The 72,089-nt window shown below is 41.6% G+C and overlaps 2 protein-coding genes across 2 annotated transcripts; both read right to left on the bottom strand.

Moving 5' to 3' along the window:
* Positions 1-42,578: 42,578 nt before the first annotated feature.
* LOC145400768 (protein FAM200C-like) lies at positions 42,579-42,896 on the bottom strand. Its single transcript, XM_080273207.1, has one exon. It carries the CDS (start codon positions 42,894-42,896, stop codon positions 42,579-42,581), a length of 318 nt encoding a protein of 105 aa, XP_080129333.1.
* Positions 42,897-42,935: 39 nt separating this feature from the next.
* LOC145400767 (protein FAM200C-like) lies at positions 42,936-43,448 on the bottom strand. The gene has a single exon (XM_080273206.1). The coding sequence runs from the start codon at positions 43,446-43,448 to the stop codon at positions 42,936-42,938; it is 513 nt and encodes a 170-aa protein (XP_080129332.1).
* Between the last annotated feature and the right edge of the window lie 28,641 nt (positions 43,449-72,089).

The following is a 72,089-nucleotide window of genomic DNA, read 5'->3' as shown; positions in this document are numbered from 1 at the left end:
AAATGGATGGGACACCTCCAACAGCGAATTACCTCATGATTACACCTCAAGAAGTCAGAGCTTTCTACATCCAATAATAATGGTTCTAGGGTCAAAACGTGAAAAGGATAAAAAAGTGTTTCTTCAGCTGTTGCCTAGCAACCAATACCTTGCAGAGACAGCTACAGTAGGTAATAGGCTTGTCACTGTTTCTTGGTTTGGTCGGAATCGGTTAATTTTGAAGGGTAGAAATGCCTACTACAGTTAAACAAAATGAAAGAATACAAGATTCCACCTTGTTAAGAAGAGTTGCATGTAGCGAGTCTTCCCATACGTGAGAGTTGTCCTCTACACAGGGGAAAATACCCCCCCAGTGACAAGTCAACAGCTGTTCAGGGGGTAAAGACGGCACGGAGTCGGCTTGGCACACCTAATCTCTTGGAAGCAGAGTTTACAAGAGAGGTAAAATGATGTTTTCGAGATAAATTCAGAGAGAATGAAACCCCAGGTAGGTTTAAAGATGATGAGCGACTGAGTTAGGTATTGTTAAAATTTACAAGATACTCCTGCGTATGAATAGTTCAGATTGAATGATGTAAAAACTAAGTTTCTGATGCATTAAAAACAAGATTACTCTGACCCCAATCAGAGATATGAACCAAATCAGACATTAGGCGTGCCATAGCCTCATTCATTGTTTGTTAAAATAACTGCTGAGATGGATGCTGCAGTAAGTAAATGGAAAGGTGAAGGGTGGAGTCATCAGCATATGAGTGAACAGAGTTAGATGTACACTCATGAACACTAATAAGGGGACAGGGTAGTCTGTCACCAGATGGCCGGGTAATTGCACACGCCCACCCCCCAACTCTCTCTTTTACTGTCACAAAACCATCGATTTGTTAGGATCGGATACCTGAAGCTTTACCGTCTCTCTCGTCTTGTTGCATGTAATATTGTGGGAAATATTTTCCCCTAGAGTGGTAGCGCTCTTTACTTTTTCAAATAGTCATCCTTGTTAAAGGCAGAGGAAAACCAGGAGAGCGTTAATGCCTAACTCAAGCGGTTTTATAACCCAGAGATTACATTCTCTTTAATAATTCTTATTATTAATAAATTCAATGCTACTGCGTATAACCCTTGTGGACAACTAAATTGTAAATACACATAAATACTTAGGAATTTTCCATTTACCTAACTGCGCCTGTGTGGTGTGTATGACGTGCCCTCACATGAAAGGCGAATGAAGAGTTTAATACACATTTACATAGATAAAGGGAATATTTGGCACTAGTTTAATTAAAACTAAGATTAAGTTAGATTTGCCTTGTACAGTGTATTTCATGAGCTAATTTAACTGTATTTACCATTCTATTTAATAATTAGTTGGCATCTCTTCAATTCTATGAGGGAGAAGAGGCTCGCCATGTTTACACACACTGTTACCAAAGCCTGTTCAGGTTGCACGCTGAATAATATGCACTAAGGAGGAGCGTTTTTACCTTTTTTCGATTTTCTGATGTGGGTAGAGTGGAAAAGTTGTCATTTCATGAGGAAAGAATTGTTAAAAGTATTTTGCTCTAGGATGATATCCTTTACCGCCCCAAGCGGATTCGAGTTTGAAAATTCAGCTTCGAAAATAGGCAAAAGATGTGACTTACCCCGATTTGATATTCTGATGTATTTTCCTTTTGCGTACTGCTGAAAACTATTGTTATACCTTGTAAATGACACATGCAAAGACGGATTGATATATGATAATATCTTCTACTGCCCCAAGTCGTCTGAAGAAATGAAAGAAGTAGAATTTTTTCAGTAGTTCGTAAAAAATTCCTATAATCCTATCATGATGTCTATAATTTAGGGGTTGCTATAATATGAAAACTAAAAGCCTATCTATCATTTGTGCAAAAATACATCTATCCATCTATCTATTGCCAGACGCCATAATCCCGTAAGGAGTGGCCATTTGACTTTGAGTTATTTGTTTTACGGGGAGGGGCACTAACCCTCCACCAACCCACTTGTTGACACGTAGGGAGCATGTATGGTTTGATTATATGGTTACCACCCAGCGTTGTAAATGGTTTCTTGGCTTACAGGAAACCATTTGACTTGTCACTGAATGTAAAGCCACCTGTAAAGGAAAGAAAAGCAATAAGAAGTGACAGGAAAGATGGGAGAAATAGGACGCGAGGAGGCCAGGTACAGAAAAAAGAATGATAAAGGCTAAGAAAGAAGTAGGCAGCACTACATCAAGTGAGTGGATGATGGTCGCCACTACCTACCACTACAATATACAATAATATCTTCCATTGACCCAATTATAATCAATGTTATTATTAGGAACTCGGTCAAAAACACTTCATCTATGACTGCTTGCCAGCGTTGAGAATATATATTTTCTGTTTTTAAGCTATTATTTAGTTGAACAGAATTTCATATACAGCTCTTTGCTTATTTTTTCTCATTTACATTGAGGAAAAAGTAACCCAGAGCTCTCCGCGAGGAGGTGGCTGCATTTCAAGTTCCGCCCTACTCCAGCCTAACTTCCGTACCATTGCTGGAACTATTTATGTGCTAAATTGCTTTTTAGTTTCAAATCGAGGCATTTGTTGGCGAGACAACAGAGTTTATTGAATAAATCCATCCCGGTTGCTTCTCCCACAAACTTTCTCAGATGCCTCGGTAACAAGCTTGATGTAACGTTCCACTGCTTGAGTGTGACATGGAATATCCTTTGCTTGAGAACGTGGAACATCACCTGTATGAATGAATTCCATGATATTTTCTGTGCCTACGTTTCCTGTAAGAGGAGGTTCTGTCAGCTCCAGTGAATGCTAGTCAATCACATCATAATATGATTCAGTGTTGATATTTAGCGTGGGCAGTTTAAAAACTCTCACACAATCCGGTGCTAAGCGTCGTCCCTTCATGATCCTCCTCCAAACCAGCTCTCTTATATGACCTTCCTCGTCGTGAATCTTATGTAGTAGAATATTTTCATGGTGACCATAGTATACATTTCACTGAATAACTGATTTTACAAAGTCTTGTGTTCTGCCGTCCAATTTTCCAACTCTGACTATTGTTTCATGAAGAAGTTTAGAAGCTTTTGTTACTGAGGGATTGCATTTGATTCTGAACCACACTGGAGCATACACCGTCATGATGAATTTGATGATGGTCACAGATTTATCTGATGGATATTCTGTAGCCATGTAGTGTCGGAGAAGTCTATTAGCAGTCGTGAGCCAACAAGAGTGTGACATATTGCCTGGTTTGCAATGGGCCATTGAGTCATCACAGTGACCTGTGCAACAGCCCGGTAAGCTTGAAGGAGATACTTTTTATCGGTACTGAGATCAGAAATGTCAACAGTAATCTCTTCTGCCTTTATGGACTCAAATGCAACAATTGGCAGCTTCTCACATTCTGGTAATTGTTTCCCAATGTTGCCTGTGAATCCGTAAGGCCCAGTGGTTTTTCCATCCAGCAGTAAAATCAAATGACGTAAAGGAAACTAATTTCCGTTTAACTGACATATCATCCATTGCAGAGATCTGCCCAAGTGCCGTTCAATCAGAGCTATATCACCATTTTTACTGCCAGTGTTGACAACAGTGCCGTCACAGCTAATAGCCTGGAGATAAGTTGTTTCAATGTTCCTGGAGTTCAGAAAAGCAAGAATTTCTGATTAAATGTCCTGACCAGATCCTGAAGTTGGGGTAATGTGGCCAATATATTTGGATCCCGGCTCTTCCAATATTGTTACATGCTCTTCAATAATCACTTTTCTGGAGGATTTGTTTCCTTTCTTCACATGTGAAACTGTTTTATCCTTTCTTCCATCAAAAAAGAAACTGAAGAGTGACTGTCACTTTTTTTGTTATGAGTTACTTTAACTTCATGTCTCGTTCTACTCCGTGCAAGGCGAATTTTACTTCTGTCGATGACTTGAGATGCATCTTGTTTACTGACCAGTCCAGTATCTTTCAGAACAGCACTGGCGATACATGCTGCTGTTCTATCAGATACAGCTGTTCTGTCACAAAGCAATGCTACTGAAGGCAATTTGACATGATGTTTGTATTTCTCCCGAGTGCTGCTCTTCAGTCTTTCAGGCAGATTTCTCTCAAAATCGGAATCGTCTGTAGATGAAGTAGAGCTAGAGATGCTATATACAGTAGATGAAGCTATTTGAATAGTTCCACTTGTTGATGGTTGACGGTTTGCTGCATGGTCTAATTCTCTCTCTCTTCTCTCAGTCCTTTTGGTATTCTTTCTAGTTGTTGTTATATCTAGGGGACCAATCACCATCTTCCTCTGATCTTTCCGATCAGCAAGAAACTTCACCGCCTGTTTTGGTACCTTTTTCATCAGTTTACCTGAACAACATTTGCCGGTGCTTTTGCAGGCTGCAATGTGGAAAAATTACTGGTCATCTGCCCTGAAAAGCTCAATTCTCATAATATAAGCAAGGTCGTGCTTTCTGCTGTCGTATGGTTTCAACAGGTTTCTGTAATTTGTGTGATATCTATCTAACATATCTTTCATGCGTTTGAAAGACACTGGGGGAATTGATGCCGACCTCCATATTTCTTCCAAATGTAAGTAGATGGAATGACTGATGTCACTCCATTTAGGTTCTTAAGATGATATTTTCCTCTCTAATCTTTCCCAAGGGCAAGCATTCAATCACGTTTGCGTAAGTAGGAAGACATCGTCTGTCCAATACAGCAGGCTTACCAAAGACAGAGCAATCAAGTCCTTGCCTTGCAATCTTCTGTTTACTCATTGTCTCAGTGCCACACATGTGTTCACATAGACTGCATGGCTGCTACCGATCGACTACTACAGCGTTTTTTACCAAGTTCCTGAAAATAACTAATATTGAATTTAATTGGGGCAGTGGCAGATATTATTGTATATTGATGTACCTTTGCACAAATGATAGATAGGATTTTAGTTTTCATATTATAGCAACCCCTAAATTACAGATATCATGCTAGGATTATAGGATTTTTTTATGAACTACTGAAAAAATTCTATTTCTTTCATTTTTTCAGACGACTTGGGGCAATAGAAGATATTATCATATATCAATCCGTCTATTACAAGGTATAACAATAGTTTTCAGCAGTACGCAAAAGGAAAATACAACGAAATATCAAACTGTATTATATCACACCTGTTGAATATTTTCGAGGGTAAATTTTCAAAATTTCAATCTGCTTGGGGCAGTAAATGATATCATCCTAGAGCAAAATGCTTTTAACACAATATTTTTCTCATGAAATGACAACTTTTCCTCACTACCTACATCAAAAAATCGAGAAAAGTGTAAAAATGCTTCACCCTAACACACACCTAAGGACACTTGGATGCCCCAGGCAACAGACCGAAACATCAGGCCCGTCATCATCTGTTGTTCCGACTCTATCTAGCCAAGGAACCTTTATGATTTGCCAAATCTGGGGGGAACTGGCTAGGAGAAGAGGAGAATAATTACTGGTGTGTTAGAATATTAATAATACCTTAATTTCCTAAGAGACATATGTAATTTTACTCTTGGTCGTATTTAGACTAACACTTGTCAGATAAAGGAGTGTATGAAAATTTCAGACATATATTTTGGTGCCCCGAGTGAGGAGAACAGACGTGTGCAGAGGTACTGAACGATTTTAAGGTCGGGTTTATCGGGCACAGACTATTTCCACATTCTGTAGAAGTGAAGGAAGTGGAAATACCTAAATACAGAGCTCCTGCCTGAAGGGAAAGTTCCTTTTCTGATGATGAGCAGCTAAATACCATATTTGACTGTAGCATGACCACACTATCGTTTTCCTGGGAGAAAATGACATTTATGAAGATGTGGAAGGTAATGAAATTGTTGAGAACATTCTAGCCGTGGTAGAAGCCATTGAAGGTTAATGTAAATCTTCGATAACCATAACCCTTCTTGAGCCTAGAAACCCACCATATGGTTCATCAGTTTGCTGCGGTAGGTGTATGTTAGTTTGCAGGGCTGTAAATAGGAAGCTGCAGAGGGTAAGGAAGGGAAAGTATTTTATCAACTTTAAGGCAAAGACCTTCCAAGCAACTCTTAAGGCCGATGGTATACATTAGAATCACCGTGGTGGATAAGTGATTTTACAGAAATGTGTAAATTACAATCATGGAGTTAAAGAGAGAACAATTCTATGCTGTATAGCCTTTGGGTGGTCCTATGCTATTTCAAGATGTTAATTGGTTTTGAGCTTATGGAAATACGGGTTATTTTGGAAGCTGAGTGTGGAGATAAAGGCATAACTCCAGAGGTTTAACAACCCAGGGAGACAGGTTTAATACCATAAACCAAATCCCTACACTCATCAGTATTTAAAATTAATAAATTACTGAGCTTAGGTAAATCTGAGGTTGTAAAATAGAAATTAATGTTAATTCCAGTAACTTAGAAATCATGCAAAATGTCTAGTTCATTGTTACAGAGGTCATCCAGTGGTAAGGCAGGATGAGTAATGAGAGCCATAAATGACTGCAGGCAATCATTAGTGAAACAAATCAATCCAGGGAGAAATTAACCCTCTTGTCATCAATGACGCGTAGCGAGTTTTTGGGCCTTTCCGCGACTATCTGCGATGACGCGTTTTACGTCCTCAAATCACAAAAACTTACGTCAAAGTAAAAGTTTTTGGCTGATCTGCGTCATTTTTGGAAGCGTCCTAGTTCCCGTGCCTCTCACCAAAAGTAATGACTAGGCAACCTCGGGGCCCAAGACACGCGGCAGCATGGGCGAGATGATTAGTAACACATCAGCTGTCAGGCAGGAAGGTAGCGCGTGGCTGGGAATTTAAATTTTACTCTCTCTACCCCATCCCGGGACTCGCATCATATTTCACTGTACCAATAGTGCTTGTGTGTCGTTTTTGGGCATTATTGTGATTAGATTTTGTGTTTGTAATAGGGAATTAGGTTTTGGTGAATCAATCGTGCTCGTTATTCTACCGTTGGCCCAACGAAGATACTGGTAAGGCTACCCTGTTTATCGGCGTTTCCCAGCAACTACGCTGCCTCTTCTTTGCACCCAATGTGAGTATTCAACATTTGAATAACAGTGATAGTGATGCAGGTAAATGTAGTGTGCAACAGTGAGTGAGGAAAGACATGGTGAAACGTTTAGCTTAGCTGAGGGAGGCCGGAAACCGCTTGACGACAACGCGTTGTCAAGAACGGAATATTTTCCAAGGTGTGGATGAAGTCCTTGTTTTATGCTGATATATGGTGGATAGTGTTATTGTGCAATAGATAGGAGTATAGTGCAATGAGTGTACGTGATGAAATAATGGCTAGGGCAGGAGTCAGTTTCGCATTACAGCCAGGGCAAGCCGGTGTGAGCAGAGGAAATACAGTAGGTTTTTATAGGAATATTTGCTTTTATCATATTGTTATATTTATTCCGTATGCTTTCTGTGTGAAATAAAGCATGAGTGTTATTGGTAGGTTTATCGTATGCTTGTGTGGTTGAATGTAAACACTTTACCACATGATCATCAAAAAATGTTGTCTGTGAAACCTTAGGTATCGCAGATGTGACATACAGAGCACGATCAGGAACTGTTGTGGTGAAAATATAATGTATGTTTCATAAAATGATGGATTTCATTATGTGTATTGTGAAAATATCATAAACACTGCAGCTTCTTCTCTGCTACACCTTATGGGACAGGTGTCACGTATATCTCTTTTGGTGAAATGTACTGTGTTTCCTATGTATTGATAAACTGGGCTATGTTTTATGTGAAAAGAAAGTGAAAAAGTGACGCACGTCCTCGTAAGGAATAGCAGGTTTTGTTCACCTGAGTTAGCACAAAGGTAGCGAAATGCAACGCGAGGTTAGGTACAAGTGCATTTACATTTTATTATTGAAATATAATCTGTTTCTTATAAAGAGATATATTTGGTTATGTATTTATGGGAGAAATAGGTGAAAGAGTCACCCACGTGCTCGTTAGGAAGGGAGCGGCTCGTACACGTGAGTCATCACAAAGGTAATGAAATGCGGCGCGAGATACGTAAAATGCGGTGGTGTAATATACTGTGTATCTCATGAAATGATATATCTGATTCTGTGTAATGTGAAAAGACCACGTTCTCCTCTGGAAATCATCTTCTGCTACGTCTCACCGGCCAGGTATGGGCCACGTAATTGACCTATGTATAACGCCCATGTACTTGTTGTGGTGTAATATACTGTTTATCTGATATATTGAATGATTTGGTAATGTTTCATGTGAAAGGACAGTGAAAAAGTGACCCACGTTACTGTAAGGACACATACACACAGACATGCACACACACACACATAAACACATATACACACACACACACACACACACACACACATTACAAAACTCCTCTCTCAACCGATGTGGTCCTGCAAGATGATCATCACCACTGGAGAAGTATGATATATATATATATATATATATATATATATATATATATAATTTTTATCTTTTTACCTCTTTCTGTCAGTATATTTACATATACATATATGTTGTTATTTACCTCAACACAAATGACAGGGAAATTAGTTCTGCTTCTGTTGCTAGCAACAGGTTTTGTGTTCATGTGTGGTTTCCGAGAGGACTAAAAACGAAAAAGAAGTAATTATAATAGATAGTTATTGGTATAAAATCGAAGAAACCGTAGCTAGCAAGCATAAAACATGTTCGCGCACTAAGGGAAAATACTGTAAGTCAGCGCGCAGTTCAGCATGTGGCAAAATACACCATAGTTTATTGCAATTTTCTCGAGAACTATAAGGCCTAGGATTACCGTACTTGTCTTAAATGAAAGCCAATGAAATTCTGCATCGGATAATGAAATAAAAACTTATTGCTCTCACTGAAAATTCGCCACAAAATCTCTCCGATTATAAAAGTTGTACTCTGTCGAACCATTGTTTTTACTTTATCGCCTATTACTCGAAGACCATACCTCGTATCAAACTAGGACACCCGGCATTCGAAAACTAATAAAATTCTCTTTCGATTGATGGTATAACATGTAGAGATTGATTCGCAAACATTCGACTTATGATGCTGGGAAGTGAAATCGGCGTCACGAATGATTATTCTCAGCTTCCTAACTTCTGTATAGTATGTTTTTTTTTTTTTCCTTATCGTGTAGAACAAACATCAGCGAGTACCATATGTGGCTATGATGGGAAAATAAATATTTTTGGGTCGTGAAAATAAGCCGAGAATACACATTATCGGAGCACGCGGCCACGGGGGTGGGGGGGAGATTGTCACACCTGCGAAAACTTAAAAACTTATGTGAGAGCGAGGGGGTTAAATAGTCTTTTGAATATACTAAAAGACAGATGGCCTAAATATGAAGAAAGTTACTTAAATTTGGAAGCAGAAACAGTGAAAGGTGATGATAAAGATCTTCTGAAGTCAGAGACTACCAAATTAGAAGGTAAATTATAGGAATATATAACATTAGTGAAGTTATTAGAGTCAAAATTGGCTGATACTACTAAAGAAATACAAGACGTGGAACAGCGGAGTAAAGCTGCACTACCACAAATTACACTTCCGGAATTTGATGGGGAGCAAAATCAGAAATCTTTTGGATATCAGTTTAAATATTTAGTTCATGGCAGAACAGATCTCCCAAATGTGAGTAAACTCTCATATCTATTAGAATAGGTCAAGGGGACGCCTTGCAAGTTGATAAAGGAATTACCTGTGGAAGAAAACAGTTATAAGGTGGCTTTGTTTTTCCTTAGACAGAATTATAAAGACAGGGAGCAGGTCATCACCTAATTACTGAAGGCTCTAATTGAATTGTCCATATCTAAACATGATTTTGATTCCCTGCAAAATTTTCGGATTGCGATGAGTTGTAATTTAAAGGCTTTAGGTACTTGCGAAGATATTAAAGCAGCAGATTGAGTGCTTTCTAGAACTGTGTCCTTAAAGCTTCTACCAAGAACCAAGGATGCCATGTATGGCAGGTACCAAAAGGGCGATCTCTCCTGTGAGGAGATTGAGGAAGGCAATGTAAACACTTGCAAGAAACAATAAAGCTTGATGAAATTAAAGAGAAGGCTAAAATAAGGAAAAGAACCAGTAACCAACTGGTTGGGAAAGCTAAGTTAGGGAGGGATTCTGTTCCTAAGGATGAGATAGGTACTTTCCTTAGCTCTTTAAAATCTGAGGATAAAACATTAAAGACAAGGAATAGACAAGCTGATTAAAATAAGGAGGTAAAAAATTCCATGGTAAAGGACAGGAAGGTTTGTGCATTTTGTGGTGAACAACATTCCAGTGCATCTTATCAACATTATCATGATTACACTTCTAGAATAGTGAAGCTTCAGGAATTGGGGTGTTGTATAATTTGCAAGATTTCCGAACAAACTTCCGTGGACGGCAAGATAAGGTAAATCTTTGTTTCAAATGCAAAAAGGACCATCATCATAGTGCTTTATGTCCAAGGATGAAATATTAGGTTCCTAAAATTGCAAGTGTCAATATGACAGTTGTTAAAGCGAATACTTCTTTAGTAGTGCTAGCTGCAATTCCAATTGCAGATGTGAAGGTAATAATAGAAAATAAAAACATATTATCATGTACTGTTTTTGATGTGGGTGCACAGAAAACCTTAATTTCTGCAGACATTGTGAAGAAATTACAGTTACCTATTATTAGCAAGGTGCATCTACCCATTACAGGGTTTTTAACTACAAAGGAAGCTCAGTCCTTTGATTTAGTTAGATCTGTAATACAACTAGGCAGATATAAATGCCGCATAACAGCAGCTGTACTGAATAATATGGAGACAAGTATCTCTCTCTCTCTCTCTCTCTCTCTCTATGTATGTATGTATGTATATATATATATATATATATATATATAGATATATATATATCTATATATATATATATATATACATATATATATATATATACACACACACACATATAAAAAGGGACTAAAGGAAACCTCTAATCATCTACATAGCTCAGCGATTAGGTTGGATGAACGGAATGTGGAATCAGATACTGTGGGTCCCATAAAAATGATAACTGGTTCAGATTACTGTGGAAGATTCCCACATAGGACTTTCAAGATGAATATAGTACAGTTGTTCAAGAGTCCAGGAGGTAACCTTAATATGGGTCAGTTGCCTTTTCCAAAGCAAACAAAAGGTGAGGCCAAACTGACAGACTCAGTCTTTGTTACCCCCACACAGTCATCGATGGTAGCTAGAATAGGTGCAGAATTAGAACCTACTCATATTAATGACTTGATGGACAAAAAAAATAAAATTGAACCCGTACACAAATTGTGGGACCTAGACAATGTAGGAATACACTCCGAAAAACCGACCCCTGAAGATAAAACAACTTTGGATTTGTATAACCAGTCTGTGGAATTTAAGGATAGACAATATTGGATAGGAATGGAAACTAAACCATTCGGTGTTACCAACAAATTATCAAGCAACTACGGCTCAGTTAAATTCTCTTCTAAGAAAGTTGAGAGACAAACCAGAATATCTAACCATATATGATAAAATTATAGAAGATCAATTGAAGAGTAAATGTATAGAAGATGTAGAAATCCCTGTTAACCACAAGGAAGGACGTTATTTACCACATCATGCTGTAAGCAAGGACTCAGTGACAGCTCCCATAAGATAGTTTTCAATTGTAGTAGTAAAGCGTCCAAAAAATCAGCTAGCTTGAGCGATTGACTGTAATCTGGACTTACAGTAAGAGAGAAGTTAGAGAATGTATTACAAAGATATAGAGAGAAACCTTATGCTTATACAGCAAACATTAGTAAGGCTTTTCTCAGAATAGGATTGAGAGAGGAGGAGACGAAGTTTACAGAATTTCACTGGCCACAAGACCCTCAAAAAAAGGATACTACATTGAAAAGTTACTGTTTCCGATCGGTGCTCTTTGGCTCTTTTGCTAGTCCTTTCCTACTTTGCAACACTTTGAAGCATCATTTTGGAAATGCCAAATGCCCAGAAATAGGGCAGGTTTTTTATATGAATAAATTTGCAAGGTGTTGCTGAGACAGAGTCGGAAGCGTTGAAGGCTTATGAAGTAGCCAATTCCCAATGTGGGAAGGCAAATTTGCTGTTACAGATCTGGAATACAAATTCACCGCTTGTGAGGAATAAAATACAAGAGGACTATCCAAATACTGACATTCCCAAAACTCAAAATGTGTTGGGGCTTAACTGGGATACAATCTATCTATCTATCTATATACCTAGGCTGCTTCCCCCAAGGAAAGGGAGGTAGCCGAGACAGGACGACTCACTCTCCATTTACTCATCCATTCAAACACATTCATTCGCATCTTAGCCCCAAAGGGGAGAACGGACAGATCCTCACCGCATCACACCGCACAAGGGTCAACTGCGCAATGCAAGCAGTGACATCCACAGCAGGGCCCGACAGCAGAACTGGTTTACCCCTGCCACATCATAACAGACCCATCCCCTTACCCGCACCTGACTCAGCTAGTCTGGGATACAAGAGTTGATGAAATAAGTTTAAAACCAATTAAGTTCTCTGATGTCACTGTCACCAAGAGGTCCTTGTTGGTCTCCATATTATTTGACCCATTAGGATTGGTCAGTCCTATAGTTATTAGGGGCAGATGTTTAGTGCAGGAGGCTTGACGAGAAAGGTTAGACTGGAACATTGAATTGGATGACACATATGTGGAATAATGGAAACAGATTAGAAAGAAGTTTGAAAAATTGTCAAGCATATGTATTCCCAGGAAAATAAACAGTAATGAGAAGTCGCACTTACACATATTTTGTGATGCGTCTCAGAGGGCAAATGAAGCAGTAGCTTACTGAGCAACAGGAGCAGATAGTAAGATTACTACGGTTTGTCCAGAATTGTGCCAATTAAAGGAAGAACCCTACCTGAAATGGAATTGGCTTCCACAAAAGTTGGAGCTAAATTGGCCAGGTATTTGACCACTACACTTGATGCTCAGTTTGAGGATATCTATATATGGACCAACAGTGAGATTTGTTTTTACTGGATAGGGAAGGAAGACAGTAAATTTTCTTTCATCCCTAACAGAGTAAGGACTAGAAAGGAACTGTCTTCCATATAGATTTATGCATGTATCTTGTAAACAAAACCCAACTGATCTGCTCTCGAGAGGTTTGAGAGTAAAGAGACTGATCAAAGATAACTTGTGGTTTAAAGGTTCTAAATGATTACACATTAACCCTCTTGCACTCTTTCGACGCCACCTGCGTCCAACCACTTCCAAGTACAAGTGACAGTCTCTTGCCAACCCAGACCTCACATTCCCCACACTCCTCACTCAGTGATTCGTGTGATATCAGAAACTGATTTCAATCATTTCATTTCCCCGCCCTTATTATAACTGTATTGTTTTGAAACTGATTTATGTTATTAATTACAATGAATGATTTTCCTAATGAACGAAAAAATCTATAAAAAAAAAGGAATTACCATATTGTATCATTCACTTATTTATTCAATGCTCATCTACTCACAGACGTATAAACATTTCTGCAATGATTATAAAATATTGTAGAGCATTTATCTGCGATCCATTTCGTAAAAAAAATTACACTTCTAGCTATACTAGAAAATTTTTTATGGCATGCGGAATAACAACAGTCGTTCATTACGCCTGGCCACTCTAGAGTAAGCTGCTTCCTATCATTTCGTTCTCGCCTGCCCAGACCTCATGCTCCCCACATTCCTCACTCAGTGATTTGTGCGGCATCGAAAAATGATTACAATCATTTCATTCCCTTGTTGTTATGAAACCGATACATGTTACAAATGAATAAATGATCTTCCTAATGAATGAAAAAAAAAAAATAAATAAAGGTTATAAAACACCATACGCTACTGTATCGTTCAGTAATGTATTCATGTACTCACTGACATATATACAGTACAGTACTCACACACAGATTTTTTTTTTTTTTTCACTAGTGAAAAAAATAGTGTGTGAGTACTGTATATGTCAGGGGGTAAATGAAACCATTACGGAACGATAAAGTGTGTTGTTTTATATCCTTTATTTATTTATTTTTATTCAATAGGAAGATCATTTATTCATTTGCAATATGTATCAGTTTCATAATAATACAGTTAAAAATTAGGACAGGGGAATGAAATTAATCATTTTTCGTTGCTGCACAAGTCACTGAGTAATGTGGGAAGCGTCAGGTCTATGCAGGCGAGAACGAAATGATAGGAAACAGTTCACTCAGAGCGGCCAGGCGTGATACTTTGGAGTGATGAACAGCTATTGTTATTCCATATGCCATAAAAAAATGTTCTAATATAGCTAGAGGTGTAATTTTTTAACGAAATGGATCGCAGATAAATGCTCTACAATATTTTATAATCATTGACTAAATGAGCATTGAATAAACAAGTGAATGATACAGTATGGTAATTCCTTTTTTTTTTTTTTTTTTTTTTTAGTTTTTTGCATTCATTAGAACAAACAACAAATTGTGAAAAAATACAGCAAATTATATGGCTGGACTCAACCTACGTCGAGTGTGAGCGGTTGATTTCACTTGGACGACTCCTGAGTCAAAAGAGTGCGAGTGGTTTGATATTTCACTGGGCCCCCGTGTATGAAAGGGTTAAAGATTGGCCTGAGCAGAAACAGTATAGTGTTGCTTAGTTTAGTGTAGTAAACTTGGATCCTGTAGTACCTGAGCCAGATGTAATTGACATTAGCAGATTCTCATCAATAAGACAACTTATTAACACTACTAAATTAGTTGTTAAATTTTTGAATAAAAAAGTGAGGTTTGAGAAGTTTGATCCCATGGAATATTGGCTGAAGAAGATACGAAGAGATTATTACAGAGAGATTTTTTATCTTTTATGCCAAGGCAGTGTTAGCAAGAATAAGCTGATAAGAGATCTAGGATTGTGGTTAGATGAAAAGGGTCTAATTAGATGCCGTGGCTGCATAATAAAGGCTGATTTCCTTTCCAAACAAGACATCCTATACTGTTACCCAAGATCAAGAAATCCAGTTGTTATAAATATTTTATGAATGGAGGATGCCTTTAGGCACATGGACTTATTCTTTTTTCCCTTTGTTTTTCCTTCCTCCATTCATCATTTTTTTTTTTTTTTTTTTTTTTTTTTTTTGTGCCCGGCACCAGTTTTTGCAGGCACTTTTACTCTTCAGAATAAGCCGATTCCGACCAAACTTCGACAAAATGACCAGCCTATGACCTAGTTATGTCCACAAGGCTTTGCTTGCTAAGCAACCACTCGTAACCTTTCAACGGCCGAAAAAACGCACTTTTCACGTTATGAGCTGTAGAAGCATTGCTAATGGGCATAGAAAGCTCTGATTTCTTTAGGCATAATCTTGAAGACATTCCCTGTACCATCCATTTTTCACCTCTCGCCTCTAGTTTTTGCGTGCAAGCCCTGAAAAGACTGGCCGCAGTGTCCCTAGCAACCAGTACTGGTTTTTTAAAAATGCCTCTCTGTTCCCTAGTGGTTTGATGGAATTAAATGAAAGTTTGCACGCTTATATACATTGACTACTACTACAATTATCAATCGTACACCTATGAGCTACATTGGCCAGGTCAGGGTATCAAATGCGAAAATGGTGAAAATAGCTAAAAGCATGACTATGCTTGCAAGCAATGCTAAACCTCCGAAGATTATTAAGCCAGAGCCGTGATTCTTAGAAGGAATGTTGCACTGGAGTACCCCTATACAAAAATGACATTTAGTGACGCAACTCATTTCCACTCGCTAGCAGTGCCACCTAGAAGCTGCACCTCTGGAGGGCCATTTTGTAAATCTCAAGTTCCCTAGCTTCACAGTGGGTGGATGGAATCGAATGAAATTTTGCATGCTTAGAGACGTTAATGAGTACTACAAGTGTTTCGTACATGCATGACATATATCTGCCAGGTCAGACGTCAAAGGTCATTAAGTGTAGAAAATATGAAAAGCTAAAATTACGACCTTGCTTGCACGAAATGCCTAGGTTCCGAAGATTATTAAGCCAGGGCCCTGATTCTTGGATGGAATGTTGCTCTGGAGTACAGTACATCTATATAAAAATGACTTTTTGTGTCAAAACTCACTTTCGGTCGCTGCAGTGCCACCTATAATTTGTACCTCAGGTGGGCTAAAGCTTGGTCAGCTTTGAGCTGGCCATCGTCACCTACCGGCTTGTTATAAGATGAGTTAACTGTGCGTCAAGCAGGGGTGGCAAATTCAGCATTGGAAATGTTCTTGTGAGCTGTGTGGCCAGCAGCAATGAAATGCATGAGACAGTGCTTAATGGGAAGCTGGCCTGGAAGGACCCTTGGTTTGGACTGCCAGCTGTGTCGTCTTGCGGGAAATTTAGATGTGGTGTGTGTGTGTGTGTGTGTGTGTGTGTGTGTGTGTGTGTGTGTGTGTGTGTGTGTGTGCTGTGGGGAAGGTACTCGTATGTTGTTGGAGAATGCGGGAGGATAGACTTTGTACTGAAAAGATGTAATGACAGCTATGTCGCATCCCATCAGTCTGAAGAGTCTCTCCTTATCGGGGTGTAAGATAGCAAGAGTTAATTAGAACATGTCATCATAGGGTAGAATTTGTTTCTGTTATTGATCAAACGCAATCTGTCTGACTGGGAAGACCCATCAATCATAGGCAAGAAACTGCCCCTACAGGGCCGGCTTATGCAGTGAACTGATATTCCTTTGCGACTGACAGCGCCTGGTTGTGGAGAGGCGCGGAGAAAAGTATGGAGGTTTGAATCCTGGGTGGATGCCGCATTTACTTTTAGTCACACATTTAGCAGAGGCACAGTATTAGCTCTACTTCAGCACGTGATCTGACTATAAAGTTAGAACCAAACACTATGATTGGTTTCTTGATTTACAAGAAACAGTTAAACTTGTCACTATAACCACCTGAAGTGGAAAGAAGAGTAATAAAAAGTGACAAGAAGGGAAGAAAGAAAAAAGAAGAGAGGACATCAGACTCAGAGCTAGAACAAGAAGACAGCACCCAGAGAGAGTATACCTTCCCAAAAGCATAATACAAGACAACTCAGATAATCACCAAAATTTAATCAGCTCTCCCTTGGCATATGACGCAAATATCCCCCCCCCCTCAAAAAAAAATGTAAATACATGAAATCCATCAATAATCTATTGAGCTATCTTGTTGACAAATAAACATAAGGGGTGATGCAAAATGTTAAGGAAGTAGCAGGCAGTCAACAGTGAAAGCATGTTCATCTTTTCCTCCAACTCTGTTCTTAGGAGTAAAAAAAGAGGTGTTAAGTTTTGCCTCTGTCACTCCAAGAACGTGAATTATCTTTTATTATAGCTACCTACAAATGATTTTGCTCACATTTGGAGAAATTCTTCGCACTGGAAAGATTAATTATAATGCATTTTGGAGGTCAATATTGTAAAACGCTCTATCTCTTCCCACAACCGATAATAATTAATCTATTTTTGGTAGAGGATATCTGTCACACTGTATTTGCCTGTTAAGTTCTTTGAAATCACCACAGATCCTGATAGACTGCTTGTCCGCCTTTAGAACAGTCACAATCGGAGTAGTCCACTCACTAAATGAAATTTGTTCAAGTATACCTGCTGTTACAAGACTTTCCAAAGCATGCTCCACCATTTGTCTGTGATAAGGTACAGTGCGAGCTTTACAGAATTTTGAAGACATCACTCTTAACCTGTATCTTGGCATCAAGGATGGAGACTGGTTTGCTAGCATCCATATAATATTTATCTAGAAGACCTTCTGCCTTAACCACCTGTTTAATTTTAGAGTTTTGTTCAAGTCCAGCCAGGTAAATGCCAACCTTGTTCATCATATCCTGGCCACATAAGTTTGTGTTCTCTGAGTCTACAGCATAAATGGACAGGGTGACTTCATGGCCATTGTCTTCCACTGATGCATTTGTTTTACCCCTCACTTTGATTAATGAATTATCATAAACACTCAGTCTGTTACTAGACGGTTCAACAGTTAGCTTCAACATTTTTACCCAGTGACATGATAAGGTAGAAACAGTTGCACCAGTGTCAATTTCAAAAGGCACCAGAGTGTTATTGATCATGAAATTGAAGGCCTCTGATCTAACTGCATACACCGACTCCTTGACCGATAGTAACCTTCCGTCCCAGTCTTCCTCTGTGCTGCTGTGTTCTTGCGACGGTTCCTTTTTTTTTTTTTTTTTTTTTTTTTTTTTTGCCTATCGACCATTGAGGCCGAAGCCTCTGGTCATTAAGGCAAATATATATATATATGTATATATATTGACACATATATACATATATATACAAACATATATATATACATACATACATACATACATACACACATCAATGCATATGAACATACACACTTTCATGCACACATACATATATATATAATAATTTTTATTTTATTATTTTTTTGTAGTTTTATTTTTATTATTTTTATTTATTTTTTATATTTTTTAACCTTATATTACTTATAATCAAAAATACCTAATCTAAAGACCCTAAAACTAACCACCTAACAGACAAATCGCTAACCTATACTAAATCCTAAGAGACAAATAACTAGGCCTACACTAATATTCAAAAAGCCTCGACCAAGAGAACACCATCGACTGCAGATATGTAATGCTTTTCTACATTACATACCTGCACTCATCACCTGATGACTGTCAGTCGAGGCACAACCTAATATAGGGGACATCAATATATGAAAGGGAACCAGACGAGTCAGGAACATTTCCATATACGTCAGCTGTCGTCCCTAATTAGAATAACTTAAGCAAGATAATATAATGTATTTACATAATTTATACAAAAATTGAAGAACCTCGCCCATCAGACTACCATCGACTGCAAGTGCCCAATACCTTCCTATATTGCACACTTGCACTCATCAGCTGGTGACTGTCAGGCAAGGAACTTGGCTTAATGTAGGGGACATCTATATTAGAAATAGATCGGTGGGAGGAGGAACTATTTAAAATATGTCAACTGTCAACGCTAATTAATATTACAATATATACATATTTACTGTTCATAAAAACCATAACCACACAGTAAAAAAGTCACATCACTCTGATCAGTCCGGTCTCTCTCAAGAAAGCCATCAATTTATCAGTCATAACAATGTCCCCATCACCCAGGATGGTGGAAAGGGTGAAGGGGACGTCTACTGCGCCGCAGTAATTCATAAGTGAAGCGCGTTCACGAATAAATCGCCGACAGCGCAGGATGATATGACTGATAGATAACACCGCATTACAGATGTCACAGTGCGGTGGGAAGCATCTTTCCATATATGGTTTTATGTGGGTTAAAACGGTGGCATTCAGCCGTAGCCGTGCCAACACTTTTTCTTCTAGGCGACTGGGACGGTTGGCAGTGTCCCAGTCGCCCAGGTACGGCTTACAAGTTGGAATATTTAGTCTGGTCCACTGACCTTGCCACAGAAGATTTATTGATTTCTTTCAAAGAGATAGACTCGACCATAGATCACGAGGAACGTCCCAAGTCTCCTCGAGCTCCACAGCCGACTTTGCAAGTAAGTCAGCCTGCTCATTGCCGTAGATACGACAATGACCAGGCACCCAGATCAGCGTGAATGACTTGTTGCATGAATGCAGCTTATTAACGATGCGGCCCTGGATCTCATGAGAGTCCGTAGTGCAAGATGCAATTGCCTGAAGGGCTGATTTTGAATCTGAAAATATGACAAATGAGTCATGTCTAGAATTGAGAGCATAGTCTATGGCTTTGTCAATAGCAAAAAGTTCTGAAGTAAACACAGATGTATGAGTCGGCAACCGATACCTGAGGGCACATTCAGTCGACCACACACTTGCACCCACACATTCACTCGACTTGGAGCCGTCGGTGTACAATTGATGGGACCCCAAGTGACGAACAATGATGTTACGAAACAAGTGGTGGATCTCCGCCTCCGGCGCCTTGGCCTTTGGTGCTGGGAGCCATGTAACATCGACTGTAAAGCCGGGTGGCTCCCAAGGCGCTATATTTTTAAGCACCAACTTGTCACAGTCACTGGGGTCCACATCAAGCTCCTGAGTCAGTAAGTGGAGGCGAGTGGCAAGTGGCCGACGCACCCCCCGCAGAAGGTGGTGGTATTGACGCAGGGGGGTACAGGCCACATTGCCGATATTACTTTTCTTAATGTCCTTATGCCGTAGGACAAGGCCAGGTGGTCACGGCGAATACGGAGGGGAGGCACATTCGCCTCCACTTCCATACGAGCCACACGAGTACACCGGACGGCTCCAAGACACATTCGCAAACATTTATTCTGCAACACATGACGGTTCCGACTCAGGCACAGCCTTTATAGAACGACCACCACCTCCTTGTGGTTCACCAGGTTTCATATTATGTGAGACAGATATTAGAATTTGTGCTAGAGGTGATGACAGCTAATTAGATCGTTTGGCCTCTGTGCATAGAGACAATACGTTTCATTATCTAGCACCGAAGTCATTAAATAGAAATATAACAGAATGGTGTAGAGTCGGCAAACATGCAGACGAACAATGAGTATGTGCACCCATGCCAGACATATGATATAATTCAGCCAATACAAGTCAAGTTAGTACACTTCAGTGTAATAATGGTGTGTATTGCTTTCTACATATAAAACATGTCGAGTATAAGGAACATAAAAATATGTGTTCAGTCTCATTGCTTTAATAATTTATACACCCACCCCCCTGCTTCCGAAACAGCCTCTAGACGTCGAAGCATGGATGCCACTAACTGAAGCATCCACCTGAAACATTTAACCACCCATCTGAAGCAAACAAATGAACTCGTGCACCCCTCCTATACTGTCATAAAAAAAGCAGTCGATGCCTATAGTTTTATTACATTTCAAAATAATTCATGTGTTGTATTCTATAGATAATAAGTGTTGAATAGTAGGAAAATAATAAACCTGCCGAGTTTCATTATTAATCCCCGGTGGGGCGCTCAGGGTAACGCAAACACATACTCTATATTTCCCCGCCATATGGCTCATTCTTGCTCATTATTCAAACTCTTTTAATGGGACTGTGATATGGCAACACTAGATAGGGGAGGGGCGAAGAGCAAGGACCCGCCTACATAGCCCAGCTAACGTTCCTTCTATCGAACATTCCTGGGGGTAAGGATAGTTTTTTTTATGACTACATGATTTCTTCTAACACCCTCTCTCTCTCTCTCTCTCTCTCTCTCTCTCTCTCTCTCTCTCTCTCTCTCTCTCTCTCTCCATCCCTGTGAGTGTGTGTGTGCGAACAAATTAACTAGTTTTTATCCATCTTTAAGCAAACGTGGTGTAAAGGTCACACAAGAACCAATTTGGAAGGCTTTTTTTTTTTTTTTTTTTTTTTTTTTTGAGAATAATGGATCAAAGATTGATAGGCTATGTCAATGCCAGGTCAAGCGCATACCTACCAAAATCATCAAAAACATTTTATTATTACAGTATAATTTTCTTTTTATCAGACCAAACTTGGAAAGAACGAGTGAGGGTAAAGTAAGAATGAAGTGATGCAATTTTGAGTTGAATCAGACAAAAACCAAGGTCAAAGAAAAGGACTAAGTTCGATTCGTGTGTGCAATTGCTGATAAAATAACACAAACACTTCTTATCTTATATTACCTACACATGGTGGAATGGATGGGGACTGACTATTTAGTACACTGGAGTGTATACATAGGAGTACATAGGAGGTATGGAAAACAGGAAGTCTGTTGGCCCTTGACGAGGTTATCTATTTAAAAAATTTGATAATTCTTCTGGGATGTAACCATCGTGTAAGAGAAATTGATAGAAAGACTCACCTACCCACCCCATTATCCGGTAAAACAGGCAGAAAAATAATAGATAAAACGCAGCATTTGTTTGAAAGTACAAGCATGGAAAATTGAATAGAGGAGGTAAAAAAGGAATAATTATGCAATATGTAATCTCTAGTCTACACACCTGCAAAAGAAAGGCTTTGCACAATCAACGAATGTTCTCATAATTCAGTAAAGGTCTCACTTTTGCCCGTACACACTTCAATGTGGAAACGAGCAACACTAAGTAAATTATAGTCTACAATCTCAGAATATTTGCATAGCCGAATTTTAAGTATAGCAACAGTTTTTGCACTGACCACTCAAACTGGTATCTTATCCCATTGTTTCACTATGCAAATATTAGAGTAATTTTTTCCCTACACGAGTGTTGTATCTCATGCTTTTGAGTTTCATTCCACTATTTCTAGTTACAGGCTGTATTTCGAACAAGTTAGATCATATCTAACATCATCGAATTTATTTAGAATTTTAAGTACCTATATTAGATCTCTATCAGCTGATAAGAGTTGAGCAGAGGGTGTTGCAATGGTTTGGGCATATGGAGAGAATGGATAATGAGCGATTGGTGATAAAGATAACTAGATCTGATGTGAGAGGTGTAAGGCTGAGAGGGAGACCACGAATAGGATGGATGGACAGTGTGAAGAGAGCACTGAATGTGAGAGGGATGTCTGTTGTGCAAGGAAGAGTGGTTGTGCATGACAGAAATAAATGGAGAGAAATTGTGAATGAATAAATGATGACACAGCCCTGAGGGGATATTCTCTCGAATTTGGTATGATCAGATAGTCAGGTCAGGTGCGGGTAAGGGGATGGGCCTGTTATGATGTGGCAGGGGTAAACCAGCTCTGCTGTTGGGACCTGCTGCAGATGTCACTGATTGCACTGCGCAGTTGACCCTTGTGCGGTGTAGTGCGGTGAGAATCTGTCCGTTCTCCCCTTTGGGGCTAAGATGCGAATGAATGTATTTGAATGGATGAGTAAATGGGGAGTGTGTCGTCCTGTCTCAGCTACCTCCCTAGGGGGAAGCAGCTTAGGTATATAGATAGATGGATAGATATTAGTTCTATTATTATTATTTGTCTTTGTCGCTCCTCGCAGGGTAAATTTCGCAGCAGTGGGATAATTTCTGTGGCTTTACATTGCACTCTCCCGAGTTCGCCTTTGTCAATAATAACGTTCGGGAATCAACACTACACACAGGCTTCATGGTGTGGTCTTACTAATAACGTATAAAGTTTGGAGATTACATCGCGCGTTTTATGGTCGAAGTTCCTTGCACTGAAGTCGAGCACTCTGTTTTCCTTTTTACTAGCTACATCACAGTTTTATGAATTTTGATGCCGATCCTTATAATAACTTCTATATATTTCTACTCGTGCATTCCCTCAGTGCATATCAAACATGCTATCTTCATATTTATTGCTTTTTGTCGCTGAAGTGCATTACCTTACATATATCTACATAAAATTAAATTTTAACTGCCATTTTTCGCTCCAGTTTATAGACTTATCCAAGTAGTTTTGCATACATTCACAGTCCGTTTCCACAATTAGTTCCTAAAAAGAGACAGGCCAGAGAAAGGGATGGGGGATGGAGTTATCCCCGTACCCTGAAGATTGGCTCTATGAATGTGCGTGGATGTAGTACGATTGAGGCTAAAAGGGAGGAGATTGGAAGAATGTTTGTGAGAAGAAAGTTGGATGTGTTAGCTTTGAGTGAAACGAAGATGAAAGGGAAGGGTGAGTCTATGTTTGGAAGTGTGAATGGAAGATTGTCAGGTGTTGATAGAGGAAGGGGAAGAGAAGGTGTGGCCTTGTTGGTGAGTCCGGAAGTACAGCAGTGTGTGATTGAATGGAAGGAGGTGTCATCGAGACTGATGTGGGTGAAAGTGAAATTTGAACATGAGTTGTGGGTATTTGTGAGTGCATATGGGCCTGGTAGTGAAAGGGATGAAGAAGAGAGGGAGTCTTTCTGGAATGATGTTGATGAGTGTCTGCAGAGTTTTGGAGCGAATGTGAATGTGGTAATGATGGGAGATCTGAATGCTAGAGTGGGAAATGTAGCAGTTGAAGCTGTAGTTGGTATGCATGGTGTGCCTGGAAGAAATGAAAATGGGGAACGAATGATAGCGATGTGTGTTGAGCGAGAGATGGTGATTGGAAATACGCTGTTTGAGAAGAAAGATATTTATAAGTATACATGGGTGAGACAGGAGGGTGGAAGGGTTGTTGACAGAGCTTTGATGGACTATGTGGTTGTGTCTATGAATGTAATAGGAAGATTGTTGGATGTGAGAGTTCTGAGAGGGGAAGGTGGAGGTACGTCTGACCACTATCTGGTGGAGGGAAAGTTAAGAGTAGGTAAGAGATGGGTGAGAGCTAGGAGGGTTAGGTGTGGCAGGAAAGTTTTGAAAGTGAGTGAGCTGGATGAAAGAGAGAAAAAGATAGAGTATCAGGAGAAATTGAAAGATGAGTGGAACACAGTGAAAGATCGGGAAAATGGCAGTGTGGAGGAGGAATGGCAGTTGTTTAAGAGTGCTGTGGTGGGGCATGCAGAAGAGGTGTGTGGTGTGAGACGTGTGGGTGGTGGTGTAAGAAAAGGAAGTGAATGGTGGTGCGAGGAAGTAAGTATGGCTGTTGCTGAGAAGAGATGTGCATATGAAGTGTGGCTGCAGAGGAAGGATGAGATGTCATATGAAAGGTATAAGGAAAAGAGGAATAGGGCGAGAAGGGCTGTGTGTGATGCTAAAGTGGCAGCAGATGAGAGGTGGGGTAGGCGGCTGGCAGAGAATTTTCAACAGAATAAGAAAATGTTTTGGAAGGAGGTGAAAAGGGTGCGAAAGGGAGAGTCTGGGAAGGAAGAACGAGTAAAAGCAGAGGATGGAAGGATGTTAATTGAGATGGATGCAGTAAGGAAGAGATGGGCAGAGTATTTTGAAAGATTGTTAAATGTAGAGGAGGAGAGGGTGGCTGAGATTGTGGCGGATGGAAGGGTGCAAGGAATAAATGTGTTCGGAGACTTGAATGATTCTTTGATCATGAAGGAGGAAGTGGAGAAGGCAGTAAAGGAGATGAAAACAGGGAAAGCTGCAGGTATGGATGGGTGTGCTGTGGAATGCCTGAAGGGTGGTGGAGTGACTATTGTTGACTGGTTAGTAAGATTGTTGAATGTGTGCTTTGTGAAAGGTATGGTGCCAATTGACTGGGCAAGTGCTTGTGTGGTCCCGTTGTATAAAGGCAAGGGTGATAAGTATGAATGTACTAGCTTTACGGGTATAAGTCTGTTGAGTGTCGTAGGTAAGGTGTATGGTAGAGTGTTAATTATGAGAGTTAGAGAGGGTACAGAGGGAGTGATTGGTGATGAGCAGTGTGGCTTTAGGAGAGGGAGGGGATGTGTGGATCAGGTGTTTGCTGTGAGACAAGTGTGTGAAAAGTATTTAGCAAAAGGCAAGGATGTGTTTTGGGCATTTATGGATTTAGAGAAAGCGTATGATAGAATTGATAGGGAGGCTTTGTGGACTGTTTTAAGATTGTATGGACTTGATGGTAGGTTACTAAGAGGGGTGAAAAGTTTTTATGTAAATAGTAGAGCGTGTGTGTAAGAGTGGGAAATGCTGTGAGTGATTGGTTTCCCGTGAGAGTGGGGCTGCGACAGGGATGTGTGATGTCGCCTTGGTTGTTTAATATTTACATGGATGGTGTTGTAAGGGAGGTGAATGCAAGAGTTTTAGGTGGAGGTCTGAGTCTGGTGAATGTTGATGGTGGAGAGTGGAATCTGAATCAGCTGCCGTTTCCAGATGATACTGCAGTGGTGGCTGATTCAGAGGAGAGATTGAGACAGTTGGCAGAGGAGTTTGGAAGGGTGTGTGAAAGGAGGAAATTGAAAGTAAATGAGAATAAGAGTAAAGTGATGAAGTGTACGAGGTTGGTAGATGGTAGGGGGATGAATATAGTTTTGAATGACGAGTTGCCTGAGGAGGTAGAGTGTTTTAAATATCTAGGGTCACATGTTGCTGTGGATGGAAGAATAGATGCAGAAGTGAAGTTTAGAATAAATGAAGTAGGAAAGGTGCTGGGAGGAATGAAAAAAGTGTTTAGATGACGTTTGCTTAGAATGGATGTAAAGAGAAGGCTGTATGAGGGTGTTGTGGTACTGACTGCGTTATATGGGGCTGAAACATGGAATATGGGTGTAGTAGAGAGGAAAAGTTTGAATGTAATGGAGATGAGGTGTCTGAGGAGTACGTGTGGAGTGACGCGTATGAATCGAGTGCGAAATGATGAAGTGTGAAGGAGAACTGCAGTTGTTCGGGAGATGGCTGGTAGAGTTGAGCAGAGGGTGTTGCGATGGTTTGGGCATATGGAGACAATGGATAATGAGCGATTGGTGAAAAAGATAACTAGATCTGATGTGAGAGGTGTAAGGCTGAAAGGAAGACCACGAATAGGATGGATGGACAGTGTGAAGAGAGCGCTGGATGCGAGAGGGATGTCTGTTGAGCAAGGATGAGTGGCTGTGCATGACAGAAATAAATGGAGAGAAATTGTGAATGAATAAGTGATGACGCAGAACTGAGGGGATATTCTCCCGCATTATGTATGATCAGCTAGTCAGGTCAGGTGCGGGTAAGAGGATGGGTCTGTTATGATGTGGCAGGGGTAAACCAGTTCTGCTGTCGGGCCCTGCTGCAGATGTCACTGATTGCATTGCGCAGTTGACCCTTGTGCGGTGTGGTGCGGTGAGGATCTGTCCGTTCTCCCTTTTGGGGCTAAGATGCGAATGTATGTGTTTGAATGAATGAGTAAATAGGGAGTGTGTCGTCCTGCCTCGGCTACCTCCCTTTCCTTGGGGGAAGCAGCCTAGGTATATAGATAGATAGATAGAAAAGAACTGGCCCTACTACTGACCTTTGAGGAACTTTGCTAGTTATAACTCTGATGATTGGCCATTTAACACTGCACATATTTTGAGTTATATTAGCAAGTCATCAGACCATGAACATAGTTTGCTACAGAGGCCATGGTCTTTTAGTTTTCTATTAGTCTTAGATGGGGGACCGTATCTGACTTTTTCTGGAGATTTGAGTAGATGATACTCGACGGTATTTTCGCATCCCAGTTATTGTTTATGTTAAAACAATCTAGAAAATTTCGAAACCAATGTCTTCAATTACGAAACCCCTGCTGATTATATGTTATAAGATTATGCTTGTCAAGGAATAAGGTAAGCTTATCTCTGTTTTTCCTAAAATTTGCTTAGTACAATCATTACTGATTATGTGGTAATTTGTGGAGCATTTTTTAAACTCTCCCTTTGAAAAGACTGGCTATATAATTAGAGGGTTTCTGTTGTTTAGATATTCTACATCCATTAACCCTGGTGAACAAACACTATGACTGATGCACGTTATCACAAAGCCTGGGTGATATTTACCAAATTTTTGGAAAATAAAAAAAGAAAGATAATCAAGATTTATTGAAGATAAAAAAATAAAATCTATCTATCTATCTATAGCCCGACGCCCTAATCCCGCAAAGGGTGGCCGCAGACAAAACGCCTCCAAGTCGCTCTGTCACCCACCATTTGACTACCCCCCCAACTCACCCCCCCCTCCCTCATATCTCTCAACTCCATCCCTCCACCTCATCCTCGGTCTACCTCTCCTTCTCCCTCCCTCCACCTCACCTACATACACCCTTTTAGTCAATCTTTCATTCTCCATTCTCTCCACATGTCCAAACCACCTCAGTGTATTTCTCCTAATCTTCTCAACCACATCCACATCCACCCCACAGCGTTCCTTCACTTCTTCATTCGTCAACCTGTCCCTCCACGTCACTCCACATGCTCCTCTCAAGTAACTCATTTCCACTGCTCTCACTCTTGACTTGTTCCCCTCTTGCAAGGTCCATGCCTCGCTTCCATACGTCAGGGTAGAGATCACAATACTATCATGCAGTGACTTCTTAACTTCCATACTCATCTCCCTATTTCTCATCACTGTTTTCAGTGTACCAACAACTTTCCTTCCCTGCTGTACCCTTTCACGCACTTCATCCCCCAAAGTTCCATCCTTACTCATCACACTACCCAAGTACTTGAATGCACTCACATTCTCCATATCCTCACCATCCAACCTCACTGCACACTCTGTGACTTCATTCCTCTCAAACACCATAACTTTATTTTTGTTTACATTATCTTTCAGATTCCTCCTCCTACACACTGTCCCAAATTCACTCACCAAACCTTGCAACTCCCATTCATCTTCACTCAACAGTACAAAAAAATTAAATGAAAATACAACTCCCCTACTTTGCTTTCCCCCTAAAAATATATCAAAAGTTAAAAACTTGTACTTTAGGGGTGACTTAAAAAGTATTTAAAAAATGGTAATTTGCCTATAGTACTTAACATCAATATCTGAGCTAGGGTTAATGTTGCTGCTGCAGGCTTGAGTGTTGGCCTATGTACACCTAGTTCACTGGAGCCCCAACTGGTGGAGGCTCAATCTCCAGGCATCACTACAAACTGTAGTGGAGATAGACATAATAGGAGTACCTTTTTAGTATAAATGAATTATTCAGACAGATTCAGAACTTATTATCCTGCATAAAAATATGTAAATTAGACACTGATATATATGCACAATAACAAAGGCTGGTAGATTTCCACCAGTTAAAACTTACACCAGGTACAACAAAGACTGGAAAACGCCCAAACGGCGTCGTATGGAAAAAACCAAGGAGCTGAGCAGTGCACCACTGCCTCTCTCCACAGGCTCACAATATTTGCTGAAGCTACTGAAATGGCTATGCTGCTCGGCCCACTACACATGCACTGGTCACATGATACATATAGCGTCAGGTGAAAACCACCTGGGTTAATGACTTACTGAGTAATATAACTATAGGAAGTGCTAACTGTTGATCACATTAACATAGTACACGACGATATATCTGGTCCGGCCAAGTTGGTTTATTTGGGTCGATTTTCTGAAGGTATTTTAATACCTTATGTCCTGTCACTTTGTTAATAATAATTTGTAATCTTTTGGCCCTGAGAAAAACGATTGTGGGATGGGAATGTGTGTGTGTGTGTGTGTGTGTGTGTGTGTGTGTGTGTGTGTGTGTGTGTGTGTGTGTGTGTGTGTGCGTGTGTGTGAAAATTATAATTTTTTAGCATAAACTAGATCAAAGGTCAAGGTCACATGACAGGGTCAACTTAGTTTTATGTGAATTAAATCACACATTGCGTGACTGAAGATAAGACAAGAATAAACGGGTTCACTTATAAAACAAAAAGTCAAAGGTCAATGTCGTAAAGACATGTCAAATGGCAATGTCACAGGGCGAGGTCAACCATGAATTGAACCAAACTTGGTGAAAAGATTAACATTCGGGCGAGAACGAAGAGATTCAGTTGTGAGAGGAATTAGTCAAAGGTCTAGGTCACAGGGCAAGATCCAGAGATTGACCGCATGTCTTAGAACAGCATAACTAAAACAGCCTTGACTTGATTTGGCTCAATCGTGGTGGATGAAGCATGGATCACTCAATAGGTTGTCCTTTTGTTTTTTGAGAACAATGCTTCAAGGTTAAGATCAATTGGAAAGGTATATAAAGATATATTAATAATATTTTCAGAACATCTAATTAAAGGTCAAGGTCACATGGAAGGTCAAGTGTCAAGGTCACTGAGCAAAGTCTAATAAGTTTTGATGTGATCCAAACAAAAGTCTGTGGAAGAGTTAAGGGTTAAACTAAACAAATGTCAAGCAATTTGTGTTTGAGAGTAACCTGTAGATGGTCAACGTCACGGAACATAGTCATTATATTCGGTCCTTAGACCACTTGGTGGGAGCGGGTATTGCACTATCTGAGTTTTTCTTCTTGCTGACGAACTTTTGGTTATGGTTGCACATGAATTGTTTTTCTTTTTCGTTGCGGGCACAAACACAGCTCTTGCAGTAGCTCTTTTACTTTGAAAGACATTTCATGTGCTTACTATTTAGGAAGATCCTCTACAGGTTTCCTAAGCCATTTACTTCATGGTTTCTTAATAGGCGTCCAAACCCCTTTACATCAAGGGGTCCTTCATCGGCTTCCTCACCCATTTGATTCAAGGGGTCTTTTATAGACCTACTAACCCATTTGCTTCTAAGGGTACTTTTTAGGTTTACTAACCCTTTTTACATCAAAGGGTCCCTTAGAGACTTACTAACTTTTCTTCAAGAGGCTCTTTATAACCTCACTAACCCGTTTACTTCTTGGGATCCTTTACAATCTTACTAACCCCATTTCTCCGAGGCTTCTTTACTTCAAAAGCTCGTTTTTAGCCAACCAACCTATTTCCTTCGGTAGATTGTTTCTAAGTTAATGGTTCCTTTAAATGAAAGAAACCGTTATAAGCTTACTGAGCCCATTGCTTCAAAAGCAAGGTGGAAAGGTCATGTGCAAATGTTCTGGTGTGGCGACCATAGAGTGATCGTTACTGACTTGTGACAGATATGCCTGGAGGTTGTCCTATTGAGTTCATCCCTTAAAGGAGAGAGAGAGAGAGAGAGAGAGAGAGAGAGAGAGAGAGAGAGAGAGAGAGAGAGAGAGAGACAGAGACAGACAGAGAGAGAGAGAGAGAGAGAGAGAGAATGTTCAATATTGGCTTCTCAGTATTCATGTCTAAAAATGTCATCTTAATAATTCACAGAACAAGATACTAATATTTTGTTATATTTCAACTTTATTACTGGCATTCGTATGCGTCATTATTGGCATCATTTAAAAAGGGTACAATGTACTTATTGTTATTCATTATTATATTATTATTTGTGGTAGGTGGGGGCACTCACCATCCACTCACTCGATGTAGTGCTGCTCTCGGGTTCTGTCCTTTCCTCTCCTTCCTCCTTTCCTTCCTTCCTCTTCTGTTTTTCTTTACTTAATTCTTCCCTCGTCGTTCTGCCTACGGGTGACTTTACACTCCCCGTTTTGTCTTTCTTTCCTTCATTCTTTCCCTATTCCTTCTGCATGTGGGTGACTCTACATTGAGTGACAAGCCGAATGGTTTCCTGTACACCAGGACACCATTTATTATGCCGGGTGGCAACCATATAACCAAATTATGGCACCTGGTGGTTTAGTGGGTAATTTAGGTGCTCCAATCGGATTGAGCCGGTGAAGGTTTATATCGAAGGGATGGTTGGGGTTTGTTGCTCACGTAATGCCACTCAGGGATGAGTGAGGCAGGTCACTCATTTTAAATGTCAGGACCAACTTGCCTAGCCCCGGGCTCCTACGCTCCCCATGGGGCAACATAGGATTGGATGATGGATGGATGGATTATTATTATTATTATTATTATTATTATTATTATTACTACTACTACTACGGTACTAATAGTACCGCAGTAGTAGTGGTGGTATTAGTGGTGGTGGTGATAGTGGTGGTGGTATCTAAATGTTTAAACAGACTTATATAGACTTGTATGACCGTAGCCAGGAGAATTATTATACAACCAAAATAATATATCCAAGTAGCCTTAAACTACGAACAAGAATAAGATGTCAGTGAGGCATCTGAAGGTGAGATGTTGAGGCGGGTCATAATGGTGTGGTGTGATGGTGTGTGTGTATTAGCTTCGGCAGTGTGAGGAGTGGCGGTGTTGGATGTGGTGTTGCTGATGTGAGGATCGTGGTGTAGTTGTCAGGTGTTTGCTGATGTGAGGATCGTGGTGTAGTTGTCAGGTGTTTGCTGATGTGATGGTATGGTTGTAGTGGTGCGGTGTTATTGTGGTGGTTGTGTGAGATGTGGTAGAAGGTTTGTGATTAGTTGGTTTCTGTGTGAGAGGCGTCCTGGTCTCTTTGTGTTGGTTGATACTGTTGCGGTAGTGTGTAGTGTGACAGAATTGGTGTACGGATTTTGTAAATATACCGGTATGGTGCTGCAGGGTGAGGTGTAAGGCGTGGCAGTGGTCTCGATAGGGTAATGTGAGATGCTGCAGGGTGAGCGCTAGGGTGTGGTCGTTAGAGTGTGAGGTGTGTGAAAGGAGTGGCAGTGGGAGGTGTGAATTATGTATGAGTTTGAATTGTGACTTTGTGTTGGTGCCGCCGTGTTGTTTAGGAAATATTAGGCTTCTAATTTTGGATAGTGTGAGGTGTATAAAAAACATGGTATTATTGTGTGGCATTATGTTAGCTAGCTGGTGTTTGCACTGATGTGCCTGTATCGGTGTGAAGTTGTGTGGTGTGGCAGTATCTGGTGTGGTATTACGTCGGTAATGCAGTAGCGTTGTTACAGTACTAATGATACAATGTGCTGAGCTCGTGTTCTGATTTGTCGAGGCAGTGTCGGTACTGTTACGTTAGTGTTGGCAGTGGTGGTATAAATGTGTGCCAGCCCACGGTATTGGTTTGCACAGTGGGGGTTTGACAGGTGATGAAGAACGGCTCTTTGTTCCTTCCAACACCCTGCAGCTGCGAGCTATTGGAAGAAGGGGGAATATATCATCTAAATAAATGAACCTGTACGCTTACATTACTGTCATGCACTTAATTTTTTAACGTGATGGTTGATTTTTTATTTTCTTCTTACACTTATTAATTGCACACAGTATATATTTTTTTTTCATTGTGGTGTTGACGTAGCGTGCATTTAAATTTTATTCTGGCTATAGTCCTAGACTTTTAACAAGTTCGCTACGATGATGCATGTTTTTCGTCTGTGAAAAGGATAATTAGACGATTTAATTCTTCTTAAGAGAACCCTCTGGTAGTGAAGGGGTTAACTGAGGCTACATATAACACTTCCAGGTTTAACATTTAACAGTCCCTCCTACGCCGACTGAATTCGTATATGCACAGCAAGAACAATATATATATATATATATATATATATATATATATATATATATATATATATATATATATATATATATATATATATAACATCTTTATTGCAGGGAAGGATTTAGGCACAATGTACCTAGGCAATTCGATGTGAACGGATCTTGATTTTTTTTCTCTTCAGAAGCAAATTTCAGGCTTATCCAGTTTCGACTATTGCCAGTTTTGTGTAAGCTAAATATTAAACTCTGGACTACAGCCACGGTAGATTCTGTGCACATTCACTATTGGGCCCCAAATTAATAAAAGGAAATTCCAACAATATTTGACTAATACCCGTAAGGCTTTGAGATCAGTTTAGGTTCCACCTTTTTACTCGTCCAAGATTATAACCTCTCTTGGCAAAATTATCCCAGTCCGCCGGTTATATATATTCAGTTAAACAAGATCTGTTTGTTTCAGCATACCGGTACTGCATGTCTAAGGCCCTAAACTAAAAAGAGGCATTGGAACATAATTCGTCTTATTACCGACCAACACCGTATCCGCTGCAGCCCCTGGATGTCAACCTCCCAGCCACCCATTTTCCCCCAGGGACCTGTTCCCACACAGAAAAAAATCCCCATGGACATACTTCCCTACTTCAACCAATTTTTCCAAGGAGTTATATTCCCCAAAGGCCTATTTTTCTGAGAGACATATTCACCATGGACCTACCGTATATTTCACATGGACATATTCCCTCCATGACCCTGTTTTCCCCATGGGTCTATTTTCATCAACCCATTTCCTCGTCATGAACCAGTTTCCCCCTTTGGAACTATTTTCCCTGTGGACTTTTTTTTTTTTTCCCATGGACCTATTTTCTCTCCGTGGGAAACACCAGATCTGGACATGCACAAATTTTCTGCAAAAGTCTATCTATCCATTGCCAGACTCCTTATTCCCGTAATGGGTGGCCACAAATAAATCACCTCCATGTCGCCCCGTCCCCCGTCATTTCACTGCCTTCCCCCAGCTCACACACCTCTCTCTCATATACCTCTCCAATCCATCTCACCATATCGTCGGCTTCCCCATCCATCTCTCCCGTTCCACCTCCTTCACATACACTCTTCTCGATAGCCTCTCGCTCTCCATCCTCTTCACATGGCCAAACCACCTCTGTGTATTTCTCCTAACGCTTTCTATCACGCTCACATCCACACCACAACGCTTCTTCGCTTCCTCATTTGTCAGTCTGTCTTTCCATGGAACTCCACATTCTTCACTCAAATAACTCATTTCCACTGCTCTCATTCATGACTAGTGTCCTTCCAACAAGGTCCAAGCTTCACTTCCATATGTTGCAGTTAGTATCACAATACTATCATGCAGAAACGTTTTTACTTCTATGCTCACTTCCCTATTTCTTATCACTGCTTTCAGAGAACAACCATTCTTTCCTGTTGTACCCTTTCAAGCACTTCATCCTCCAAACTTCCATCCTTGCTCATCACACTACCCAAGTACTTAAAAGTACTCATATATTTCCATTTCCTCCTGATCCAGCCTCACTGTACAGTGACTCCATTTCTCTCGAAGACCACAACTTTACTCTTCCCTATATTCACCTTTAGATTTCGTTTCGTACACACTCCCCCAAACTCATTCACCAATCCTTGCAGTTCCCCTTCCTCTTCACTTAACAATACAGTATCATCGGCAAGTAACAGAGCATTAAGTTTCCAAACACTGCCTTCTCTCATTACGGCCACTCCAACATCCACTGCCCTACTCTATATTTCTTTTACAACTCAATCCATATAGAAATTAAACAACCATGGATACATGACACATCCCTGTTTCAATTCAACATTCATACAGGAAAATTCACTCGGGTCACATCCATCTGAACTGCAGCTTTAGGAACTCATACATTCTCTTCACGGCATTCAAGATCTTCCCATTTACTCTAAATATTTTAAATATCTTTCTCATTCATTGTCTATCCACTCTGTCATATGCTTTCTCCAAATCCATGAAGGCAGCATACAGCTTCTTTCCCTTCTCTGGAAACTTTTCCACTAATCTCCTTAGGATGAATATCTTGATCTACAGAACCTCTTCCCTTCCTGAAACCTCCCTGTTCTTCTCCAACTAATTCCTCTTCTATTTCTCTAAATCTGCCAATCAGTATCCTACCATATACTTTTCCTATTAGATTTAAAAGACAAATGCCTCTATGATACTCCGCGCTTCTTTTTTCTTCTTATACTTTGTACATGGGAATAATTATACTTGAATTCTAATCCTCCGGGACTCTACCTTCCTTCCAAGCCAATCTGCCCATCTTCCATTTCGATTCCGCTAGTATCTTTTCCCCTTGTTTTTGCATTTCATCACACACCCCATTCTTCCTGCGACTTTCCCCATTTTGACTTTTTTCATTGCTTGCACTACTCCATCGTACCGTTCTCTTCCTCCCTCCTCCTTCCGGCTTTTCACAGCCACTTATACGTTCATTCTCTGTGTTTAACAATTTTTAAATGCATTCTCTCCATCTGTTCACTTTTTCTTCCTTCTTCCCCAGAAATCTGCTATTTTCATCTTTCACTCCAATATTTTCATCGTTATAACCCTGTCTTACTCTCATAACCATTTTCCAAAACATTTTCTTACATTCCCTCCACTTTGTACTCAAATTCCTTTGAAACTCATCTCCTCTACATATAACCCTCTATTCAGTGTCTCAGTTTCCTCCATGTCTCTGCTTGCCATCCACTTACAATCAGCTTTCTCCTTGTGCACAACAGCCTGTCCTACATCTTCATTCCACACTGATGTTCCTTGAATTACTTCTCGACTTCTCATCACCCCACACACCACCTCACACGCTGCACCAATTTCTTCTGGGGATACCTAGCACACACCTTCCACCTGTCCCATATGGTCAAGATCGCATCTGCCCAATAGTTCCTCCACTTCTTTCTTTTATTCTGAGTTTATTCTTTCATCCTTCTTCAGCCTCTCTACCCTCTGTATGAACTGCTTCCTTGTGCCTTTTTCTCCTTCTGTTCATCCTGCACATTTGTACTTTTAATCTCACCACTAAAGATTCGTGATCATAGAGTCCACATCCCCAACCTCTGTATGCTCTCACATCCAGCACATATCATCTCATTCTCTCTCTCTCTCTCTCTCTCTCTCTCTCTCTCACACACACACACACACACACACACACACACACACACACACACACACACACACACACACACACACACATCTCATTCTCTCTCTCTCTCTCTCTCTCTCTCTCACACACACACACACACACACACACACACACACACACACACAATCATGCACTGCCTTCCATTCATCCATCTCATTATCCAACCTTTTCATCACTTGCCATGTATACCTGTGGATTATTTAGTGTCCAAAGAAGGAGGGTAGTGACTACCACCAACCCACTGCCCACTCAAATATCCAACAAAGCACAACCATTCCTATCCACCTCCGCAGGCACACCTCACTCACCAACTACTTCATCCACCTTCACATTCGCTACTTTTCCATCCATATTTCTATTTAGAAACACTCACTTTCCTCAAGCTTTTCCATGTATGCGTCCATATTTGCCCAGGACTCTTCTTTCACTCAGGTGCTTGGCTATCTGTCGGCGCTTATACATACACAATCGCCCAAGCTTGTATTCCTACTTTCAGTCTTCCCACACAATCTGTGAATCAACTGATCTATATACTCTCTTATAAACTCTTGCCATCTCTTGCACACAACAATACATACACCCTTCTTTTCCCTTTCATTCTCGTATACTCCCGCACATATACCCCGTCCATGCTCCCATTCTCTCACACTCTCATCTCTTCATTTGGTCTCGGTCAATCCACATTTGTCCAATTTTGCATCCTGAAACACCTGAACGATCTCTCTCTCTCTCTCTCTCTCTCTCTCTCTCTCTCTCTCTCTCTCTTACTTTACCATTTGCCCCCCCCCACCTCACATTCCACGTTCCCATCCTCAATATGTCCCTTCTCTGGTCCTTGGTCATAACCAGCAGGTGTGTTGGGGTCCAAGGCATTTTATTTGTCTTTTTAGTTAGTTGTTTTACGAGGAGGGGAACGAACCCTCCGTCAACCCACTTATTAACACATAGGGAACACGTTTTCAGGGCTTGGGGCGGGAGTGTGGCCCTCAGGGCTGGGGCTGAATAGCTGCCTGAATTTCTCGCTCAGGCGCCTGATGGAGGACGAAAATCTTCAGCGTCGGGGTGTAGGGAGGTCCTGCCCGGGGGTCCTGGGGGCGGTCTGGAGGTCCCAAGGGCAATGGTCCCCGGCGGTCGGGGATGCCGTCAGGAGGGGGCTGCGGTGTTGGCCTATGTCAGGGTCTGTCAGGCGAGTTCTATCAGGAACTGGCTGCAGGGAGAAGAGCCATGTGGTAGTCACGGGGCCTCTCCAGTACTCCTCCAGGCTGGGGACTCCCTCTGGGTCATAGGATGGTGAGCAGGAGTCAGCACCTGATGGAGGAGTGGCTACTGGCCATCTCCTACCGTAGGGCCCGGCTACTGGCCGTGGCCTTCTAGGGGCGCGGCTACCAGCTGTCGTTAAGGCCCGGCTACTGGCCATGACGTGGGGAAGGGAGCAGCTCCGGGCCAACTCAGGGGCACCTTCGGAGTGGCTACCAGCCATCTCCTGACGAAGGCAGGAGCGACTACCGGCCGTCTCCTGACGAAGGCGGGAGGAGCTGCAGGCCGTCTCCTGTAGGAGGGTCGAGCGGCTACAGGCCGTCTCTTGAGGAGCACATTCAGAGCGGCTACCTGCCCTCTCCTGCCGAAGGTTGGAGCAGCTACTGGCCGTCTCCTTGTTACCTCCTAAGCAGCTGCAGGCTGTCTCCTGTAGGAGGGTTGAGCAGCTACCAGCCGTCTCATTAGGGACACCTTCAGAGTGGCTTCTGGTCATCTGACGAAGGCAGGAGCGGCTACGGGCTGTCTCCTTGTTACTCTCAGAGTGGCTGGAGGCCATCTCCTGTAGGAGGGTTGAGCGGATACCGGCTGTCTCAGGGGTGCTGACTGGAGCTGGAGTAACAGCTCCACCCCATGGTTATCGGTGGTCGGCTCGCCCAGAAGGTAGTCTTGTATTCCTGCTATGGTGGCGGCAGGCAAGCTCCAGGTCATAGAGGCGTGCAGCCACGGCGGACTTACGTCCATGTCGCCTGGAGTCCAGGTGCACTGTATATGTTCCTCTGTGGGCTCCTTCTGGGGGTGTTGGGTTGCCCTTAGTGATATCATACTGTATTTTAATAACAAATTAAACCGCAATGAAAAAGTGACTATCATTCATCCAAATACTCATATAAGCAATGAAGTATAATAATATACAAACACATAACATATTGATTATTTTTTTTGGTAAAAATTTCAGGGGTAGGAGCCATGGGATCTATAAATAATACAGAGGGGGGGAGCAAAGCAAAAATGTTAAAGAACCACTGCTCGAGGTTTTTGCTCTCATGACGGTCCAAAAGATTTAACATTACTCCTCCAAATATATTACTCATCTTGAATGTACCATTAGATTTGAACAGAAAAGCTACGAAATAATAATTATAGTATTACTCCTGTCAAACCATTTACTTCAGCTTCAGAGATGACCACTCAACTTCAGAGGGTTAGTCTTCTCAATAATATCGAATGTCTACAATGAAAAATATCATATTAATACAGGGACAGCTTTCGTAAGGAGAAGGGAAGAATTACTTGGGTCGAACAGACTTTTGTTTTCCCATTGCTTCCGTTTGTCCTTCTTCACCCATCAGTATCAGGTACCCGGATGTAAACCGACTACTTTGAGGTGAGTCAAATTCCGGCAGAAGACTGGGAGTTAGTGCCAAAAATCTACCTCGGTTAGTGACCAATGTGCAATTGATAGTAATTTAAATCTAACCATTCTTTCTATCAATAGGATAGGATTGATGCCAAACTCATATTTGGGGTTCAGTACTCCTGGAGCGAATGTGAACCTACTCACATTATTGTTGTTAATATCGACGTAGTTTTTGCATTGTTTATACGGATAAGATTTCAAACTAATGAAGCACGATTTTGACTGTCTGAATATTACTGATTAGTTTAGCCAGTCCCATTTGGTTCGGACACAAGCATAAGAAGTGTCAAAAACAATCGATTCCTCATTTACTACGCTCTGTTATGGGTTTTTACTTTGATCCTCACTCAGTGCAGACTCTTCTGGTAATAATCGCTGGAGTTAGGCTGAGGGGAGGGGGGGTTGCGTGAACAGAGAGATCGTCTGTTTTCTGAAACGTTGTTTTCTGAAACGTTGATGATTTGATCATAGGCTTAGGCAGGGAACAGTTTTGGGAACTTAAATTTGTTAGAAATTTGTTAGATATTTCACAGGACCCATCGTCTGTCATAAAAACATCACCGCTAATATCATTGCACAAATCTTGAATGAAACTTGTCTAGCATGTATTCAATAGAGATGGTGTATATTATTGCCAAGGTGTTGACATGTGCACATTGAGGACTGGCATATTGAGGACTGGCTGGCCTAAATGATCGTGCTGTTAAGCCCATCAGTTAAGTAAAAATGACGCAGCATCACCAGATGCATAACACCAATACAGTCATGCGAGGCAATGTCTTTAAATTATTATATAATCGGTACTGATCCCGTGGCCCCTGAATACAGAGGATCCTGGCGGAACTCAGCCCCATCAGTAGTGGGGCTGAGTCACCTCCGCTGCCCTTGTACCTGACCGCCACTACACCCAGACCCGAAAGTGAGTGATAGTGAAAGCACAGTGTCTGTGACATAGTGAAGTAAGGGCAGAACAGTGAGTTCAGAGAATAGGGAAAGTCAGTGAGAAAAGCATCAGTAATAATATAAGAGTCGTGGAATAAGCAAGGAAACAGTGAAATACGGGTCTATCTCAGTGAACACGCTACCAGGTGGTGACACCACCTCACACTAAGATCATGCAGAGGCCCCAGTGCAAAACTAATAATTAAAGACCCGACCAACAAACCCGTTAGCCTACCTGCAGTGAAATAGTGCCACCACCTCCACTAGTACACAAAACCTAGACTTTCCTACAATAATAGGGCATAACCTCTCTGCCCTAAGTGCTATTCACCTTACTCACCTTACCCGATTGTCCTGAGTAGTATCCTGCACGATACTAACACCCAATATCTAGGCCTTAGAAATTGTCCAGTATACCTGTATTTGTGACATCTGCCCGTTCCACTGTAGAATTTAGCAATACACATGTAAGGTTGTTGCCTTGAGTTTTTATGTCCTGCCTCTCTCTTATTTGTCTAAGCTCCAGTCTTGAAAGAGAGCCCAGCTGCACACTAGGCGTTAGAGAGACGGGAAGCCGACTCTAAAACATCTAGCATTACAGTTATCATTACGCAGTGTACTATATTTCAAATGTAACTGAGACAATGTTCATAGAAAACAAATTTTAAAAAATATAATGAGACCAAACTTTATCTTACTTTAATGATGATTACTGGCTAATTTAGTATGCTACATCACCGGAGAATTTTACACAGCCCAGTAATAACCAATCTTTAATTAATTTTATTATCTGCATGCGGCTATTTTACTTCCATTTTCTTATCCTTATTCAACCAGTTTCAGCAACATACAGATAATTTTGATAGAAGATATAAAAAAAAAATAATAATTACAGTGGAGTCTCTTTTATCCGAAATTCTTTTAACCGTAATATGCCATTAACCGTAAGTTTTACTAAAACGTTCTCATTTCGATTAACCGCAAGAATCTGAAATCTATCCGAAAATTCAAACACGGAGGGCTTGTTTCGCACCACTAGCGTTAGTCTATGGTTGCTCCGCTTGTCACTAGAGCGAGTTGTCCACTCCCTCACCTGCATCCACAACCTCGGAAGATTTGGGTGATGTGGATGATATGGAAATGATTGAATAAGGAAACGGAAAATATAAAAAAAAAAAAAAAATAGGTTTAAGACTATGTTTGAATTGCTTCCAGTGAATTACGTAATTGTTTTCATGAAGGTTTATTTAAGTTTATGTGAGTGAAGATTTATTTGACAGTTACTATTACAGTTACAAAAGTGCAGTTCCATACGTAGTTACTACAGTGTATTAAGTGTTTTGGTGATGGTTGAGTGGCTCTTGGGGTGGTGGTGGTGGTGGTGGGCTAGACGTCACCAGAAATGGGTGATGGGTGAGTACAATACTGTTCCCTTGTATCCTACATATTATAACAGTATCGTTTATCCGAAATAATCGATTAAATGAAACTTTGAAAGTCCCATAGTTTTCGGATAAAAGAGACTCCACTGTACTACAAAACCATTTAGTTTTTACCCGCAGTACAATTCATGGATCATTACTATATAAAAAACGATTACACATCCAATCTATCTGTCTATTGCCAGACGCCTTAATTCCGTATGGGGTGGCCACAAACAAATCGCCTCCATGTCGCCTTGTTCCCCGCCATTTCACTGCCCTGTTCCTATCTTACACCCTCCTCTCTCATATGCTTCTGCAATTCAGTCCTCCATCTCATGCCTCCCCCTCCCTTTTCCCCATCCACCTCACTCACATACATTCTCTTCGTCAGTCTCTCACTCTCCATCCTCTCCACATGGCCAAACCAAACCAATTTGTTTCTCTTAACCTGCCGCATCCCGTCGATGTATGGGTACATTGCAACATTTTGCATTTGCCAGTATCGATGACGTACTGGTACATCGTGCAATTGCAAGGTCCCTAATTTGCAAAATTTTCAATTTTCGCGCGTGATTTTTCGTACGTATACACGGGACACCTTCCTCTATTCCTCTACAAGATGCCAAGCAGGGACAATGCCTTACACCGCATAACCACCCCCTCCCCACCCGCATGCCATTGTCTCAGCAATTTACCTATGAAATTTCGACGTTTCTCACCAAAAGCGGAGGTTTTAGCCAAAAAAAAAAAAAATCGAAAATACCTCGGGACTGGGGGGTATCAGAGGTGCGAAATAGCCAGGGACGTGACGGGTTAACGCTTCCTATCACATCCACATCCACACCACAGCACTCCTTTATTTCCTCATTTGTCATTCTGTCTTTCCCTGTGACCCCACAAGCTCCTTTCACATAACTCATTTCTACTGCTCTCACTCTTGACTTGTGTCCCTCCAACAAGATTCAAACTTCACTTTCATACGTTGGAGTTGGTATCACAATACTGTAATGCAGTAACTTTTTCGCTTCCCTGCTCAATTCCCTGTTTCTTATCGCTGTTTTCAACGAACCAGAAAGCTTTCTTCCTTGCTGTACCCTTGCAAGCAACTCACCCTCTAAACTTCCATCTTTACTTATTACACATCCTCCTTCTTGATGTATGTATCCATCATTATGCAGTATTGGAAAACTGAAGACACTTATTACAATAAAACTGTATTTATTATTCATTTTTGTCACTGTTACTACTTGAACCAGTGCGTAAGAAAATCAATGAAACAGTGGATTGTAGCAAATGACCTTAGTGACTTGGTGTACTTTTCGGTGAGATGGGTGATGCTAGCATTTTTGGCCAACTATCTGTGCACATCGGGGATCGCTGGCCACATCAAGCTGTTTCTTTGCTTTGTTTTTATTCCAACTAATGCTGAAAACACACAGGTGTGCAGATGAAAAGGAGACAGTGACTTGTAGGAATCGCTGACTGATTTTCTGGTAAACTGAAAGATATTTTATCCAAAACTTTTCCTGAACAGTATAGATAAATATCATCCTATGCCACAGAATTAAACCTCAATTCGAGAAACTCTTCTCGTAAGGCTTCCGGGACATTGTCTACCTGCGAGGAAAAGGGGTTCCTGGCAAGATTGAATTCAAAATTCCTGTTGCTGATGTTAGGAAAATAACGATGAAACTCGTTTTCCAGTCCTTGAAGGTGATCCTCGATCTCGGTTTTAAGGCTGTCGCTGTAGTTCTCATTCACGAGTTCATCCAGACAAGGAAAGGATGTTGTGTTCCTCTTCTGGATGCAACGCTTCCACAGTTGCAGCTCGATAATGAATGTTCGAATTGCACCATAGTGGACAATCATAGTTATATCTCTTCCTTGTTACTGCCAATTCAAGACACTTCAGGCTTCAAAAATATCTGCAAGGTAAGCCAAGGACAAGCTAACCGCCTCTGAATTAAAGGTGGCAATGTAGTCATTTTTTTCAGTTTCCAGGAACACTGTTACCTCTTCTCGAAGCTTGTACAAGTGTCCCAACATGTTAAACTTTGAAAGCCAGAGCACATTAGTGTGAAAAAGCAGTGTCTCATGCTCTGTTCCTAAATCTTGACAAAACTTCGCAACCAGCCGTGCGTTGAGAGCACTGTGCTTTATGTGGTTCACGATCTTGATCATGATGTTGAGATGTTTCTGGAGTTGCGAGGGCAGAGTCTTTGATGTCAAAGTCTTGCAACGTACGAAGCAGTTCGTAGAAATTGCCGATAGAACCTTCTCTTTCACCTTAGTAACGAAGCCTGAGCGTGATTCCAACATGGCTGGAGCTCCGTATGTGCACACGCCAATAAATTTTTCCCAGGATATGTCATGTTCATGGAAAAAGTTAGACACAGCTGACTCCTGTCGAAAAACTTGCATCCTGTTTAGTCTTGTCTTTTAAGGCTGCCTCTCTTGGTTCCAATATAGGCTTCTGGCTTCTTAGCTAATTTTGGGTGGTTGTCAGTGAGGTGGCATTTCATTCTTGTAGGGTGTATGCCATCATTGCTCGGTGCTTTCAGGCATACAACACAAGGTGGTACGTCGAAGTCTTCCTTGCTGGGTGATGTGAATCCGTAGCCTACTTCAGGTACTTTTCACTATAATTACTAGTTTTCCCTTGTTGAGCCATTTTCTTCCAGCACTCTGTGAAAAACTGCAGGGCAAAACATAAGGTAGCGATTGTGTCATTATTATTATATTATTCAAAGCCCTTGATTATAATAGATGAGTATACAAAAAACTACTATGCACCGAAATGAAAAAAATATATGAGCAAAATTTTTATATGTAATTACAGAAATTACGTATTCAAAATGAATATTAAGAACGTACGAAGACCCGAAAATAAAACTTCTTCCTCTTCCCCCTCCTCCTCCTAATAATAATAATAATAATAATAATAATAATAATAACAATAATAAGGAGAATAAGAATAATATTTAATTAATTCAACTATTACAGGTAATATACGAACACAAGACCCCAGTTAAATCAAGCGACTTTTTTATACCAGGCGAAATAGTGATAGTGTACTGTACATACGCGTGAGTTTGTAACTCATACGATAATTTGAATTAATTTTACTGTTCGGTTACATGTCACACACACATTTATATTTCTATAACTGTACATGATTTTGTAGTCAAGTATTAATATTCACCTTCCAGACATCGTTATCTAAAAAATAGTAAAAAAGCTGGAATGTAGTGAACAGTAAACAGAAGAAGCACGAAATATTTGCTTCAAATTACAGAACTACATTAAAAACATTAAAAGTAATGCAGACTTGTCTGAGCTGCAATGCAGTATTTACCAGTACTTACTAGTAGTTGAAATAAATGCAGGACTGAAATTCCCCAGTATCTTGTTTGACAAACTCTGCTACTGTCATCAGTCTGGAGGGAACCCTTGGTTATACAGGAGAGTAGGGTGGTCCAAATAACACAAAGTCTTAAATTTGTAGGTGATGGTATTTTTTTCCCATTTGGTCTAATATTAAGAAAGACAGTGACATCATTTTTAATAAAGAAAATTTTCATCCTGGGGTTCATCAAGCCCAAAAATTGTGATGCAATTTTTTTTTGTGATTTTAGCTTACTGCATTGATTTTTATTGAAACCCCTTCAACCTGCATCTCATTTTGTTTGTCTTGATGAGAAAATGAGGTGTAAAAGAGAAAAAAGCACATAGTTTGTACCTAGACAGTGTCTTGGTAAAATACTATCTATTTATAGCCCGACGCCCTAATCCCGCAAAGGGTGGCCACAGACAAAACGCCTCCAAGTCGAACTGTCACCGACCATTTGACTACCCTCCCCTCATCTCACCCCCCTCCCCCATATACCTCTCAACTCCATCCCTCCACCTCATCCTCGGTCTACCCCTTCCTCTCCCTCCCTCCACCTCACCTACATACACTCTCTTAGTCAGTCTTTCATTCTCCATTCTCTCCACATGTCCAAACCACCTCAGTGTATTTCTCCTAATCTTCTCAACCACATCCACATCCACCCAACAACGTTCCTTCACTTCTTCATTCGTCAACCTGTCCCTCCACGTCACTCCACATGCTCCTCTCAAGTAACTCATTTCCACTGCTCTCACTCTTGACTTGTTCCCCTCTTGCAAGGTCCACGCCTTGCTTCCATACGTCAGGGTAGGGATCACAGTACTAGTATGCAGTGAATTCTTAACTTCCATACTCATCTCCCTATTCCTCATCACAGCTTTCAGTGAACCAACAACCTTCCTTCCCTGCTGTACCCTTTCACACACTTCATCCCCCAAAGTTCCATCCTTACTCACCACACTACCCAAGTACTTGAATGCACTAACATTCTCCATATCCCCACCATCCAACCTCACTGTGCATTCTGTGACTTCATTCCTCTCAAACACCATAACTTTACTTTTGTTTACATTAACTTTCAGCTTCCTCCTCCTACACACTGTCCCAAATTCATTCACCAAACCTTGCAACTCCCATTCATCTTCACTCAACAATACTGTATCATCAGCAAACAGCAACACTGGAATCTTCCAAATCTCACCCTTATTCATTAGAGCCACCCCCAGATCCACTGACCTACCTTGCACCTCCTTTACAACCCCATCCATGTATATATTAAACAGCCATGGAGACATCACACAACCCTGTTTCAGTCCCACATTGAGATCAAAGAACTTACTCAGCTCACCATCCACTCGCACCGTAGCCCTAGCTCCTTCGTACATACTCTTCACAGCACTCAACAATTTTCCTTCCACTCCATATATTCTTAATACCTTCCACATACCTTGCCTATCTATTCTGTCATAAGCTTTCTCCAAGTCCATGAAGGCAGCGTACACTTTCTTCCCCTTCTCTAAATACTTCCCCACTAAACATCTTAGAACAAATATCTGATCTACACACCTTTTCCCTTCCTAAATCCCCCTTGTTCTTCCCCAACTAGCTCCTCTGTCATATGCCTAACCCTATCAATGAGTATTCTACCATGTATTTTGCCAGTCACACTAAGAAGGCAAATACCCCTATGGTTACCACATACTTCTGTCTCCCCTTTTCCTTTGTGTAAAGTAACAGTTATACCTGATTTCCAGTCCTTTGGAACCCTTCCTTCTTCCCAAGCCAATCTACACGACTTCCATATCCACTCCTCAACAATCTCACCCCCATACCTCAGCATTTCACCACACACTCCATCAATTCCTGGGGCTTTCCCAACTTGATCTTCTTCATTGCTTCCACTACTTCCGCCCTACTGATCTCTTCCTCTCTCCTCTCATCTCTTCTTCTCACAGCCATTCCCCAGCCACTTATACTCGCACTGCTGTCACTCTCTACGTTCAACAAATCCTCAAAGTGCTCCTTCCATCTCCTCAATTTCTCTCTCTTTTCCACCAACAATCTATTATTCGTGTCTTTCACTCCCCTACTATTTCCCCTTTCACACTGCCTTACTTTCTATTATTCGTGTCTTTCACTCCCCTACTATTTCCCCTTTCACACTGCCTTACTTTCTTTACCTCCTTCCAAAACAATTTCTTACTCTCCCTCCATTTCACACTCAGATTCCTCCCAAACTCTTCATCCACTTTCTTCTTACTCTCCTTCACCAGTCTCTTCACCTTCCTTCTCCTGCTCACATATACCTCTCTCTTCTCTCTCTCATCTTCTCCCCTACCTCTACTCGTTAACCATTCACTATATGCCTTCTTCTTTTGTTCCACAGCTCGTTTCACCTCATCATTCCACCATGCTGTCCCTTGCACACCCTTGCATCTCGTCGTCACTCCACAAACCAACTCACACACTGCGCCTATCTCTTCCGTGAATATCTTACATACGTCTTCCACCCCTTCCATCTGCTCTAGCTCATACCTTCCCAACCTTTCTTCCCTTATGCTCTTATAATCTGCCATTTCTCACTATCTTGCTAATTCTCCACTCTTCTCACAGGAGCTGTTTCCTCCTGTCTTTCCCTTCGTCTCCTCAACCATTTTCTTTGCAGCTTTACCTTGGCCATCACTAAGTGATGGTCTGAGACTCCATTCCCCCACCCTCTCCACACTCTTGCATCCAAGACTTGTCTTCTCATTCGCTCATCCACGCACATGTAGTCTATCATCTCCTTTTGTTCAACAAGTTCACCATTCTTCCTCCTCATTACTCTCCGTGCATACCGGTGGATCATCTTTTCCCGATAGTAGGTGTTGGCTCTTGCCAACCCCTTACCAGCACATATGTCCACCAAAACACTACCATTCCCATCTACTTCAGCTGACACACCCCACTGACCAACCACTCCATCCACTCATACATTCCCAACTTTGTCATTCATGACTCCAATCAAAAGCACTCTCTCGCTCCTCTCAAATTTGTCCATACATGCTTCTACTCTCGCCCAAAACTCAACTTTCTCTCTTGCCACTCGGTCCTCTGTCGGAGCATACACACATACAATCACCCACGCTTGTATACCTACTTTCATCCTCACCGATACAATCTTTGCACCCACTGTTCCATACTCTCTTATATTCTCCTTCCACTTCTTGCTTATCATCAGACATACTCCCTCTCTTGCCCTTTAATTCTCATTAACTCCCACACATAAACCATATTCCCATTCTCTCATCCTTTCACCTTTCCATTTAGTTTCAGTCAATCCACATATATCCACTTTTGCATCATCAAGCACCTGAACAATCTCTCTCTCTTTCACTTCATCATTCACTCCTCTCACATTCCACGTTCCCACCCTCAGAATGTCCTTTGTCCGTTCCTTAGTTGTCAACGTATGGTCCGTCCTGGTCCGAGGCACTTTATTCGCTTGTTTGGTTAGTTCTTTTTACGGGGTGGGGCACTAACCCACAACCAACCCTTTTAGTCGCCTCGTACTAAAAGCAGGGATACTGGGGGAGTATTCATGAAACCCCCCTACCCCCAGGGAGGAAAAAGTAGATGATGTATATTCCAGTTTCCACTCATTTAATGCTGGCATGCCACTGGGATCAGTTCTGGTACCAACCTTGTTCCTGGTTCATATTAACCTGGCCCATCCTGGCAGATTTTTAACCAATGACCTCCCCCAATCTTGGCAGATTTTCAATTTTGTTTTTTTCTGGCTAAAACCTCCGCTTTTTATGAGAAACATCGAAAATTTTTGTTTTCTATGGGGCTGGCTGCAGAGAAAACATTATATGGGAGGGGTAACTATTCAACACCACTCATAAAAGGTATTTATTTATTTATTTGGTACAAAGTTATATGTAGTACAAGAGTATATTGGTTTTCACACAGTAATATAGGCAATATAAGCATTGTTTAACTCACCAAACACATCAACATATTTCACCTTTTTTGGCGACATTACCTGATCATCATTTCTGACTGTTTCTTCCTCTAATGCTACACAAACTTTGTCCCCCACATTGTCATCAATTGGGGAATCACCCTAGCCTTGAATTTCGTACCGTGGTGCGACATGTCTTTACTGGCCAGGTCACTTGTAACAGGTGAATTGCCGAGACAATGGCGTACAGGAGGGGGGAGGTCATGCAGAGTAAGGCATTGTCCCTGCCTGGCATCTGGTAGAGGAAGGTGTCCCATGTATACATACCAAAAATCACACACGAAATTTGAACAATGTGCAAATGACGGACCTTGCAATTGTGGCGCATTTATATACGTCAATGGGAGTCACAGTGACAAAACGTTTGGATGTATATATATGTCAACGGGAGTCAGTGGGTTAATGATCTCTTATCTGTCACCCACAATCCCATCCATTCATATGCATATGACTCAACACTTTGCAGTTCATTCACACTAAGACACCCATTTGCAATGTCTAATATCTCTAACTCTGAACTCAGTACAGCCATCTCCATAAATCAAGACTTATCTACGATCAATGAATGGGGACAAAACAACCTTGTCTCATTTAATGCTAGTAAAACCAAATATATACAATTTACTAATAGACAGATATTGCCAGATTTGTGTATTACCTTCAGTGCTACAAATATTCCCATCTCCAAAAGTATTGAAATTCTTGGTGTCTCACTTAACAATGCCCTCAGCTGGACCTCTCATGTCAGATCACTTGCTAAAACCGCCTCAGAGAAACTTGGATTAATATACAGAGTCCATAACTTCTTCACTGAGGAGCAGTTAGCTATAATATATAAGTTATGTGCACTCTCAGCTTGAATATTGCTCACCCTTGTGGAGTGGATGTGGAGAAGTTGCCTTAAAACAACTAGACAGAATTCAGAACACAGCTGCTGGAATTATTAATAACCTTGCTATTATAAATAAACTACCTCCCCTACAAGTAAGAAAGAATGTTGCCTCCCTTGCATTATTTTACAGGTATTTTTATGGCAAATGCTCAGACGAAGTTGCATCCATTGTGCCACCTCTCCATGCCTTCCCTTGTGCTACACGGGCATCTGACAGACCTCATGACTGGAACGTCACTCAGCCATATTGCAGAACTTCTGCCTATCAGAATTCATTCATTCTCCGAACTGCATCTCTGGATCTCGTTTCCCCAAAGTTGTTTCCCTCCAAACCTCAATCTACAGCAGTTCAAGTCCATCTGTTACAGACATTTTATGAATGGAGGACACAAGTTATGTGGTTTATGGATTTTTTTTTATTTGTGTTTCCTTCCTCTCTTCTGTTAAAAAAAAAAAAGTGCAGTGGAGCTCAGGCAAGCAATCCTCATTTTTGGAGGTTCCTACTACATAGAACTGAAGCTACTAGCAGTGGCAGACCTCGAAGCTGGGACTGGTATATCCCAAGCAAATGCGACAATGGATGCCATGAACAACTGGGAAGTAGGTGATGCTGTTGCAGGTCTTTGCTATGACACTACTGCCAGCAACACAGGACAAATTCAAGGTGCAGTAGGTAGACTTGAAAGGATGTTGGGGAAAAAGCTGCTACGACTAGAATGCAGGCACCATGTCCTTGAGCTAGTAATAGGTGCGGTTTCTAAAAGACTTTTTGGAAGGACTACAAGTCCATTTGAATCATACAGTAGTTCGAAGAACTAAAAAAGAGTTGGCCGACAATAGATAAGGAGAAATACATAATATTTCCGGTCAACGATGAGTGGTTAATTGACATCCGAGGTGAAGTTATCACTTACATTCAAGAGCTGAACCAAAACAAGAAATGCTTTTTGTGGGATGATTATCAGGAGGTAGGGGAACTGACACTGACAGTACTCGAAGTCACTGACTTCTCAGAAGCCAAGTTCTGCCGTCTGGGTGACTACCATCATGTACACTGGATGTCCAAGCTGATATACCAAAATGTATTTGTTTGGCGACCAACTGAAACTTGATCAGGAACTGAAAGCGTCTCTGAAAAGGATGGTACAATTTACCAGTCTAGTGTATGTGCAGCCCTGGCTCAGAGCTAAAGTCACTACAGAATTATTTGCAGAATTATTCTGCAGCAAATGGAGCTCTGAGCCAGGGCTGCACATACATTAGACTGGTAAAATGTACCATTCTTTTCAGAGACGTTTTCAGTTCCTGATCAAGGTTTAGTTGGTCGCCAAACAAATACATTTTTGTATAACATATCAGCTTGGACATCCAGCGTCCATGATGGTAGTCACCCGGACGGTGGAACCTGGCTTCTGTAATGTCGGTGACTCCGAGTACTGTCAGTGTCAGTTCTCCTACCTCCTGGTAATCATCCTGCAAAAAAACATTTCTTGTTTTGGTTCAGCTCTTGAATGTGTAATAACTTCACCTCAGATGTCAATTAACCACTCGTCATTGACTGGAAGTATTATGTACTTCTCCATACCTATTGTCGACCAACTCTTCAGTTCTTTGAACTTTGATTCAAATGGACTTGGAATCCTTCCAAAAAGTCTTTTTGAAACCGCACCTATCACTGGCCCAAGGACATGGTCCTTTTTCCCCCAACATCCTTTCAAGTCTACCTACTGCACCTTGAATTCGTCCTGTGTTGCTGGCAGTAGTATTGTAGCAAAGTCCTACAACAGCAATACCTATTTCCCAATGGTTCAGGGCATCTATTGTCGCATTTGCTTGGGATTTACCAGTCCCATCTTCGAGGTCTGCCACTGCTAGTAGCTTCACTTCTATGTAATCGGGACCTCCAGAAATGAGGATTGCTTGTCTGTGCTCTGCTGTACAGTACCTAGACTCTGTCTAGGTACAAAATATGTGATTTTTAATCCTTTACTCCTCATTTTCTCATCAAGACGAACAAAATGAGATGCAGGTTGAAGGGGTCTGAATATAAATTAACACAGTAAGCCAAAAAATAAATAAATAAATAAAATAAATTAGCATCTCAATTTTTGAGCTCGATGAGGAACCCCAGGACTAATTCAATTTTATTAAAAACTGATGTCACTGACTTTCTATTAGACCAAAGAATGGGAAAATATACCATCACCTACAAATTTAAAACTTATTGCTATTTTCAGCCACCCTAATATGGGAGGGAGGGATGAGCAATCGCGTACAAGACGCTTTCAGTTCCTGAGCGAATGTTTCTCTAACCATCGCGCCCCCCTTGGAAGCATCTGGTGCCCCCTGCCCCTCCCAGTTTAAGAATTATTGATACAGAGCTTCGCTTTAAAACCTACCTGATCGGTTTCGTCAGTGTAATTAGACTCTTTCGGTAGGGATGGCTCCGACAAGTTCATTAGATTTAATAAACTCCATCCCAACTCCGAAACACAAAGCTTTTATATCATCATTATCGTTTAGACAATCCTCAAACGTTTCTGTGAAGAAAAAAAAAAAAAAAACATTCCTAAAAGAGGACAAACATATCGGTGAAAAGCTACAAAACAATTTGTTGCTTTCGAAAAAAAAAAAAAAAAATCTTTCATTTCTTTTTGTTTCTTAGATCGGTCTAGCTCTAAAATGTCAGACCAGATTACCATTTATATTCATGTACATACATACATAAGCAGAGAAAGAGAGAGAGAGAGAGAGGTTTCATTTTCAGTTGGGTATGATATGGGATAGATACTGATTGTGAAAGGAAAAAAAAACAGGTAACGAACTGATCACCTTTGGCAGTATTTATCGAATTTAGACATGACTTGGTGGAAGACAGTGGACCAGCAAAGGGTATAGTGATTCAATTTTGAGACCAATGTATTAAAGATATAGGACACAGGACAAAATCAATTTCCAACCTTTTGCCCCCCTCCCTCTCTCTCTGAATATATATATATATATATATATATATATATATATATATATATATATATATACATATATATATATATCTATATATATTGTTATGTTGTCCGCCTTTCCGTTCCCACGGATGCAGCCGTTACAGCTGGGCTAGGGGGATTATGCAGTATGTATCCGTGTCATTCGCTAAGTTTACATTAGCGAGTGTTACAAGTTCTTTTGTTTCTTTCGTTCCCGCCACTGAGGGCATTTTTATTTCATACCATGCTGAGAATGCATTTGATTATTTTGATTGTCTTATGTGAGCCACCAGTATATTTAATGATGTTTTGCTTGCATTAGAAGTACCAATTCATTGTAGAGAGAGAGGGGCAATGAATTTAAGTTCCTTATTAATTAATCTGATTCATGCGTTCGCGCTTGGCTGCGCGTGGGCCTGGCATCAGCGCAGTCTCTTCCCAGCCAGCTTTAGTGTCGGGTGCTTGTGCACTCTCTCTCTCCCCAGTCATTTTTATGCCGAGCTGGCGTTTTTCATTTAAGTTTATTTTTATTCTTTGTTGCTGACTGAGGGAAGTAGTTATTTTATTTTGTTTTTGTAACCGTGTTGTCTTTGGAGGGCCAGTTTTGGCTCACCGTGGTCTTCGCTGCCTTTGTTAACGTTCCCCAACACACGTACATACACACACACCCCTAACCCCTACACAGTTAATCCCATCTCTTTGCTCAAGGCTAGTGAGAACCATCGTGAGCTATTAACTGCGTTCCCCCTTGGACACGGGTTAAGTAGAAAGTCGTCACCACCGGAAGTAAGTGGGAGGTGTTCCTGTATACTGTCTCGGGCGGTATTACTTCCGATAGTGACGATAGTAGGCTAGATCTATAGGTAGGCTGTTCCGTTTTATTATCAAAGTACAGAGTGTTGCGTTCTTAAGTAAGTATTCTTCCGTTGCGCAGTTTTTTCTCTAGTTTGCGGAGTGTCAGTGCCGGGGTCTGCGTTATTTTTGCAACGCAGTGGAGGCCGATCATCTAAGGCTGACTTGTTGTCTTTTTGTAATAGCCCCCGGGCTGGCGCAAACCGTAACAGTGGCGACCTCGCATCAGGATATCCTAACAGTGCCTTCTTGCTAGGATATCGTTACCTTGGCGTTCTCTGTGCTTTGAGGTGAAGTTGATGTGTTTTGTAGTTTCTCAGTCAGCATTAGTATTTCATTATTTAGTACTGCCATTGATTTGTCGCCATGGAGTCACGCGTGTCTACACCAGATCGCGTACGTGCTGAGTCACCTGTGGATATGGAACAACGAGAGGCACATAGCAAAGGTACTCCCTGTGTGGGCCCTGAGTTTGACTATGGTGCTGAAATGCCTCGTTTCGCTACCCCACTATTACCATCTATGATGCCGCCGAGCCAGTTTAGAGCAGTTCCCCCAGGTATGTCTAGTGCTTTCCCTGGAGTTGTTCATTCCACTCCCATATACCCTGGAGCCTTGTCACCGGAGGCTCAGTTGCAGTTGGAGTTGAAAAAGTTGGAGATGGAAATGCAGCGTGCAAAAGAAGAGAGGGAGATGCAGCGTGAAAAAGAAGAGAGGGAAATGCAGCGTGCAAAAGAAGAGAGGGAGATGGAGTTGCAGCGTGAAAAAATGCGATTTGAGCTGGAGAAGACTCGCTTGGAGCTGACTGCTAATAGACCAACTTCAGATACCCAAACCTCAGGCCGTGCAGAGGATAGGGAGAGTTGGTTCTCAAGGAGTCTAAAATTAGTGCCAGCATTTGATGAGTTGAAGGTGACAGAATGGTTTGTCAGGTTTGAGAAGAAGGCTAGGGAGTTTGAGTGGCTCCAGGCAGCGCTGGGTGGGGTTGGTATCTAATGTGCTGAAGGGAAAAGCTTTGGAAGTGTATAATAGGTTGAGCCCTGAGGATGTAGATGATTATGATGAATTTAAAACAGCCATCCTGAAGGCATATGAACTTAGACCAGAGGCTTATCGGTTGTTGTTCCGTGGTGCTCGGAAAAGGCCTGCTGACACCTATATGGCCTACGCTAGGTATCTGGAGGAGAGGTTAGACGAGTGGTTGCTGAGTGAGAGCGCCACTTCGTATAACGAGGTGCGTGAACTGCTTTTGATGGAACATTTTACCAACATGGCTGACAAAGAAATTGGTGTTAAAATTAGGGAGAAGAGATTTAAGACCTTGAAGGAAGCAGCGACGTGGGCTGATGACCGGGTGTTTGCCTTGGAGTATGGGGGTCAAGTATGCTAATTTTCAGTATTCCAGGGAGAGGACTGTGAGTGGCCCTGCCTGGGATAAATCTCCCGTGAATCAGTCCAAGGGAAGTACAGAGGAGAAAAAGAATGCAGGGAGAAAGAGCCCTGTATCCAGTTCGAAGCTACTTTGTTACTTTTGCAAACAGAGTGGGCACATCAAGCCTAACTGTCCTAAGTGGAAGGCCTCCCAAAATGCCAAACCAGTGGCACTAGTTATAGGTTCGAGTCAGGTGAACGAGAGGAGTTGGGAGAGTGGTAACGGTGAGGGAGAAGTCTGTGGAAAGCTGGAGTGTAGCCGGCTGTGCTCGCTGCCAGCTCAGGCTGAAAAAGTTACCCAACATGCTACGCCACCTCCGGATGAACTGCCTCAGAAATCGTCCCTAGACTGGTGTAAACCTTTTATGTGTCGCGGCACAGTGAAAATTCATGGGATCAGTTATCCAGTTACTGTGGCTCGTGATACCTGTGCACAACAGTCTGTGTGCAGAAACGTGACTGGAGGGCCTGTAAACTCAGGGAAGTATGTGCTGTGTAGAGGCATGAACTCAGATGAATACTATGATTATGTTCATGTGGAACTCGATTGCCCCATTGTTCAGGCTGCAGCTCAAGTAGCTGTTGCTGAAGTAATGCCACTAGAGGGGGTTGATTTTCTGCTGGGGAACGACCTGGCTGGGGAGAAAGTATTTCCATCTCTTCCCCCACCAGTTGTTGTGGCAGAGAAGTGTTTTGATGCCCCAGAAATTGGTATTGAAGTTGATGCAGAAGTGGAAGCCATGTTCCCGGTCTGTGCAATTACACGATCTATGGCACAGGTTGCAGCCCGGGAGGAAGAACTGGTGAAGCCACAGGTTCTTGGGGTCGACTGTGATGAGGCAGGGCCACCAATGGAGGAACCTAGTGAGCAGAGTGTTGCTGTAGTGGGTGAGGAGAGTGGGAATGCGTGCATGGGCGCCGCCCCACTTCCCACTCAGGACACTAGAGGTGGTGCTGAGTGTGTCTGTGTGGAGACTGAACCCAGCCCACCGACTGAATTAGAAGAATTTCAGGACGCTGGGGTCGACTGCGGGGATGCAGGACCACCGTCAAACGCGCCTGAGGAACAGAGTGCCTCTGTTGAGGGTAGAGGTGATGATGTCAGTGTGGAGTCTGACATTCCTCCCCCTGTCGAGTGTATTAGAGGTGACGCTGAGATTGATCGCCCTTCGCAATCCAGTGTCCCGACCAGTCCCTTATCTCAGTCCTCAGTAGAGCTGGTGGGTGTTGGATCAGCAGAATTGAGGGTGAAGCAACAGGAGGATGTAACATTAAAGCCCTTGTTTGCTCGAGTAGGGGAAGAAAGAAGTATGGAGTGTGGTAAGGAGGAGTTCCTGATTAAAGACAATGTTTTACATCGCCGATGGACGCCCACTGGCGCCACGGTGGATGGAGGAGTGGGTGAGTTAGTGCAGGTGGTGGTGCCTGTGCAGTATAGGGTGCCGTTAATACAGTTAGCACATGAGGGACCTTTAGCCGGTCACTTGGGAAACAGAAAGACAGTGCAGCGCTTAAGGTATAACTTTTGGTGGCCAAGTATGCCGGGACAAGTTGCTGCGTACATCAAGAGCTGTCACATGTGTCAGATAGTGGGCAGGCCTAATCAAGTTCTTCCTGTGGCCCCTTTGACTCCCATTCCTGCAGTTGAACCTCCGTTTACCCGGGTAATCATTGATATTGTGGGCCCTTTACCTCCTACTTCTGCTGGAAACAAGTATTTGTTAACCATAATGGATGTTACAACGCGATACCCAGAGGCTATACCAATCAGAAGCATGCAGGCGAAGTCAGTAGTCAAGCAACTTATCCTGTTCTTTACTCATTTTGGCCTGCCCAAGGAGTTGCAGTCAGACCGTGGAGTAAATTTTACATCTAATTTATTTAAGCAGACAATGACAGAGTTGGGCATCAAACACATTTTGTCCAGTGCCTACCATCCGCAGTCACAAGGTGCCCTGGAGAGGCATCATCAGACCTTAAAGACCATGCTGCACACCTTCTGCTATGATAGTGGAAAGGATTGGGACCTAGCGGTACCCTTTGTTATGTTTGCAGTGAGAGAGGTACCAACTGAGTCGTTAGGGTTTTCACCCAATGAGTTAGTGTTTGGGCACAGAGTTCGTGGTCCCTTGGATGTGGTGCGAGAGGCCTGGAGTAACAACAAATCTGGCAACCAGGAATCCATGCTTGACTATGTCTGCCGCACTGGGAGAGACTGCATTGCGCTTTAGAGCTTGCCCGTGACCATCTAATCGGGGCTCAAGCGAAAATGAAGCCTCATTATGATAAGAAGGTCAGAAGTCGTGAGTTTAAGCAAGGAGATGAAGTTTTGGCACTGCTGCCCATGCAAGGAAAACCTCTGGCAGCTAGATTCAGTGGTCCTTATATTGTGAAGAAGAAAGTTGGGGAACTTGACTATCTAATTGTTACCCCAGACAGGCGGAAGAGTACTCAGTTGTGCCACATTAATATGTTGAAGCCATACTACCTGCCCAGTTGATTCTCATTGTGGGATGACTGCTGATGTCTCTCACCTGGGATGTGAAGGACGGGGAAAGGAGGACGTGGCATCAAAGGAACGTGCTGTGGAGGGAGCTGTTGGTGCCGATGATGTGAGTAGTGGACCAGGGTTACAGCCACAGTCCCTGGAAGGTGACTTTGGAGCGGACGTCGAGGGAACCAGGGATAAGAGCGCTCCTGTAGTTTTGACGGTTGGTAGTGAGTTGGAGGAGCAGGAGGAAGTGTTTAGTCGTGGTGAGATGTTACCAGCTGACCTATGGGAGGGCAATGGTTATGCAGCTCTGGTGGAGAAATTGCGACACCTTGATCCAGTAAAGCGAGAAGAGCTGTGCAACAGATTATGGAAACATCCGAAAGTTTTTGGAGATTCACCGGGATTGACAACTTGGGCTACTCATGACATTGACGTTGGGGATAGTAAGCCTGTAAAATTAGCTCCCTACCGCATCAACCCTATCAGACAGAAAGCTCTCGATAATGAGATCAAGTATATGTTGGACCATGGATTGATCAAGAGGAGTTTCAGTGAGTGGAGTTCACCAGTTACCTTGCAGCCGAAGCCAGATGGGAAGGTTAGGTTGTGTGTGGACTTCCGGAAAGTTAACTCACTGTCTAAGACCGATGCTTATCCCTTGCCTCGGGTCGATGACTCCGTGGACAAGGTGGGAAATGCCACTTATATCACCAAGCTTGACTTAGTAAAAGGATACTGGCAGGTCCCGCTGACGGAACGGGCTAAACAAGTGGCTAGCTTTGTTGTCAGTGGTGCAGTATATCAGTGCCAGGTGATGCCTTATGGACTGAAGAATGCTCCAGCCACTTTCCAGAGGCTTATGGATAAAGTGGTGGATGGCATACCTAATTGTGTCGTTTACATCGATGATGTCATTGTGTATGACACCAAGTGGGAGGAGCACCTTGATCATGTGGAAATGCTCATTAAGCGGTTGGAGGAAGCTGGCTTAGTAGTCAACTTGGACAAGTGCGAGTTCGTACGTGCTAAGGTCCAGTACCTTGGATTTGTTGTAGGACATGGGCAAGTGGCTCCACCTCGGGCTAAGGTGGATGCCATTTCCAACTTTGCAGCACCCCAGTGTCGCCGTGCCCTCCAGCGATTTTTGGGCATGATCGGCTATTACCGAAGATTTATTGGGAATTACTCCACAGTGCTTGCCCCTCTTACTGACTTATTGCGCAAGGATAAGAAGTGGCAGTGGACAGCCGAGTGTGAGCAAGCTTTTACTACTGTTAAGTCTCTGCTGTGCCACCACCCTATATTGCGTGCACCAGATTTTGACAAATTTTTTGTGCTGGCAGTTGATGCTAGCCGAGTAGGGGTAGGAGCAGTGTTGATGCAGCCGGATGAGGGCCAGGTTGAACATCCCATATCATACTTCTCAAAGAAGTTTAATAGAGCTCAGAAGAACTATTCCGTCATAGAGCAGGAGTTATTAGCGATTATCCTGGCCCTACAACACTTTGCTGTCTACCTGCCCCCTTTTGGCCCTGTGATCAAGATTTATTCAGACCATCATCCCCTGCAGTTTTTGAACAAGTTTAAATTTAAGAACCAGCGTTTGACCCGTTGGAGTTTGCTTTTGCAAGAGTACAATTTAGAAGTTAGGCATATTAAAGGGACTGATAACGTAATTGCTGATTGTTTGTCCAGGGAGGGGTCAGGGTCATGATTCGAAAATTTTGATCCAGGGCTCAAAATTTTCCCTTGGGGAAGGGCGTGTTATGTTGTCCGCCTTTCCGTTCCCACGGATGCAGCCGTTACAGCTGGGCTAGGGGGATTATGCAGTATGTATCCGTGTCATTCGCGAAGTTTACATTAGCGAGTGTTACAAGTTCTTTTGTTTCTTTCGTTCCCGCCACTGAGGGCAATTTTATTTCATACCATGCTGAGAATGCATTTGATTATTTTGATTGTCTTATGTGAGCCACCAGTATATTTAATGATGTTTTGCTTGCATTAGAAGTACCAATTCATTGTAGAGAGAGAGGGGCACGAATTTAAGTTCCTTATTAATTAATCTGATTCATGCGTTCGCGCTTGGCTGCGCGTGGGCCTGGCATCAGCGCAGTCTCTTCCCAGCCAGCTTTAGTGTCGGGTGCTTGTGCACTCTCTCTCTCTCCCCAGTCATTTTTATGCCGAGCTGGCGTTTTCATTTAAGTTTATTTTTATTCTTTTGTTGCTGACTGAGGGAAGTAGTTATTTTATTTTGTTTTTGTAACCGTGTTGTCTTTGGAGGGCCAGTTTGGCTCACCGTGGTCTTCTCGCTGCCTTTGTTAACGTTCCCCAACACACGTACATACACACACACCCCTAACCCCTACACAGTTAATCCCATCTCTTTGCTCAAGGCTAGTGAGAACCATCGTGAGCTATTAACTGCGTTCCCCCTTGGACACGGGTTAAGTAGAAAGTCGTCACCACCGGAAGTAAGTGGGAGGTGTTCCTGTATACTGTCTCGGGCGGTATTACTTCCGATAGTGACGATAGTAGGCTAGATCTATAGGTAGGCTGTTCCGTTTTATTATCAAAGTACAGAGTGTTGCGTTCTTAAGTAAGTATTCTTCCGTTGCGCAGTTTTTTCTCTAGTTTGCGGAGTGTCAGTGCCGGGGTCTGCGTTATTTTTGCAACGCAGTGGAGGCCGATCATCTAAGGCTGACTTGTTGTCTTTTTGTAATAGCCCCCGGGCTGGCGCAAACCGTAACAATATATATATATATATATATATATATATATATATATATATATATATACAGTTTGCATCAAACATGTTCGAAGGATTTAAGATCAGTCAAAAAAATTATTCTAATATGAAAAGAAACCAAAGGTCAAAGTCACAGAATGCTGTCAACTAGAACACTTCCTCAAGTGTGGGTAAAATTAATGGAAACATTGTTGGTCAGGCAAGGCTGCAATATTTCAAATTTAAGAATAATCGGTGAAAGGTCAAGGTCACAGGGCTAGATCAAATATTCGATCATAGACCGTTTGTAAGGTGGGGGATTTGGGCAGTCTGAGTGCTCCTTTTGCTTATTATATCTAGACGATTTTGTTAAGCTCAAAAGAGACCTATCCAACAGGAGGGCATTAGTCAGCACCTTCAGTAACCCCTGCACTACTATGACTCTCGGCTAACTTGAATACCTCTAAAATATCAAAGAATTTTCTGTCATAGAGATCTTAAAAAAAAAAAAAAAAGGTAAGAATACATTTTCAAAATGAATGAAAATTCTGGGACGATAGTGGACCAAAAACCATTGGAACACAGTTGAGGTTGTAAAAGGACATAATTAGATACTTATCCCTACTTAAAAACAAAAAAGGATCATGGCTATAGTTTATATATGATTCTGCCAGTAATTCATAAGGTAATCCAGTTTGTAAAATAAGATGTAGTGACGAGGTTATACTGTAAATTCTTTTACTGTGCTGATGGTTTGGGCTCATTGCCACCAGTACATTTGCGAGCATTTTCAAATTGTATTTTAATGCTTATGATACAGTAAAATCATGGCACTGATATTTCGTGATGAAGTAACGTTATGATTTTCGAATATAGATGGAGAAAAACTCCATTACATGCTAACCAGGTTAATGATTGCAAAAATATTTCTATACTGAAGGATTTCCCCACCTTAGTATCTAATGCAGTATAGTTGGGCAAAACATAGAAACTTGTCCCATTTTCGTCATTATGTAAATTCCTAGAATGTAAATCGCGGGATCATTTTTCGGCCGTCTTGTGAGGGCCTGCTTCATGAATCTTAATGGCTTCAATGCGGCGGACAAAATATTTTTATTATTGTCAGTTCTAGATTTCAATTAACATGGAGAGACCTTCGCAATTGTTGAGCTGATAATATTCTTGAATGGAGACACTTTTACTGAAAAAAAAGAACCAAAAATTTAGAGACTTCAACAGCGGTAACTGCCAAAGAAAGCTGAACAAAACAAAGACAAAATCATGATCCGTTCAGTTTAACCCCTTAACTTTCGTGACGCTTGGGAGCAAGGGATCATACCGCGGGGCGTCGCTTTTGTGATTCTGTGTTATTTTGAATTCACCCGGGCTTCCAAGTGGGGGCTTGTATCATCTATCAGTACTGCCAATGTCCAACACTAGTCAGCACTCCTAATCTCATCTGTACTCCCATCCATTGTTGACAATTTAGCCATTTCTCCCCGTTCTTGACTCCCCTCCCTACCCCCCCTCCATTACCCTATCCTCTCGCCTCCCCGGCCATGCTACGCTAAGTAAATCTTCCCTGGAATTTTTCACTGATTTCATCCATTGAAATAAGCCCTATGTCGTATTCTTATACCAAATAATATATACAAGAAAGAAATAAGGTAAGTGAGAGTGCCATACACCTGGAATTGGCTAATTATCACCTGACAACACCTCACGTGCACTCGTTCGCTAATTTTCGCTGTTTTTTTTCCCTTGAAATATGCCGTATAATCTATTTTCGTAATAAATATACATGTAAGGAAGGAAGGGAGAAGCCTAAGTGATATTTACATTCACCTGGAACTACCTAATTTATAATGTATTGTCTAGATTTCCTGCCAATCATATCAGTGCTACACAAAGCTGTTTCAAGATTTAACATTGATAGCTCTGATTATATATCTCCTAAGTAGGCCTCTAATCTATTTTCGTAATAAATATACATGTAAGGAGGGAAGGGAGAAGCCTAAGTGATATTTACATTCACCTGGACCTACCAAATTTATAATGTATTGTCTAGATTTCCTGCCAATCATATCAGTGCTAGACTTAGCTGTTTCAAGAAGTAATATTGGTAACTCTGAATAACCCCTAAACAGGCCTCCAGGCTGGCTCTGCATTATCAGTTTACTCTCATCTTCCGAAGTGAGGGGATGTATGTTTCTTCTTGCTGACTTCAAGGCCTTTTTTCACCCCCATGCAAATGGCTCTGTGACCTTTACCCCCTACTAAACCTCGTGTGGAAAGAGGTGACTACGATCTTTCTATTGAGTAAAACAGTGCAAGTGGAATTGTAAATAATGTGTAAATAATGTGTAAACAGCAAGTGAAAGTAATGAATGTAAATATACGTGAACAATGGAAAATAGTTTTATAAGTTATTTCAAGTGACAGTGCACAACACAGTGTAAATAAAATAGAAATGTAAATAACGTAAATAAAATAGAGAACGTAAATAGAAATGTAAATGAGTAGTATTATAAGAATACGACTATATACCCTAGGAGTAATGAAAGTGAAAGTTTCACTCTAGCATGTCTGAATGCTATGAGTTATGAGAGTGAAGATGAAAGTGACATTCACTCTCAATGCCAGTATACAGGACGAGAAAGTGAATGCTACGTATTTTACTGAAAGAAATTGAATCCCTACAGTGTCAATAAACTAATACTACTGAAGGAAACTTATGGATAAAGACTGTAGATATATATGAGTGTTATATAGTAATAGAAATATAAAGTGTGAGGGGTTTTATGAATAATAAATGACAGAGTAACAAAAGCGAACTAGTGCCAGTGAGACGATCAGACGCGCTCGTAATTTCCATTGCTTTCACAGTGTTTTTTTTTTTAGTATGGATCCCAAACTACTTGAAAATTGTAGAATAGTGTTTATAGTGTTTGTATCTGGCTGTGGTAATCATATTACGGGTTGTCGGGAAGTGTAAAGTGGAGACTTCGTTACCCTACTTCAGAGGTCTCCACAAGTCCTACGGTAACGACGAAGGCTCAACAATCATTCCAGGAGAAAGCTGAAGGTATGTGCCATAAGGATATGTAATTTTATTATTCTAGGACTAATAACTGATTTTTGGCAAATATTTTTTGAGAGTCTGTCGTAGCCCAAATAACCCCGCGGCACACGCAAGTCATTGGTAAACAAGCCCGCGGTGTAGGGGTTAAGATGTCTGGACAGATTGTGCCCATAGCCCTTAACAGGACGGAATTCGGCATTTTCAAACACCAGTAAAGGGAAGAATCTCGGGTACGGACCTTTGATCTTGGTGACTATGAGCCGATAGGCGGAGGGAAGTACGCTAATTACCATTCCAGCAAAATCTCCCACACAGAAACCCTGGGTACTGATTAGTTAAGCTCCAACAAATCTGTAGGTTTCTTTAACCCACTGGTTCCCATGGCCCTTTAAAAAATGAATTTGGCATTTTCAAACGTTTGAATTCGAGAGCATAAACTTAAGTCACCGAACAGAAAAAGTGAGAGTCTGTATACGGATGCTGCATGCATGCTGTAGTATTTTATAAATATTAACAATCAATTCAGAAGAGTCGTGGCCATTGAAATTAGAACAGATGATAGATTTTAAATGTTGGTGAAAATTGACTGAAGGAGTCAGTAAGAGAAAGAAACTAATGAGATGAATAGCCTGTGAATCCACTCTTTTCAGAAACCCTGTGTAAGGTAACCCTACTCACACAGATGAGAACAGTGCTCCCTTTAGGGTTGAACGAGGCCCTGGTTCAGAGACTGCAAATGAGCAAGGTTACAGAAAAGCATGGAAGTTAGTTCAAGACACTTAACCACTGCGAAGTTACTGTCTCAAGAGAAATAATATGATCTTTCAAAGAAAAATAATTAGGAAAAAAAGGAAAAAAAATGTTAAAGGCATGGAGAGAGAACAAGTAACTGAGCAGTGCGCTCCTGAATGTAGGGGTTAATGTTGCTGAAGACTGTAGCTAGCATTTATTCCTTAGTCTCCCTGGTGAGGGATTATGTTATTCATCTAAAGAAAGGCTTCCTATACTGAATGGGTATATTATTCCTATATCCAACCCCTTCAGTTTGAAAAGATTGCCATAACGGAAAAAAAAAAGTTTTGATTCAGCAAGAAGTAAAAGAAAAGGTCGTCCCCAGGCCCAGTTAGTTGTTGTTGTTGTTGCTGAGCAACTTCCGTCTGTCTGGTCGAGCAGACCTGCCAACCGTTGGCAAGAAATCACTTCTGCGGGACCATTCCTTTCAATGAAACAATGTTCTCTTGCGGCAGACAGCGCCTCGCCACAGCGAAGCACTGGGACGAGTGTGGAGGTTTGGTTCCCAGACTGATGTTGCATTTGCATCTCTCCACCAAGTTAACAGGGACACCATACTAGGCTCCATATCAACACGTTATTTGGTAATTCGGCTAACTCCCAGCGTTGAAAGTTGTTTCCTGGGTTAAAGGAAAACGCTACTCTTGTCACTCAGTGTAGTCACCTGATGTGGAATGAAGGGAGCCATAAAAAAAGAATGATAAAGGAGACGGAGGAAGTATGCAACTCTACATCAGGTGAGTGGATCATGGTCGCCACCACTTTCCGCCGACTCAGTACATAGTTTTTTTCTTTCTGCATAAACACCATGATATTCATTTCATTTCGCTGCATCCAGAATTGTTTGAAGTTGACACGAATAAAATACAGTATTAATCCCCATGTTTAAGAGGCAAGTAGCGACTGCTGGCAAGCCTTTCACTGTGAGCCGTTTGCATCAGCCAAGTAACATCATTTGTCATTATGCAGAATGTGGTCCAGTAAAGAAGACCGGCGACATTCAGCAACAGAGAGAGAGAGAGAGAGAGAGAGAGATGGGGAGGTTGTCACTTAAAATTGAAAGGACTGGCAGACTAACTCTTTTCTCACTACACACACAAACACACACACACTTTTTTTTTTTTAATCTCTCTCTCTCCCCCTGGGGGTAGGGGGGTTTCAAGAATACTCCCCCAGTATCCCTGCTTGTCGTATGAGGCAACTAAAAGGGTTGGTCGTGGGTTAGTGCCCCACCCCGTAAAAAGAACTAACTAAAAAAGCAAATAAAGCGCCTTGGACCCGGACGGACCATACGTTAAGGAACGGACAAAGGACATTCTGAGGGTAGGAACGTGGAATGTGAGAGGAGTGAATGATGAAGTGAAAGAGAGAGAGATTGTCCAGGTGCTTGAGGATGCAAAAGTGGATATATGTGGATTGACTGAAACTAAATGGAAAGGTGAAAGGATGAGAGAATGGGAATACGGTGTCGGTATATGTGCGGGAGTCAGTGAGAATGAGAGGGCAAGAGAGGGAGTATGTCTGATGATAAGCAAGAAGTGGAAGGAGAATATAAGAGAGTATGAAACAGTGGGTGCAAGGATTGTATGGGTGAGGATGAAAGTAGGTATACAAGCATGGGCGATTGTATGTGTGTATGCTCCAACAGAGGATCGAGTGGCAAGAGTGAAAGATGAGTTTTGGGAGAGAGTAGAAGCATGTATGGACAAGTTTGAGAGGAGCGAGAGAGTGCTGTTGATTGGAGACATGAATGGCAAATTTGGGAATGTACGAGTGGATGGAGTGGTTGGTCAGTGAGGTGTGCCAGCTGAAGTAGATGGGAATGGTAGTTCTTTGGTGGACATCTGTGCTGGTAAGGGGTTGGCAATAGCCAACACCTACTTTCGTCATAAGATGATCCACCAGTATACATGGAGAGTAATGAGGAGGATGGATGGTGAACTTGTTGAACGAAAGGCAATGATAGACTACGTGTGTGTGAATGAGCGAATGAGAAGGCAAGTGTTGGATGCAAGGGTGTGGAGAGGGTGGGGGAATGGAGTCTCGGACCATCACTTAGTGATGGCCAAGGTAGAGCTGCAAAGAAAGTGGTTGAGGAGGCGAAGGGGAAGACAGGAGGAAGCAGCTCCTGTGAGAAGAGTGGAGAAATTGCAAGATAGTGAGAAAATGACAGAGTATAAGAGCATAGTGGAAGAAAGATTGGGAAGGTATGAGCTAGAGCAGATGGAAGGGGTGGAAGACGTATGTAAGATATTCACGGAAGAGATAAGCGCAGCGTGTGAGGCGGTTTGTGGAGTGATGACGAGATGCAAGGGTGTGCAAGGGACAGCATGGTGGAATGATGAGCTGAAACGAGCTGTGGAACAAAAGAAGAAGGCATATGGTGAATGGTTGGCGAGTAGAGGTAGGGGAGAAGATGAGAGAGAGAAGAGAGAGGTATATGTGAGCAGGAGAAGGGAGGTTAAGAGACTGGTGAAGGAGAGTAAGAAGAAAGTGGATGAAGAGTTTGGGAGGAATCTGAGTGTGAAATGGAGGGAGAGTAAGAAATTGTTTTGGAAGGAGGTAAAGAAAGTAAGGCAGTGTGAAAGGGGAAATAGTAGGGGAGTGAAAGATAGGAATAATAGATTGTTGGTGGAAAAGAGGGAGAAATTGAGGAGATGGAAGGAGCACTTTGAGGATTTGTTGAATGTAGAGAGTGAGAGCAGTGTGAGTATAAGTAGGTGGGGAATGGCTGGGAGAAGAGATGAGAGGAGGGAGGAAGAGATCAGTAGGTCGGAAGTAGTGGAAGCGATGAAGAAGATTAAGCGGGGAAAGGCCCCAGGAATTGATGGAGTGTGTGGTGAAATGCTTAGGTATGAGGGTGAGATTGTTGTGGAGTGGATATGGAAGTTGTGTAGATTGGCTTGGGAAGAGGAAAGGGTTCCAGAGGACTGGAAATCAGGTATAATTGTTCCTCTGTACAAAGGAAAAGGGGAGAGAGAAGTATGTGGTAACCATAGGGGTATTTGCCTTCTTAGCGTGACTGGTAAAATATATGGTAGAATACTCATTGATAGGGTTAGGCATATGACAGAGGAGCTAGTTGGAGAAGAACAAGGGGGATTTAGGAAGGGAAAAGGGTATGTAGATCAGATATTTGTTCTAAGATGTTTAGTGGAGAAGTATCTAGAGAAGGGAAGGAAAGTGTATGCTGCCTTCATGGACTTGGAGAAAGCTTATGACAGAATAGATAGGCAAGGTATGTGGAAGGTATTAAGAATATATGGAGTGGAGGGGAAATTGTTGAGTGCTGTGAAGAGTATGTACGAGGGAGCTAGGGCTACGGTGCGAGTGGATGATGAGCTGAGTGGGTTCTTTGATCTCAATGTGGGACTGAAACAGGGGTGCGTAATGTCTCCATGGCTGTTTAATATATATATGGATGGGGTTGTAAAGGAGGTACAAGGTAGGGCAGTGGATGTGGGGGTGGCCCTAATGAATGAGGGTGAGATTTGGAAGCTTCCGGTGTTGCTGTTTGCTGATGATACAGTATTGTTGAGTGAAGATGAATGGGAGTTGCAAGGTTTGGTGAATGAATTTGGGACAGTGTGTAGGAGGAGGAAGCTGAAAGTTAATGTAAACAAAAGTAAAGTTATGGTGTTTGAGAGGAATGAAGTCACAGAGTGTGCAGTGAGGTTGGATGGTGAGGATATGGAGAATGTGAGTGCATTCAAGTACTTGGGTAGTGTGATGAGTAAGGTTGGAACTTTGGGGGATGAAGTACGTGAAAGGGTACAGCAGGGAAGAAAGGTTGTTGGTACACTGAAAGCAGTGATGAGAAATAGGGAGGTGAGTATGGAGGTTAAGAAGTCACTGCATGATGGTATTGTGATCCCTACCCTGACGTATGGAAGCGAGGCGTGGACATTGCAAGAGGGGAACAAGTCAAGAGTGAGAGCAGTGGAAATGAGTTACTTGAGAGGAGCATGTGGAGTGACGTGGAGGGACAGGTTGACGAATGAAGAAGTGAAGGAATGTTGTGGGGTAGATGTGGATGTGGTTGAAAAGATTAGGAGAAATACACTGAGGTGGTTTGGACATGTGGAGAGAATGGAGAATGAAAGACTGACTAAGAGGGTGTATGTAGGTGAGGTGGAGGGAGGGAGAGGAAGGGGAAGACCGAGGATGAGGTGGAGGGGTGGAGTTGAGAAGTATATGAGGGAGGGGGGGTGAGTTGGGGGGAGGGGAGTCAAATGGTGGGTGACAGAGTGACTTGGAGGCGTTTTGTCTGTGGCCACCCTTTGCGGGATTAGGGCGTCGAGCTATAGATAGATAGATAGATAGACTCTATCTCTCTCTCTCTCTATAAATAATCCCTCTACCATCCGATGTAATAGAGCCAAAGGCATATCCGGAACGTGTTCCCATCCGGAAAGTGGGCCCCTGGCTCCTGGACTGATACTTTAGGACCCTAACCCAGCCTAACTTTGAAAGTCACCTAAATAACTCCCTACCAGACATGCATAGCACCTACTGAAACCTATTTAAGACCCTATTCACACCAATAAATGGACATAAAGCATGAAATAAATGAAAAGGAACCAAAGAATGAGGAACTAGAAGTGACTGTACCTCAGACAGGGAACTTACAGCATGTTTGTGGCTGCCTTTTCTAAGGTTTTGGCAGTGGTGAAAATGCTCTTGAAGCACATATGGTAATTCAGTGTTGTGCTGCACTTAATTCTTTGCACTGTGAGTTATAATTGTTTAACACTGCACATTGTTCTTAACTGCACCACGCCAGTTTCAACCGCCAATTTGCACTCCACAATTAATCCTTTGCACTCTAAATTCTAATTTCTTAACACTGCACAACACTGTAAATTCCCGTGTGGTCTTGTGGTGAGGTTTTGCAGTTTATTCACTGTTTATTCACAAAAAATGAGCAGGTGTGGCCTCCATTGTGATAAGCATCCACTCCTGATCGAACTTAGGCAGTAACTGTTGGAGTGTTGGTGATGGGGAAACAGAGTTGCAAGATTACAATGGCCACATTACCAAACTCCTCAATTTTCATTACCAAATTTAACTTTTCATTACCAAATTCGTAAAGCTAACATTTATTCTTCACTAATTATATATAAAGTGGAAATACATGTAATCACTCTTCTTATAATTAACACCATGTTGATTATTTTCACACTGTGTAGGCTAGCAGATTAATCAGAGAGAGCTAACAATCCACCATCTCAATCCTGTGTATCCTCATACATGTGAAAAATCCGTTTGGTAATGCATTATTCTGATTCATTACCAAGCGAATTTTTGATTGCCAAATTGGCCCACAATTGGTAATGAAAAATACCAAATGGCAACCCTGACAGGGGAGGGGGGAGGAAGGAAGGGGTGAAGGGTCCGTGTTGTAACAGCTGTTGGGTGCCGCACGGCAATTTCAAATTACGGATGGGAAATAATTTGGATTTGGGGGGGATTTTTTTCTTTTTTTGGCCATTTTTGGGTTCTGAAGGTCCAGGCCCACAATGTCCGGTAAGTGGGGAGTCTAGAAAGTGGGCATCCGGAAAGTACAGGGATTACTGTATATATATATATATATATATATATATATATATATATATATATATATATATATATAAATAAATATATATATATATATATATATATATATATATATATATATATATATATATATATATATATATATATATATATATATATATATATATATATATTGTTATGCAGTGTAGTGCCCGAAAGTGATAATGGTTGTATTTTGTTATTTTTAGGACCAAAAGTTCGGTTTAGTGAGAGAGTGTTGCCGAGGTATGGCTGTTTCCATGCGAACATGATCAGAACATAGATTAAGTTACCTAGTTGATAAGTCATTTTTTTTTCCTACTGTAATTCACAAGTATTAAGTCTCTTTATAATATAAAAACTCAGGTGAAATGGAACATGTGCCTATGGTCACATAATCCAGCATAATGTAGATAAGCGTAAAGGGATGTAAGGCACGATGATTTTTACTGTTTTTCAATGTACGCGTATAGAGAGAGGTGTTGGTGAGTAATTATTGTAAGTAGGGAATGTCATTTTTTTCGGGCAATGAATTGTAAGGGGAAAGGCATCACACTGAGTCTATCACGAGTCTATAGTAATGAAAATTTTAAACTGCATAAGCCATCATTCGCCCCCCCCCCCTTTTTCCACCATGCAGACCGTTAGTTGCTCACTCACTTGCCGGCCATGAAACGTGATGGGTGGTTGGTACTGTCATTTCCCACCCCCCAAGGAATTCTGTAAGTAATTTAATAGTACTGAAGTTTGACATGTTGAAGCGCAAATAAGTGATACCCCACAAGTGATGATAGTGACGAAGATAAGAAATAGACTCGCGTTAGTATCAGTGTTGTCATTCCTCAGGAAGTGTGTAACAATTACACAAGGTGACGCCATTAGCCTTTCGGGAAGCAAGTCTGTGTTCCCGTTCACCTCCCATGTATTTCTTGAGCTGGATAGTAAGGTAGTTCCCATATATTTGTGTATAGTATTATGTATTGGTTATTATTTAGTGTGTAAATGGAATACAAGAATGCTGTCTACAGAGTTCTGTCCGAGCCTCAGATAAATGTGTAATTTTTGTGGGCCAAATATCAGGTGCCCTGGAATTATTAATACGTGTTGGGATGACTTTGCATTTCTGTACTTTTTAGGGCTGTGTTGTGAGTTAATGTTCACCTAGTTCCTTTGTGAGGCACAGTGATATCGATGCAATGATGTTTTTCATGATTAGAGTAGGGTTATTCATGTTATAGTACTTCCATGTTATCCCTACAATAAGTATTATTTTGAGCAGACCTATGTGTCTGTAGTGCCATGTGTTATTCTGTTATTAATTGAAATGTCGAGTGTTGTAACTCATGTTCCTTTATTATGAGACTTTCTTGATCGTGTGAAGGGATTACTTGCATTAGAGAGAATAGTTATTCATTATACATAGTAACTTCTAGCAGGTCGAAGTGTGGAGGTCAGTCCAAGTGAGTGTGTCAGAGTCCCAGTGTGGAGGTCAAGGAACCAGTGTGGAAGACATGAATAATAGAAGATTGGACCAGCGAACTGTGAGCTCAGAAGGACTATTATGGAGAGCCACATTGGACTGAACTTGGGACAAAGGAGCTAAGTTTTTTATATTTTGATATTAGGGCCATATGATGCCGACTGATTCAGGATTATTCTGCAAGGCTTGTAGATGGGAAGAGTTCTACCCTTTTTTGGGGGGGTTTGTTAATACATATTTCCTCCCACAGGAACTTTATTGTTTGTATAACCGTTGAGAACTGGTGGCAGAGCTGACCTAGTAGTTTGTTAATGTGTAACCCAGGATCATTTTGGAAAATTGCGAAGGTTGGGCTTGGGTTGGCTGAGTTGGAGACTGACCCCATCATTTTTGGCATGCTACCACTCTTAACTTGACCACTTGAAAAGTAATAAACGCAACCGAAGAGGCTGCTGTTGGGAGAGAGTCTTCATCAATCTGAGTTCCCGACTGTTTCAGCATGCGTAGTCATCATCTGTGACTTGATTTTTGCCCCTTTCGACCACGCAAAAGTTTGGATCACAGAGGTGACAGTACAGGTGGTGGCAGTGGTGGGATGACCTATTAATGTGAGGGTAATTAAACTTGTAAGCAATAATTGAGAGGTCATTTCCATGATTGTCATTAAATATAATAATGGTAATGGTTCATCCCCCAGTTCTGAAAGGTATATGTACTTTGCATTATGTGTAGAATTATTGGATATTTGTATTGTAGTGTGTACTATTTTGGTGTTGAAGTTGGCCATTTTACTAGTTGAGCATTCACCTCCTGGAGTTGCTCACGTTTGTACTGTATAATTCATGATGGAGTCCCGTGCTGAAAAATTAGTCGACCATGAGACTGAAATGCCTGAAGGATTAGGAGTAAAGCAGGAACCATCCACAATTGATGAGTGTTTTGAGCATATTAGAGCTTTGGGGATGTTAGGCCCACCCAGACTCACCCTGACCAAGATTGGAGGCCCATCACAGTATACCCCCATAAAGTCTGGTAATCCATTTAGGCAGTCAAATCCACAGTGGTCAAATTTGTCTGTAGGAGGTATGCAGAGCTGTCAGGGAAATTCGGTAGTACTAGAATGCAAGGATGTTGACGTTCTAAGGATGAGTGAAATGTATGGTCTACATACCAGGACCCTAATGGATCACTTTTTAATGCAGGTGGAGTCAGTGACTGCTAACTTAGAACAGCGGAAGGCGGTAGCGCTAATCCGTATGGACACAGAGTTGTGTACATACGTTCTGGGAGAGTTAAGCTTATGTGAGGCAGGTGGTACTTATGGGGACATCAAGACATTGTTGCAGTGAGAGTTCAGAG

Source organism: Coenobita brevimanus, chromosome 53, assembly GCF_032717465.1.
Source record: "Coenobita brevimanus isolate Jiangsu-jjx chromosome 53, ASM3271746v2, whole genome shotgun sequence".
NCBI lineage: Eukaryota > Metazoa > Arthropoda > Malacostraca > Decapoda > Coenobitidae > Coenobita > Coenobita brevimanus.
The sequence above is the reverse complement of the archived record's forward strand: the minus strand, read 5'-3'. Positions and strand labels throughout refer to the sequence as shown.

Bases quoted from the DNA above. Each gene is read 5' to 3' on its own strand.
- LOC145400768 (XM_080273207.1), bottom strand. From the start codon at position 42,896: ATGATTGTCCACTATGGTGCAATTCGAACATTCATTATCGAGCTGCAA.
- LOC145400767 (XM_080273206.1), bottom strand. From the start codon at position 43,448: ATGCAAGTTTTTCGACAGGAGTCAGCTGTGTCTAACTTTTTCCATGAA.